This window comes from Telmatherina bonti (assembly GCF_933228915.1).
Source record: "Telmatherina bonti genome assembly, chromosome: 24".
In the NCBI taxonomy this organism is placed as follows: Eukaryota; Metazoa; Chordata; class Actinopteri; order Atheriniformes; family Telmatherinidae; genus Telmatherina; species Telmatherina bonti.
Window position 1 is genome coordinate 5194882 of NC_136633.1, and position 68398 is coordinate 5263279.

Below are 68398 nucleotides of genomic sequence, written 5' to 3' on the forward strand. Positions count from 1 at the left end.
ATTTGTGTTGTCAACACGTCTTTAAGTCGCTTTGGGGGAAAAAGCTTCTGTTTAAATGACAGTAGTAATAATCGCACTGACAAACCTCTGCGAGAATAACTGCAAACATGAAATACTGCGATAATATTGACCTTTACTTACTGGTGACCACAAAGACCAGTTGTTCCCCAATAAATCTGGTCTTTGTGGTCACCAGTAAGTACTGGTTAACTACCCGTTGGTTCCTGATTGAAGCGTTCCCTCGTAACAACTTGAATTTTGTGTCCAGTAAAGTGTTACCAGTTACAAATCGTTAGGGACCAAAATGATGATGAAGTATGTTGTATTTCAGAAGGAATGGTCCGTTCCATGTTTAACACAGATGGTAATCTTAACACCCGTCATAGCGCTGCGTTATACCACCAGCAAAGTCCTTCATGAAGATCTGTGCAATGCTACGTATTGTTGTAAAATTAAAAACTGTGTTTTTTTAATAAATCGTGTATGTGGGAAAAGTCAAGAACTTGTTATGGGATCTTATGATGAATCTGAAACCCTGACTTGTGTCACCAGAGGATTCACGGCGTTCATAAAGCCGTTGTCAGTGTGAGCTGCTGGGAGGGTCCTCGTTGGTTATGCCATCAACGACAGATGATGTGAGGGTTGCCAAATTATCTGCTTATGGAAGTAAACTTTAAAATATCACTTTAACAATAGTTTCTACTCACTTCGAGCATGTTTAATGCCTCAGTGGCAGAGTTTTCAGTGATAAGTGTCATTGTTTTAGGCAGGAATTTATCACGGCTAGCTTAAGAAGAATAAGTTAATATATTTGGATATCATTACTCTAGATTTAGTTAATAACTCTCAATGCTGGTAAAATGTTTTTATGTCTGATATCTGTTAGCATGTGCTTCTTTCAGTACATTTACTATCATATAATCACACTGAGTGGATGGAAACCAGTGACCAGACTGGAGAACGTATCCCCGCAAGTTTTATTTAAGACTTCTCTTTATTCCAATGTATTGACTGACTGAACCATGAAGCTCAACATTTTTACTTAAAAGGAAGCTAATGATGATATCTGAAGTAAGAGGAAACAGTGTTTTATATTTCATGAAATGCACCAGTAAAACATGATGCTAACTTACATCCAGTGTTTTTTTTCCCCTGTTACCATAGCAACACTTGGTTTCTGGCAGGTTTCCTATCAGGAGCCCTGATAGCACCTGTCAGACATCAATTAGGCTACTGCTCCCAAGGTTTTCTGTTTGGATCAGAGAAAGCCACATTCTAAGTGATGACTTGGTTGTTTATTTTGTCACAGCAAGCAGCAAATCTTCTTATATCACTGGATGCCACAAACAAACCGCCGTGAAGAAACTAAATACATGTTTTATCAGTCAAACAAATACATAAGAAACCAAGCTAAACAATCAAATTACCATGCGAACCATGTGACCAAACACTCAGGAGTAATTTGTTCATTCTCAGAAAATTCTCTTGACCTTTGCACAGTGGTGTAGTGGGAATACTCAGGGTTATGAAATGACTAAACCTGTACTAATGAGAGACAGGCTCATGGACATATAAACTTCTATCTTTATTATGTCTATGTTCAGGTTAAAGTTACTGCAGCTGATGGTTAACTGCACCAGTGCAGCACCAGTAACCTTAGCTGGTTGACGTAGTGTGAGGATGTGGTAATTGTAAAAGCAGCATCACAGGGGGCTTAGCAGTGGGCATAAAAGTTGGTATACTCCATATACCCGCATATACCCTGGACAACACCACTGCCTTTGCAGAAGATATTTCTCCATGCGGTCTCATTCCTCTTCTCTGGCCCCATTTCTGCCATCACTGATTAGTTTTTACAAAACGACTCATGTCCAGTCCTTACTAAGAGATAAAATACACTGTGTGAAAAGGAGAAAGTGTGGAAAAATCAGTCTTTCAGTGAGATTCGCGTTTAGGAGCAACATAAGCAAATTACATAAGATAAGATAAGACCCGTGTCTCGGACGGTCTCTTTAGGGGACTTTCTGTTTGTATTTACTACTTCTGACATTTTGTTATGTTGTATCTGTTGAAATGTTTGAACGACTCCACCTCCGTGATTTCAGCCTTCGCGTCTGTTTCCTGGTTCGTTTAGTTTCGATTTCCGCGTGTTCGTGACGCAGATTTTCTCCGTGAAAACGTCCATCTGAATGTAAGGTAAGCACTTTTACTACTGGGCTCTTTAACTCGGGGCATTACTTTCATTATTTCCAGCTGAAACGGAGGAAATCAGCCCTGCTGGACGCAGAAAACCTTTCCAATTCCAGCAGGTGGAGAGAGCCGCAAAGGAAACATGGAGGCGTTCAACTTTGGGTTGTTGGGTTAGTAAATGATATTTAAGCAGCACTACCTGAGTTCCAGGTGCTGACTGGTCTGGATGCTCTCTGATGGCCATCATGGAGACGTTGGTCTGCGTTCCCACGTGGAGAAAGGCTTAAAGTACATTTTGCCCCATTCTGATACAAAGTAAATCCAGGATGACACTAAACTGACTTTGTAGAAAACCCTAACGTATTATTAAATAATATAAATAATGGTGGTAGTTTACGCTTAAATGTCTTATTTTTGAGCTGTAAACAGCATAGTTTCACTTTATAGCGATAAACACTAATACTACTGCTAAACTTTTTCTTTTTTTGTGGGTCAAAAATAACAAAACGCCTCCTCCAGTATAGGGCCAGTTGCTGTTTACATGATGTAGAAGTAAACTCGGTGCTCCTTTATTTGCAATATAATTGAGAAAAACTCACAACTCCTTCAAGACGTGTTTTTTTTTTAAAAAAAAGCAGAAAATCAGGCGCAAACATCCGGGAACTTTGTTGACTCTTGTTCAACATAACTTATATAGGAGTTTTATTTTGTATAAAAATCCATTGACAGGAGGAATCACCTCTCCTCCATCTCCAGACCGTTTGGAGGTGGAAAGCTTCTCAGCTGTTTGGGAGTTTTCAGTGATGCTGGAGGCATCAGACCAGAACAGCAGGTCACTAAACCCTCACAGCAATGTTGTTTCTGACGGAAAGACGAGGATAATATCGGGTTTAGTTGTTTCTGAACGCTGCTGTAGACGCGGTGTTCAGTTCACCTGGTTGGGCAGCCACTTCATAAACGCAGCCGGACCAGGTTCTGTCCACACATCCCTGATCCACTGACCCAAGCTTTCCTTTTCCTCACACCGTCTGCCGGCATTCAGCTGACTTGGATATGAAACACAAAACACAAGCCAACCAGAGGAGGAGCAGCTGAAATGTTGAACAGGCAGGAAGATTTGACTTTACTGATCTGTTTCTTCTGCAGATGAAGGGAGAAAGTTTATGAGCTGAGGTGAATTCAGCATCATGGAGCAGTGTAAGGACAGAGAGGAGGACGTTCCTCCCTCTAAAACCAGTCTGAGTGGGGAACATGAGGGTCAGAGCAAAGCCCAAAGGTGGGATAAATGTCAAAATTTTCTCCATCAACACGCAAATCACCAAACCACGTTTAATAAACTCGTATCTGTGTTGTGTTGAAGCCCAGAGCAGCAACCAGATTCTCCTGGACCTGAACCCAGCTGCCTGTCCTTCAAGACCAACAGGTCAAAGGATAACCCACTTGTCAACTTTAAAGATCACTCCACATCTCCACCACAGTAAGTACATCGCTTAGTTTAACTCTCACCACTCTGCTGGTATGCGGGCGATCTAACGCGGCAACGCTTTGTGAAATTTCTCAGGAACCACACAACAAAACGTAATGCGGAAAATTGCGATCACAAACACACTCTTTGGGTGATCTAACGTGAGCTAGGGACAATTCTGGCCTTTTGAGAAGGTTTTCAGTTCAGCTGTTAAGTGCGGGGTTTTTTCCGGGAACTTTGTGCGTGAATTCCACTACGCTACGTTCAGGATTTACTACATTTTGGGATTAAAAACGTGTATATTATATAAATGGACCATCATATTGAAGCTTGATATAAACAGTGATGACTTCCTGTCGGTCTCTCGACCAATAAGAAGCTCAGATGTCTTCTTTTGTTTTTATGACGGTGACATCCAATTGGAGCAGCCAAAGATCAGTGTGTGTTAAAATAGTTATCTTCCAGTATCGAAAACATAAACGCAACTAAAATTGTTTGCATTTGATCATTTTTTCCTCCCTCCCCCCCTCACTTCTTCAGTCACCTGTGCCACTCTTGGAAACAGTTTCTGTCTGGAAATGCTAGAATGTCGATCTTTTTTCCCTGACAGCCAAGGCCTGAGAGAAACTTATGGAAGTAAATCGGTTGCACCAGATTTAGAATTTTTTTAAAAAAAATTTGCATTTCAAGCAACAAACTTTTATGCAGCGAATTAACATAATCTGAATTTTATTAATCTGAATTAAATACAGTAATTTTCTAATCGTTTATTTTTTGCGAGTTTTAAAATTCAAGACTCCCAAATTCAACAGTCAGAATTCGGTGGTTAAAATTGGCCGTCAGAAAATCTGTTCCACCGGGATAACTTGTCAGTTCAGGATACCATTGAACTGGTATTCAGCCAATCACGTCACGCTTCGTCAGCCCCCTGACTCGGACGCTTTAAGTCAGCGGCGGAGCGCTCCAAGGCGACAGATGCAGAAGTCACGTGGTTCATGGAGCTGCCGGCAGTTCTAAACACCGTCGTTCATTTTAGGTGATTTGGAAGCATTTTCTATGGAAAGTTTCTGAAATGAGGACAGTTCTTGGCCTTGTGAGTAATATGCTGAATATTCTGCAACAAACAAAGTCAACTGTATTATTTAATTTGGCCAGTTTAAGTTAACTAGTTGTGCAACAAGCTAGTGGTAGTGGTTAGCTAACGTGAGCTAGCTTTCAGTCCTGGATGCTGCCAGTAAGTCAGTATTTATCACAGATTTATTGCAGTTATTAGCCGTTGTCATGTAAAGATTTTGTTGGATTTTACCATTATCCTTTGGCGATGGCTGTATTAGTTCATCTGAATTTAATTCCTGGTGGTAAACTAAACATTAAAATATTAACTACATATTTAACTTTTCTTCTGAGACTAATGAGGTTCATTTAGAGTTTTACATCCTTAAAGAGACAAAGCCTCAGTAACAGCAGCAATAATGCAGAGCTGGTCCTGCTGGAGAAATATGCATGTTATTAGTTTTAAAAATAAATAAGAAATATTTGATAGTATAAATGTGTATTTTTTATATTTACTGGTGAACCTCCAGGATTTCTCTGCCTGATGCAGCTGCTGCAGTTTCCCACAGCTTTTCCATCTTGTGGATCAACATGAAACACAAATGTGTTGCTGCTCCAGTACGTCCAGTCACTTCCTCAGAAAGCTTCCCAGTTCCTCGCTGCAGCTCCACGTTGCTGTAATTACCTTCTCATCCAGTTTACACAATTCTCCATCTCTGTGAGACTGTACAATAAAATACAATACTGTACAATATATATTATACAATACTGTATAAAAATGTTTGATTTTTTTGTTTGGTTGAAAGTTGTGTTTTTAAGACGTGATGAACTCATTTAATGGTATTAACCAAGAAATATTTAAGATGAAAATGTTTATACTTTACAGTGGTTTTCTGGCTAGAACAACAGTAAACAGGGTTACGCATGTATTCAGTTTGCATAATGACAAGGGAAATATCAATTATATAGTGATATAACAATGGTATCTTCTACAGTTTAATCCCAAGTCATTATTTAGATTAATTAAATTGATACCAAATCCTCATTCAAAGCATCTGCAGCTACTTGTCATTCAAATAATTTTAAATATCTTCAATATTATTTATTTAGATCATCTCTGCCATTCATCTCATTTCCATTTGACACCAGTTAAAATAGACAGACTGACTGGTTCCCACTGTTGTGTTTGGAGACAGTAAATCCTGGAACTGACAATAATATCATGGGTTTTGTTGTATAATGTAGGTGAAAGTAAGCTCAAACAGGTGCTAACTGGCACACTGTAGAAGGACGAGGTTTAGCATTCCCATGCTAGCATGCAGAGAAAATTCATTTTAATGTGGAGGTTATACCTCCGTGTTTTACCTTGACAAATAAGACACATTACGGGTATTATGTTAACTACAATTTTTATTTTGATCACTAAATATAACCTGTAAATGTATTTACTGGTATGTTTATCATCTTGTTTCTATTGACAGTGTAAAGCTATGATCAATTTCATCTCTGCTACTTCCGAATATAAAAACAACATCCAAGTCAGGTGATGGATAAGCGTGACGTGATTGGGAGAATACCAGTTTGATGTTATCCTGAATTGACTACCGTATTTTCACGACCATAAGGCGCACCGTACTAAAAGGCGCAGTCTCAGTTATGTGCGTCCTTTCTGTATTTAACACATACATAAGGCGCACCTGACCATAGGGCGCGGCATGGTAAAACACACGGATAAAACAAGCACACAAGTGTACGTGTACGAGTTTGGTACTCACATTTTTTTTACCGGTAATCGTCATCAGTCAAACCCATCAAAGTCCTCATCCTCTGTTTCTGAATTGAACAGCTGAGCTAAATCTCCAGCAAACATGCGAGGTTCACTTTCTTCACTGTCAGAGTCACTTTCCGTGCCGTGCGGCTCCTCGGAAATGATGCCGGCTTTAGCGAAAGCGCGGACAACAGTGCCAGCAGACACGTTGTTTCCCAAGCGTCTTTCCTCCAACTCGGGCCACCTTGCCTTATGTCCACGGAAACTCAGCTGCGTCTTCTTTACCTGTCGGAGCTCGTTTTCCATCTTCCTCCACTTGCGAACCATCGATTCATTAATCTTAAATTCTCTCTCGGCTGCTCGATTTCCACGTTGCTTGGCGTAGTTGATGGCCTTCAGTTTAAACTGTGCTTCATAAGCGTGTCTTTTTGCCATTTTCAGAGTTGTTAGAAAAAGGTGTTCTGCATAACGCACATACCTGTTCTTTTATATGCGATCAACGCCCTCGCTTCACCCTTTAACATTCTCATGGTGTTCTCTATACGTCCGATTACAACGACAACAACAACAACACGCACACACAGGGCGCACTGCACTATAGGGGGCGCCGCACATTTTGAAGAAAATCTAAGACTTTTATGTGCGCCTTATGGTCGTGAAAATCCGGTAGTTATCCCAGTGGAACAGATTTTCTGATAGCGAGTTTTAACCACTGAATTCTGACTGTTGACTTTGAGAGTCTGAATTTTTTTCCCTTGAATTTTTTATCTTTGAATTTTGAGTCTTGAATTTAAAACTGAAAACATAGTAGCAAGAACAAATGATTAGAAAATTGAAGCATTCAATTCAGATTAATAAAATTCAGATATGTTCATTTGTTGCATAAAATTCCAATAACCCCCCGGCTGCAGCCTGGAGAACGGGGAGGACCTGGATATTGGGCGGAGTTGGTTGTCAAATGGGCGTGGTTAGGGTTAGTGTAAGGGTTAAGGTTGATCCAGTCAAAATGTTGAGGGGGCAGGGTTGGGCATCCAGCCCTGTCCAATATCCAGCCCTGCCTCATTCTCCAGTCTGCAAATTCTGGTGCTTGAAATTCAAAGGCTTATAAAATTCAAAATCTGGTGGAACAGATTTACTTCCACAGAAACATATTAATAAATGAAAAACCTTATACATTGTAGTTTTGTGTCCTTTTTTTTTTTTTTTTTTTTTAAATTAACTTATGTGACATTCAGTTTCTGTTTAGTTTTTCTTTTCTTTTTATATTAATATAATTATTGATTCATCCAGGTGGCATCATTTCAGAATACATATTATGATTGCCCAGGTTGTCCTGGAAAAAAAGATTTTCATTACTTGACTGTGCATGAAAGGACTGACATCATACATGAATTAATAGACAGAGGTCAGGCGGACAAAACATAGCAAGAAATGGCTTGGCGTTTTCAGAGTTAATTCAGGTTTTCATCCTGTAAGGATTTCTGACAATTTAACCTGTTTTCCATCAGGATCCATCAGATACCAGATTCTCCTGGACCTGAACCCAGCTGCCTGTCCTTCAAGACCAACAGGTCAAAGGATAACCCACTTGTCAACTTTAAAGATCACTCCACATCTCCACCACAGTAAGTACATCGCTTACAAAATTATTCAATTTTTCATCCAGAGAGAATTTATCTGACAATTTCCCCTGGTCCTGAACTCAGCCATTGTTATTATTAATATAGTTAGATGTGTATTGTAGCAGGTTATACAGACCTGACGTAATGCGTTAAACAGAAATTAGATTTTTTCTTGTTCAATGAAGTATCAGCTACTAGAATTTTAATCAACCATTTTTTGTCATCAGTTAAAAGATACGAATCAGTAAGATGCAGCCCTGCTGATGAGTACACTTTATTGGCACTATGATGAAGGTTGTACTAGTTTGGATGAGTGCACTGTGGTTATAATTGGTTGGGATTTAAGTGCACATCATCTGACTAGTGGTGTTAGCTTGGAAGTGACATTTTCTGTCTTTAAAAAACAATAGTCACCTATGATATCTTTTATGCTTGTGGTGTTTTTCTTTCCGTGAACACCTTGGATCATCTTAAAAGAACTGTGTTTTATTACAGTGTTATGAGATTATGATGTAGGAAATGTTGGACAGTTACCTGCAATATGCCGCAGACAAAATTATTTTCTGTCAATTGCTGTTGAATTTGTTTCTAGAGGTGGCAATGTACAGAACTACGATTCTCCACATCCTCAGATAAAACTGAAGAAGCTGAATGAGTACTATATGTGTTTTCTAGAGGCACTGACCACAACAGTTTAAGCAATTAGTGGTTAACGTATGCTATCAGAATTCATATAGTCAAAGTTATGCTAAGTCCTATGGAGGAAGACAGATTCAGGGTTTCACTGGAAAATGTGGATGTGTTTTCCATGCATGGGAAAACAGTGAAATAACCTGAAGCTGACATAATTTTTATAAAATTACATGATATATCATTTTGGTCATATTGCCAAGCACTATTAGTCACTCATTCCAATCTAATATTCCATTGTAAGGGAACAAATTAAGTTTTGTCCATTTGTTTTCTGCCTCTTATCTGCTGGAGCAGCAGCCTCAACCAGGAAGCTTACAGTGTGTTCAGACCAAACACGTTTTGAGCGTCAAGAGCAGCAGGTTTCAATGTAAAGTCTATGGGGAGGCGCGGCAAGGGGGCGTCGAGCTTTCTTGTGTCGCGTTTTGGGCGTCGCACGTCAAAAGCCAGAGATGGACAAAGCTGAACTTTGGCCGCTCGACGCGGGGCGTCAACCAATCAGAGCGATCAGCTCGCAGCTCCTGGAGGATTCCTGTGGTGAACCCAGTGCCCAGAGCTGAGTGCGGCTCTTGTTGCATTAACACTGACTATTACTGCTCTATGACAACATCCTCAAGCTCTATTTATTAAATAAAACCATGCCATATCTCTCCTGAATCCGCCATCATTCAGACTGACCGGAAGGAAAGCGCTGCCTCCCTCCTCTCTTTTCCACCACGTTTGCCGCTCGCTCCAGACACACAAGCGGCAGATGCAGCAGGAGCGTTGGGAGCATTTTGGGCGTTGGACACAAAAGTGGCAGTTTAGTGACCAGCGTCGAGCGTTCGGCGTTTTGAGCATTTTCGACGCTCAAAAGGCGTTTGGTCTGAACACACCGTTAGACTTTCCTCTCTCCCCAGCCACATTTGCCAGCTCACTCGGGGGGTATCCTGAGGTTACCCAGACCAGCTAAGAGTATAATCCCTCCAGCATGTCCTGGGTCTTCCCTGGGGTCTCCTACCCCAGGGGCGTGCCCGGAACCAGGGAGGAGTCCAGGAGGTATCCTAACCAGATGCCTGTTGCATCTCAACTCCTCTTCAAAATGGAGGAGCAGTGGCTCTACTCTGAGCCCCTGCCAAATGAACAAGCTTCTCACCCTATCTTTAAGGGAGAGCCCGGCCACTCTGTGGAAGAAACTCGTATCAGCCTCATGTATTTGTGATCTTGTTCTTTTGTACACTACTTACAGCTTAAGACCATAGACGAGGTTAGGAACTAGGGGTCAGAGATATAAAAAAGCGATTCACATAAAAGTCGAGATTTTTTTTATTTTAAAATTTTGAAATAATTTCTTTTTTTTTCTTTGAGCAATATTTTTTCTTCATTTTTTAAAAATGCTTATATGTTGATGCCATTTGGAGAAGCAGTTACCACTTGTTTTTCCATAGAGGGAAAAAATTTCTCTTCAGTAAAAACAGAGCTTACAGTCAAATGTACGGCAGCAGCAAGCCAACAGACACTCAGAACAGCACATTTATATGCAGTTCAAGCTTTTGAAACAAGAGTATAAGATCAAAAAGCAGGTTTAGATTCATATTGCTGCTGAATAAATTTGAAAAACTGGCACACAATGATTTTAAGTTTTTGGGAAATCCGGCTATTGATATCGTCTGTAAACTTTCTTATCATGCAACTTTTTCACATGGTCTCACATTTTTACAAAGCAAACTAAAAATTGGCAATATTGAGAAATTGCATTTTAAATAAAACTGGCACCCTAAAAATCGAATTGAGAGAAAAGCATATTGTCACAGCCCTAGTAGAAACATAGATCAACCAATTAATTGAGAATTTTGCCTTCTTTCTCAGCTCCTTCATCATCACAACAGACTCCACAGCAGATTCCACATCACTGCAAATGAACCACTGATTTTCTTTCTTTACCTCCATTCTTCCCTTACTCCTGAACAAGACATTGAGATACTACTGCCTCTTTGGGGAGGATCTCATCCCCAGTCTGTAGATGACACTCCTTGTCTCTGTGTAACTTTTAACCACCTCAGTTCCTGAGATAGGAGAGCCCATCCCTGAGTACCCCGCCTCTGATTTCTCATCAGTAAACATGTTGGTGGGATTGTGGATGACTTCAAAGTATTCCTTCCACTGAACCACGTCCCTAACTCCTTGAGTCAAGGTCGGCAGCCAGCCTATCCCCACTGTTCTTGGTGTCAATGGATCATTGGAACACTGCTTCATTCTGCTGAGCTTCTAGGTGGTCAACCAGAATCTCCTTGAAACTGTCCATAAGTCATTCTCCATGGCCTTTCCGAACTCCTCCCATGCCCTAGTTTTGCCTCAATGGTAGCCCAAGCTGCATTCTGCTTAGACTGCAAATATCCATTCACTGCCTCCAGAGTCCTGCAGGCCAAAAATGCCCAATAGGACTACTTCTTCCGCTTGGCGGCATCCCTCACTGTAGGTGTCCACTAATGAGTTCTGGGATTATCACCACAACAGGCAACAATGACCTTATGGCCACTTGTTGGGCTGTCTGCTCAGACAGTAGAGTCACAAAACACAGCCCACTCGGACTCAATGTCCCCCGCCTCACTCGGGACATGGTTGAAGCTCTGCTGAAGGTGGGAGTTGAAGCTCGCTCTGACGGGAGACTCTGCCAGACGTTCCCAGCAGACCCTCACAACACGTTTGGGCCTGCCAGATCTGACTGGCCTCCTCCCCCACCATCTGAGCCAACTCACCCCCAGGTGGTGATCAGTTCACAGCTCTGCCCCCCTCTTCACCTGACATGTGATAAGTCTGATGATAAGACTGCAAAGTTGATCACTGAACTGTGGCTTCTGAACTGGACAAGCTCTTTATATAGTTATTGTTTCTGTGTTAAAACAAGAAGCCTTTTTTCACTGTTGTAAAAGTTAATTAGTTGTTTCTTAGATCACAAATCTCAATGATATCAACATTTCTTATTTTCAGTCAAATTAACAGGCAAGTATGCTTCTATGGAGTTTCATGATGATGTGAACATATAACTAACTTGTGATGGAAAACTAGCCGAACTATCATCTGTTTAACTTTTCACAGTCACATGCCAATATTTTTTTTTTGTTATTCCTTAACAGAGTGGATGAACAGGGCCAACAGGTTCCCAGTGGTCAACAGCATCAATCACAACTGGACTCCATATTCATGGTGTGTCTACTTTGTAAACATTATCAGTGTCAAACATGGATTGCAGGGGTGTTCCACAAAACTGGATTAAGGAAAAAGCCTGTCTTATCTTTATAAGTCTATCTCGTTTAAGAGAAAGTTCAGTTCCATCAACATAGCTTATCCAAAGTGCCTGCTGAGTAACCATGGTAGGTTATGCGTCGGAACTAACCAGCTCGTGGGCAGGTGAATGTTCAACTTAAGCTTAGCTGTGTCTAGGAAAAAACAGAAACAGATTCCCAAAAGGAAGTTCCACCTGCTAGAATTCTGTGCTCCTGCCACTCATTCAACGCAACTGCACATATACTGAACATGAAATTAAATGGAAAAGAACACGGTATTTGTTAAAACTAATTAATACCTTATTAATCCCAAATGTCACAAACACCTGACCTCTACTGCCCCCGGGTGGCTGATAGGAAAACTGGGATCAGCTGTATCCCGCCCATACAGGCTGAGGGAATTTTAAAGAGGGCAACATACAAATAAGAGGGAGAGTACAGAGCTCCTCGGGGGTGCAAGGGATTCTTTTCTTTTTGAGATACCTCTCAAAACTCTTAGATGGCCACGTGATACTTTTGCATTATCATGCAATATTTCATTCATCAATACATTCCCTCACAATAAGTTTTACTTATTAGTACATGAATACATGTTTACTAGAGCGTGCACAACCACAGATTAATTACAATTTCAGACTAGAGGGTGACACAGGAGTAGATTTTCACTCTTGTCCCATTGCACTCCAACAGCAAATATCTTGTCCCATCCCAGTCCTGGACCAAAGCAAAATAATAAGACCTGTGCCGTCCCAATCTGGATGAAATTACTTCCATTCCCATCCCATTCCCACTCAGAATAATTACCGCTCCCATTTTAAAAAATGTATTTATTCTGTATGCAATATGTTGAATTTGATTAAATGATTAAATTCTGCCAACCGGATCATCATTACTTATAACGTTGCGTTGTAAATCCATATTGGTGTCTCCAAGGGTGTTTGCTAACTGAAAACTAACAGCTAACAGCGAAAACTACAAAGTGCCAGTCCTTTTTTTTTTTTCCTTTTGTTTGTTGGTTCCCGCTCCCATCTGCTCCCGTTAACTTTTATCCTACACTGCTCCAATCATGTGATTGATGGTAAAACTGACTCCCGCAGGACTCCCACAGGTATCCTGTGACCCATGGAATCCCTGAAAAAAATTTCAGACTCTTGTACTTTATTTCCACCTGCTCCAGGTACACTTTCAGCTGTTAAGATTGCTTCTGTTGAAATGTAACCGTGAAGAATTTATGTAGGTGCGATATATTCACAAAGCATGATGATGCGAGTTGATTGTTGGGTTGTTAATAAACTGAGCAGGGCCAGAATGGCTCATGTCCAATTTGGTGTTCACGGAACGACTTGAGCCTTAATTCAGAGATGATGTTAGTTCAAGCAAGGCTTTCCATATACAGCCTGACTTTCTTTAGCTACTCTGGTGGAACACCCTTCAGGTCTTAATCAGTTTTATTGTGTGATTCAAAACAATTCTCTCTTCCAGCTGCTGGAGGAAAATATTGTGACTTTTGTGAAGAATGAGTTAAAGAAGATCCAGAAAGTTCTGTGTCCAAACTTATTAGAAAATCAGAATCAGGGAGAGGATGTGGAGATGTTACAAGGTGAAGATCAAGAGCAGAGGAATATCAGCAGAGAAGCAGTTGTGAAGATTACAATAAACTTCCTAAAGAGAATGAAGCAGGAGGAGCTGGCTGAGCGTCTGCAGAGCAGTAAGGATTTGATATCAAAGATCTAAGAACAAATTATGAAAAAAATGCTTTTTATAATTTATGTATATAAATGGTAATTGAATGTTTAAGCAAGAGATAGAAAAAACATTATTATATATGAATAATTCAGTACAATTAATTCTATTAACACTATTAATAATAGTGTGCTTTTTTAAAATTTTTTTGCTGGGGGAAGGTGGTATTTAAATGAACTGACATTTTTTATTCTTTAAAAAGGAACACCCTGTGGAGTGGGTCAACAAAATCTCAAGTCCAGTCTTAAAAATAAGTTCCAGTGTGTGTTCGAGGGAATCGCTAAAGCAGGAAACCCAACTCTTCTGAATGAGATCTACACAGAGCTCTACATCACAGAGGGAGGGGCTGCAGGGGTCAATGATGAACATGAGGTCAGACAGATTGAAACAACCTTCAGGAATCCAGACAGACCAGAAACAACCATCAGACGAGAAGACATCTTTAAACTCCCACCTGGAAGAGATGAACCAATCAGAACAGTGATGACAAAGGGAGTGGCTGGCATCGGGAAAACTGTCTTAACACAGAAGTTCACTCTGGACTGGGCTGAAGACAAAGCCAACCAGGACATCCAGTTCACATTTCCACTGACTTTCAGAGAGCTGAATGTGCTGGAAGAGAGAAAGTTCAGCTTGGTGGGACTTGTTCATCACTTCTTTACTGAAACCAAAGAAATCTGCAGCTTTGAAGACTTCCAGGTCGTCTTCATCTTTGATGGTCTGGATGAGTGTCGACTTCCTCTGGACTTCCATAAAACAAAAATTTTAACAAATTCTAAAAAGTCCACCTCAGTGGATGTACTGCTGACTAACCTCATCAGGGGGAACCTGCTTCCATCTGCTCGCCTCTGGATAACCACACGACCTGCAGCAGCCAATCAGATCCCTCCAAGCTGTGTTGACATGGTGACAGAGATCAGAGGGTTCACTGACCCACAGAAGGAGGAGTACTTCAGGAAGAGGTTCAGGGATAAAAAACAGACCAGCAGGATCATCTCCCACATCAAGACCTCACGAAGCCTCCACATCATGTGCCACATCCCGGTCTTCTGCTGGATCACTGCTACAGTTCTGGAGGAAGTTCTGAAAACCAGAGAGGGAGGAGAGCTGCCCAAGACCCTGACTGAGATGTACATCCACTTCCTGGTGGTTCAGACCAAAGTCAAGATGGTCAAGTATGATGGAGGAGCTGAGACAGATCCAGTCTGGAGTCCAGAGAGCAGAAGGATGATTGAGTCTCTGGGAAAACTGGCTTTTGATCAGCTGCAGAAAGGAAACCTGATCTTCTATGAATCAGACCTGACAGAGTGTGGCATCGACATCACAGCAGCTTCAGTTTACTCAGGAGTGTTCACCCAGATCTTTAGAGAGGAGAGGGGACTGTACCAGGAGAAGGTGTTCAGCTTCATCCATCTGAGTGTTCAGGAGTTTCTGGCTGCTCTTTATGTTGACCTTATGTTTATCAACCATGGCACTGATCTGCTCGCAGACCAAAAGGTTTCCCATAATTCAGATTTCTTCAAGAGTGCTGTCAACAAGGCCTTACAGAGTCCAAATGGACACCTGGACTTGTTCCTCCGCTTCCTCCTGGGTCTTTCACTGCAGACCAATCAAAGACTCCTACGGGGCCTGATGTCACAAACAGGAAGTGACTCACAGACCAATCAGGAAACAGTTCAGTACATCAAGAAGAAGATCAGTGAAGATCTGTCTGCAGAGAGAAGCATCAATCTGTTCCACTGTCTGAATGAACTGAATGATCGTTCTCTGGTGGAGGAGATCCAGCAGTACCTCAGATCAGGACGTCTCTCTACAGATAAACTGTCTCCTGCCCAGTGGTCAGCTCTGGTCTTCATCCTACTGTCATCAGAAAAATATCTGGATGTGTTTGACCTGAAGAAATACTCTGCTTCAGATGTAGCTCTACTGAGGCTGCTGCCAGTGGTCAAATCATCTAAAAAAGCTGTGTGAGTACATCAGTAGTTTAATATTTAAAATAATCATGTTCAATGTAACCCTAATGAAGTTTTCCTTTTTTTAAAATCATTTATTCAGGTTGAATGGCTGCAATCTGTCTTGGAGAAGCTGTGAGGCTTTGTCCTCTGTTCTCAGCTCACCATGTCTTTGTCTGAAAGAGCTGGATCTAAGTAACAACAACCTACAACCTGTAGGAGTGAATCATCTGTGTTCTGGACTGAAAAGTCTAAACTGTACACTTGAGGTTCTCCGGTCAGAATCAAATAGTTAATTTTTATTAACATTTAAAGTTGATTGTTACATATAGTGTGCCTTTTATGTAGCACCAACTAACTTGGGTTAAATTTTTGTTTAAGCTATATCATATCAATTGCTAGATTTAACTGCTTCATTTATGTTTGTCTGTTTGTTTGGGTTCTCCACAATGCATCCTTTCATTAATCCTTCTAATATGGAACACATCATATCCTTTATAATACAGTATGTTGTTCTGTGTGTCTACAGTGTTTCTGGCTGCCTGATTACAGAAAGCGGTTGTGCTTCTTTGGTCTCTGCTCTGAGCTCCAATCCTACTCATCTGAGAGAGCTTGACCTGAGTTATAACCATCCAGGAGACTCAGAAGTGAAGGTGCTCAATGCTGCATTGAACGATCCACACTGGAGATTGGAAATTCTCAGGTATGGATGATACAGGTGATCACTTATGGTAATGGGATGTATTTTAATCTATGAGATGTCACTTATCAGTGAGTTGTTAAAAAAGAAACATCTAATCTAGAATAAGAATGGTGAAATGAAGAGAAAAAGGTGTATTCTCATTGTGTGGGATGGTTGGAGTGCCAAATGTCACAAAAACCAAAATCCCTTATATTTCATTTAACAGTTTCTTAGGATTGCCAGACTTCTTGTGGTACTATGCCTATCCATTTCTGGGTCAGCTGTCATGTTGAAATCCCCAAGGTGTGTTTTTTGTGTGACCTTGGAGTGATGTGAAGAGGGAGTGACAAAACAAGGGATCATTAACATTTGGTCCATGTACATTTGCAATACATACCATGATGTTACTATTTATTCTATTTTACTAAACTGCTAGTAATGGTTGATGTCAGTGTTCAGTATTTACAAACCTCCAGGTTTTTTTTTGCACAATATATTCTTCAAATGTCAGAATCTAAAGACTGCCGCTAAATGTAAGTAACACTTTAATTTAAATATTGAGTAATTCTCAACATGAAGCTCCAGACAGGTTTTCCTCCCCTGAAACCATCCACCTATCTGAAACATTTCTGACATTCTGCAAAACAAAAAGATGAAAAACTTCCCTCAATTGAAAAATATAGAAAACGGAACATAAAATAGAAAATCGAAATTTTCTGTCATTTGATGTACTTAATATGAAATCAGCAGCACCAAATTCTTAGAATACCACCAAATTAAATTTATTATAGGTTAGAAATATACCCTTGATCAATTAAACTTGACTATCATCCATCCATCCATTTTTTTCCCAATTATCTGTCATTCAGTCGCGGGGCCAGCCACCTAAACAGGGTAGCCCAGACTTTCCACCTCCCAACCACATTCCACAAGTTATCAGGGCACAACGACAGACTGGCATAGAGTGAATCACTGCAGAAGCTGCACCAATCTATCTGCCTATCTCACGCTTCATCCTTTTCTCATTCCTGAGCAATACCCTGAGATACTTGGAACTCCTCCATCTGGAGCAGGACCTCATTCCCAACCCAGAGAGGACACTCCACCTTTTTCTGGCTGAGGACCATGATCTCGGACTTCATACTCTACTGCGAATCATTCAAGCAAGAGCTGGAAATCATGGCCTGGTTAGCGCAAACGGAACTACATAATCTGCAAAGCAGAGACCCAATCCTGAAGCCACCAAATTGTATCTCCTTAACACCTTAGTTGAACTTCAAAATTCTGACCGTAAAGGTTCTGAACAAAATCTGTGATAAAGGGCATCCTTGGTCAAACTCTAACTAAAAACAAACCCCATTTACTGCTGTAAATGCAGACCAGGCTGACAATGATCATATAGGGATCTATTGGTTCACAAGGGGGATCTGTACTCCATATTCCCTGAACACCCCAACAGGAGTCCCTGATTGACATAGTCAAATGCTCTGTAGACCTTCCACATTTTCTCATCTCATTCTTTCCCGTGAATTTTTTTCTCTTGTTATCGTTCTCCTTCCTACTTCACCACACACTGATCTGCACGAAACACTTTATCTACCAATGTTAAGCATTTAATTCACAGGCAGATTTAGTATTTAACAAGCTAATCACAGTACTATTTATTTTTACATATTCTTGTTTTATTCTTGTATATTTACTGTATACATTTTTTTTTTTATCTTTGGTTTATTTTATTTTTTGTTGTTTTTATTTATCTATATGATTTAGGTTCCTATACCAAGAGCTGAGTCCTAATGTCATGCCACTAACATAATGTAAGCTGATATGACTGTAAAAGTTACTTGAATCCTTGAATTATATGCAGACTGAGCTGTATAGTTTAGAATTATATTTGTAGAACTATGAGTTTATCTCTTATGGTCCTTAGGTTTTATGCCTCTCACATATACAATTTTACTCTTGGCAGTGGGTGTGCTTTTGATGAATTTGATGAGCAAGGATTTGCCTGGATTTCATGTCATTCGCATATCTTCTGCTCTGTGTTTTATGAGTTGAATTTCATATGTGTTTTGTTTATTAGACATGGAATTCAGTTTGGAGAGGAGACCTTAGTTTCAATTAGTCCTTATTGGGGACAGATGAAAACACACTATCAAGGTTGAGAATTTTGTTGGTTAATTGATCAAGTCTTGCATTGTATGATTTCCTGAGCCTTGCATTTATATGGTATTATTTGACCTTTAAGGTATGACTTTGTTGAATTTCCATACTGTTAAATGTGGTATTCCAGGAGTTTGATTACTCTCCACCATGCATGCTCACAGTGGGGCATTGAATCGAAGTCAAGATTTAATGCAATCTGCTGGTTTTCCTTAACCTTCTGAGACCACCACATAACATTTGTGATCTGATTATTTTTCAAAAACCTTTTGATTGAGTGCACAGTCATGGGTGAAGAATTGGTCTAAAGTGGGGAACATTAGGTAATTCATATTGCCGCTTAGAATAAGATAGTGTTTTGAATTTAAGGTAGAAGGTTTGTAAAAAAAAAAAGTGACTTTCCCAATTTAGAGCTTATATGACCAGTGTTATAAGACCTACCCACAACTATTATTTAGCAGCTAGAGGTATTGGCTTTGACTTTGGACATCACAAATGTCACACAAATGCTGCACCTCTGGATTTAAAGTAAAGGTTTGAGTGACCAATCCAGCTACTCCTAATTTGAGAGTTGTCAGTGGTATGTAAATAAGTTTCAGAAAAAAAAGTTTTCAGAAATGTGAAAATATTTTCTTAAGCTTCACAGTGTGATTTAGACTTGATCTTCCAGGTGATGAAGTTCACATCACAACCAGACAGTCCCATCTGAGCAGCAGAGGCAGTCACGGTCTTGAAAGTTGAGCATGGTAAAATGGTAGTGCAATTCATAATGTAACAGAATAATAATAATAATAATAATAATGATAATAATAATGGTAATAATAATGGTAATAATAATGATAATAATAATAATAGAACAAACAGTAAAATGACAACATCTTGGGTGTTAATGATAAAACAAGTCTGTAGTGAGCCCCCACCTCATAGCTTATCAGAATGAGGCTGATCCCCAAACCAACACAAAGGTCCACACATATGGCATTGCCTCCTCTGGATTGTGGAACCATTGCTCTGTTCCTGAGTAATATGGAGCATTGCTTGGTATTAAAGGCGTTATTGGGTCTTGTTACTAGTAGCTTCTTAACCTCAGGGAATGCAAATCTGGCTTGGGCAATGGCTATTATACATTTTTCTCAACAGTTATATATATAATATATGTATATGTTTATATATATATGTGTGTGTGTGTGTGTGTGTGTGTGTGTGTGTGGGTGTGTGTGTGTATAAATCTTTTCATTAATCAAAACATACTTTTTCTTGGGAAAACTGATCATGTGTTGCAACATCTGTTTGCTTGTTGAAGGAGACGAGGCTGCTCTGACCCCTCTTTTTCTTTCAGGATTGAGCCTGCTGGAGAAGGATGGTTGAGACCAGGTCTGAGGAAGTGTAAGTGTGTTTTTCATTGGCTTCATCATATTCAACCATCTTCACACTATTAGATTACTCATTTGTCAATCAGAATTTAAGTGATAGTATGTCTTTTACAGCACTTTGATTGTGTTTGTTCTCTCCATCAGATTCCTGTACGCTCACCATTGATACAAACACCGTACACCAAAAACTCAGACTATCTGACAACAACAGGAAGGTGACGGTTGATCAGGACCAGCCCTACCCTGATCATCCAGAGAGATTCAACTGGTGGCCTCAACTACTGAGCACAACTGGTTACACTGGTCGTTGTTACTGGGAGGTTGAATGGGAAGGAAAGGTTTTCATAGCTGTAGCTTACAAAGACATCAGAAGGAAAGGAAACAATGTTGACAGCAGGTTCGGGTGGAACGATAAATCCTGGTGTCTCAGTTGCTCTGATGGTGGTTACTCATTCCGTCACAAAAACATACAAACATCCATTCCCATCTCCTCCTCCTCCGTCTCTAACAGAGTAGCAGTGTATGTGGACTGCCCTGCTGGCACTCTGTCCTTCTACAGAGTCTCCTCTGACTCACGGATCCACCTCCACACCATCAACACCACTTTCACTCAACCTCTCCATCTTGGTTTTGGAGTCTGGTCTTGCTTTGGATCACTGGAACCTGGTTCTTCGCTATCTCTTTGTTTAGAGGAAGACTATTTTCCTGTATAAGGACACCTCAAAATGACAACTTTTGGATTTGAGGTATTTAACATTGGCTTCATGATCAATAGGGGGACAGCAAGGTTCATGAAATCCTTTTAAGAAATGTTATATAATTTTTATATTTTTTCACTGATATTTTTGCCTTAAGCTTAAATACATATGAACATGAATCAAACATATTGTAACTGGATAAATGGAAAGATAAATGCACATTCAGCAGTAGAAGGACTCTCAAGCTGGTTACCTGTTTTTTCCACAGCAGGAGGTTAGACGCATCCCTACAAACCACTTGAATGCAAAGTGGAGGACTCTTGTTTCTGTGTTCATCACATGGCTACATGTTACATGCTAGTTTTGCCAGATTCCCTAAGATTAAGCAACACCAATTCTGTGGATGATTTTATGAGTAAAAATGGATTGTTTTGTAACAGAACCAAAAACCTCTATGTGCACAAGAACAATGTCCTCTACCTCAAGTTCTACATGAATAGTCGTAAGTTGCCATTTGCTGTTGACAGTACAACAAACAAGGCACAAACTGAATTTATACAAACAATTATGCCATGATTGGATTAACTTTAAAGGAATCATTGAATCACCAAAGTTTGCCAATCACTGTTGCCAACTTCTCAGTAAGAAAAGTAGCTATCGGCTGTCGTAAAAGTCGCTATATTGACATCATAGCCTAATTTGCATAACCAAACTGGTTTATATAGTTGTAACTGACTATGCCGTGGAGGGGAATAATGTTGGAGAGACCAAAATGGTAATATGACACCCTAAGTATGTTTACAACCGAACCTTAAGTCAATATTTGTTTATTTTAGTTTTTATTAAATCCTTTGGTTTTTAATTATGAGTCAACAACATGTTACAGTACTTCTAAGTTTTATGAAAATGTTTTTGTTCACACTTCATTAAGTGACATTAATGTCTGATGGTAAGCCCACACAGGATCAAAAGGTAGCCGCTTTGTGCATTTCATTTTCAGTCTTGTCGTGGAGCAGAGGTGATCATCTCTGGTTCTGACTACAGCTAGGAGGTGGGACTGCCGTTGTTCCAGAACCGAGCCTCTTTTGACTGCTTTTAAATGTGGGAGGGGCACACATTGCAGCAATGCTGTTTATTGAAAATAAATTAAAGACAGCTGCTTTGATGTCAGTCTCCAAAGGTCTACAATAACAGCAGAAAATGTCACTACATTTGCCACTAGTCACTTTTTGGAAAGAAAGCAGCGGGAGGGGTCTGAAAACTTGCTAAGTATAGTGACAACATTGCTAAGTTGGCAACACCAGTGCCAATTGTATTGCACTGTACACTGAGGGAGAATGGACTAATTGTACTTTAAAGTAGGCTCAGTGACCTAATAAAAAACCTTGCATATCTTTCTGACATTTTTTGCTGAGCTAAACTGAACAGTTCTTCACAAATTTATATTACACATGCCATTCATCTCTTTGATGGTCCGTGATCTGACTTTCCATCTGTTTGGGGGTCCTTTGCCTTAATGTTTAAAATTCTGACTTAATGCACTAAATGTTCCATGGAGCAACTTGAAACCTTCCGAATAAAATATTTGCTTCAATTAACAATTTATTCTGAATCAATTCTGTAATAATTTGGCATCAACAGTCTAAAACTTTAGCTACAGAAAGTAAGAAAAAGCAAAGATGCCTGATTTTACTCTGGAGACATGTTTGCAGATGTCACTTGGCTCAATAAAAAATAAAACCTCTTTATTCCTGCTTTTGTCTGTGACTCAGAGTTGTGGGATTGAAGCTGCTTTGAAGCTCTGTTTATCATACCATACAATACCAATCTGATTCACAAAATGCTTTAAAATGTTACAGACTGCCCATAATGAAAAACCTTGTTTGAGTATATAAGTGCCCATATGTGCACTAGGCACCAGGACACTTGTGCCACAGTTTGACGATTGACTAGTTATTTTATCAGACTTGAGGCTGTATGTTTTTTGTTTTTTGTTTTTTTTAATAAAAGTAGTAAAGAGAGGAATGAAGATGTCAGCTGATTACCACCTGGTGGCGAGTTCGCTCAGATTGTGAGGGAAGATGCTGGTGAGACCTGGCAGGCCCAAATGTGTTGTGAGGCTCAACTGTCTGGTGGGAGTACCCTGTCAGAGAGAGCTTCAACCATGTCGCGAATAAGGCAGGGGACATTGAGTCTGAGCGGACTATATTCCATACCTACCCCATACTCCCACACCTGCTCCCTTTTATGCAGTCCTCTGCCAATCCTCTGGCAGGGACGAGGAATGCCAGCTGTGGGTAATTGTTAATCAGTAACCTTGCCCACAAAGTCAAATCCACAGCAATTAAAATCATGCATAAAAAAACAATAAAACCAAAACATAAGGGCAAGGTTTTCTGATAAATAGTTCTGTCCACTTTGACATGTTCTCTCCAGGCAAGTATCTCATGAGTAAAGAAGGATAGAACGTGAGATTGACAAGGGGATTGATGCCGGTCTGTCGTGGTGAAGAAGGAGCTGAGCCAGAAGGCAAAGCTCTTACTTTACCAGTCGATCTACGTTCCTACCCTCATCTATGGTCATGAGCTGTGGATCATGACCAAAAGAATGAGATTATCAGTACAGGCAGGTAAAATGAGTTTCCTCTGCAGGATGTCCAGACTGTGATAAGGGGGAGAAGCGTAGTCATCTGGCAGGGGCACAGAGCAGCTGCTCCTGAGCATTGAGAAGATCCAGTTGAGATACAACAGGCATCTGGTTAGGCTGCCCCCTGGATGGCTCCCTCGTGAGGTGTTACGGGCATGACCCTGTGGGAGGAGAACTCAGAAAACATATATATATATATATATATATACACTATTCACAAAAAGTTAGGGATATTCAGCTTTTGGGTGAAATTTCCCAACAAGCCTAAAATGCATTCAAACCTGTACAGGTGAACTTAATGTGATCTTCTCTAAGCTTTTAAATGCACATGTCCAACTGTTAAATGTTCCAATAAATTTTGCACAAGTTGCTGTTCTCTAACGAGCTTAACGGCAAAAATCACGGCAGGTGTGTGATCCTTGAATTGACCAATAAATGTCCTGGTTCAATTAGAGCTGGTGTTTAAACAGTTGTCCTCATCATGCTGTTCACATTTTGACATCATGAGACCAAGACGACACCTAACAATGGAACAACAGTCCCTTGTCATTGCCATGCTTCAAACAGGACGTTCTCAGACAGAAGTGGCCACTGAGCTTGGAGTGTCACAGAGTGTCATCAGCAGGTTGCAACAGAGATATGGAGAGACTGGAAGAGTCACAGAAAGGCCTAGAAGTGGACGTCCTTTGGCCACATCCCGTGCTGATGACCGCTACATTGTGAACACTGCCCTGAGAAACCGGATGATGAATTCCACTCAACTCCAGGCACGTTTAAGAGAGGTGAGAGGCACCCAAGTGTCACGTCAGACCATTCGAAACCGTTTCCATCAGCGTGGTCTGCGTGCTAGACGACCTGCACGGGTACCTGACCACACCACCAGGCACAGGCATCATCGTCTTGCATGGGCCAGGGAGCATTTACGCTGGACGAGGAACCAGTGGGCCTCTGTGCTGTTCTCTGATGAAAGTCGATTCACACTGAGCAGAAATGATGGCCGGCAACGATGTTGGAGACGTTAGGGAGAGCGCTATGCATCAGCCACTGTTGTCACCAGGCCAGCTTTTGGTGGTGGCGGTGTTACAGTGTGGGCAGGGGTGTCCACTTGGTACAGAACTGCCCTACACTTTGTGAATGGTACAGTGACAAGCCCATACTACCTGAATAACATCATTAATCCAGTGATTGTGCCCCTACATGAACAGCACAGGCCTAATTTCATCTTCATGGACAACAATGCTCCTGCTCATCGAGGCCGCATCATCAGGGAACGGCTGTTGGAGACTGGTGGACCTCAAATGGAACGGCCTGCACTCTCTCCAGACCTGAATCCCATTGAAAACCTGTGGGATCAGCTGAGCCGTCGTGTAGAGGCTCGAGACCCTGCACCCCAGAACCTCAATGACCTGAGGGCTGCCCTTCAAGAAGAGTGGGATGCCATGCCTCAGCAGGCAATAAGTTGCCTTGTGAACAGCATGAGACGTTGTTGTCAAGCTGTAATTGATGCTCAAGGGCACATGACCAGATATTGAGACGTTCACATTTTTTGTTGTGGTGTAACTACCATTGTTGTTACCTTTTGTGTTGAATGAATTTTTTGAGATGAGGAAATCAGTAGTGCATCCTTCTACTTAAATGTCTTACTTTTATATTATATCACTGTAGCATGAACATATTGCATTTTCTATAAATTTCACCTGAAAGCCAAATATCCCTAACTTTTTGTGAGTAGTGTATGTATGTATGTATGTATGTATGTATGTATGTATGTATGTGTATGTATGTATGTATGTATGTGTATATATATATATATATATATATATATATATGTATATATATATATATATATATATATATATATATATATATATATATATATATATATATATGTATATATATATGTATATGTGTATATGTATATGTGTATATGTATATGTATATGTATATATGTATATGTATATATGTATATGTATATATGTATATGTATATGTATATATGTATATGTATATATGTATATGTATATGTATATATGTATATGTATATATGTATATGTATATGTATATATGTATATATATATATGTATATGTATATATATATATATATATATATATATATATATGTATATATATATATATATATATATATATATATATATATATATATATGTATATATATATATATATATGTATATATCATATACACACTGCGCAAAAGAATAATTCAATTCAACTTTATTTGTATAGTGCCACTTCACAACAATGTTATCACAGGGCACTTTATATACATGGATCAACAACCACATCATTTTAAGCCAATCCATACATGTTACTACTGTGATTGTATTGTGTGTATGCTTTCTTGTGGTAGTGTTTGTGTTTTTTTTCAGGTGACTGCCAACAAAGACCGAGGCGCCGCCCGACACCAGCATTGGACCGCCTGAGGAGACGGGTCGGGACGGGATTGGCTCCCTACTTTTTAAAAAGAAGGACAACAGTGTGTCTGGTTGGAGGGTTCAGAGGGACGAAGTGGGAGTACCATCCTTCGCGTTGCGTCAGGCTGGCAGAGCGAGAGATACTCTGTGAAGTTTGTTAAAAGCTGTGAGCAGCCTATTTGGTTTGAGTTTTCTCTTGTTTTTGTTCGACAAGGAGGTAAGAACCTGTTTTTTTGTTTTCACATTTATTTTGCATAGGTAAGTTCAAAACCAAAGCATGGGATCTGTTTTGTTTATGTTGGTGTTTGCTCACTTTGAGATTGTTTTTTCCCATTATTAACTCTACTTGTTTTTCAGATCAGACGTCTTCTGTTAGATCATTGGTTATTATTTTTTGTTGTAAAAATAAGCCTCTTTTCGTTGGAACCTTCCCGTGTGCCAGTCTGACTTAACTGAAGGATGGTATTTTCCTGTTGCGCTCAGAAACCCCTAGACTGGGCGTAACAATACATATCCTGTAATAGAAACCAACTGATTGCATCGAGTCATGAATTCGATCCAATCCCCCATCCTGAGCTGCACGAGGCGACAGTGGGAAGGAAAAAACTCCCCTTTAACAGGAAGAAAACCTCCGGCAGAACCCGGCTCAGGGAGGGCAGCCATCTGCCTCGACTGGTTGGGGTGGAGACGACAGGAAAGACAGATCAACATGTACAACTGCACTTAATCAGGAAGACCTGCGGAAAAAAGGAGAAATAAGTTAGAGACGGCCATATTGGCATATATTTATACACTAATATATTAGAGAAATAGAGCGAGGTACTTCTCAGTGCATCAGGTAACATCCCCATTGCTACATAAGTAATGGATGGCTAGACTACCCATAACTATAAGAGCAATGAGCAGAACCTGGACAGTTGGGTCCCGTACATGCAGACTCCAACTCAGGAGATGCTCATATCCTAACTATAAGAATCATGGAAAAGGAAGGTTTTCAGCTCCATCTTAAAGGTGTGGAGGGAGTCGGCCTCCTGAACCCACGGTGGGAGCTGGTTCTATAAGAGAGGAGCCTGATAGCTAAAGGCCCTTCCTCCCATAGTACTCTTTGAGACTCTGGGAACCAGCAGTAAACCTGCAGTCTGAGAGCCAAGTGCTCTATTTGGAATATATGGAACTATAAGATCTTTTATGTACAATGGAGCTTGGTCATGGAGAGCTTTATATGTGAGGAGAAGAAGTTTAAACTTTATCCTGGATTTAACAGGGAGCCAGTGTAGAGAGGCTAAAACTGGTGAAACATGATCTCTCCTGCTAGTCCTCATCAGAACCCTCGCTGCAGCATTTTGGATCAGATGGAGACTTTTCAGGGCATATTTGGGACAAGCCATAAATAAGGAATTGCAGTAATCCAGTCTGGAAGTAATAAAGGCATGGACTCATTTTTCAGCATCTTTCTGAGACAAGATGCTCCTAATCTTTTGCAATATTACGCAGGTGGAAGAAGGCGGTTCTAGAAACCTGTTTTAAATGTGAGCTAAAAGACAAGTCCTGGTTAAGATGACTCCAAGATTTCTCACAGTGGTACTGGAGGCCAGATTAATGCCATCCAGATTAATTACATAACTAGATAATTTTGTTCTGAATTTTGATTTTCAGGCCCGAAGATAACGACCTCTGTCTTGTCTGAGTTTAAAAGGAGAAAATTCAGTCATCCAGGTCTTGATGTTTGTAAGACATCTTTATAATCTATGAAACTGATTGGTTTCATCTGGCTTCATGAAAAGGTAGATCTGAGTGTCATCCGCATAGCAATGAAGATTTGTACCATGCTGCCTGATGATAAGGGAAGCGTGTATAATGTGAAAAATATCAAATAAATATGACTGGAACCAGTCTAATGCGGTCCCTTTAATCCCAATAACATGTTCCAGCCTTTGTAGCAGAATATTGTGATCAATAGTGTCGAATGCAGCACTGAGATCTAAAAGAATGAGTCCAGACAGAAGTCCTTTATTTGAGGCCATGAGAAGATCATTAGTGACTTTCACCAGTGCTGTTTCTGTGCTATGATGAGCTCTAAATCCTGACTGAAACTCTTCAGATTGTTTCTGCTCAGATAGGAACATAGTGGGGTTGAAACTGTTTTCTCAAGAATTTTAGAGAAGTGGAGATTAGATATTGGTCTATAATTAGCTAAAACTCCTGGATCCAGAGTTGTTTTTTAAGCAATGTTTTAATTACAGCTGTCTTAAAATACTGAGGTACATATCCTATTAATAGAGATGAATTGATCAGGTCCAGTACAGATGTACTGATTAAGAAATTTTTTTTCCTTGAATAATCTGGTTGGGATGGGGTCTAAAACACAGGTTGAAGGTTTAGATGAAGCTATTATGTTGGTTAACTCGGAGAGCTGTACAGGCAAGAAACGGTCCAAATGAAAACCTGCTTCAGATGAAACAGCATTAGTAGTGTTAAGGTTATTACTGATTTCCTTCCTGATAGAAACTATTTTGTTTACAAAGAAACTCATAAAGTCATCACAGCTGAGGTTCAAAGGAATTCAGTGCCTTGCAAAAGTATTCACCCCCTTGACATTTTTCGTGTTTCGTCACCCCACAGCCTGGAATCAAAATGGATTGTTCAAGGGTTTGCATTATTTAATTTACAGAACATGCCCACAACTTTGAAGACGCAATATGTTTTTTTTTTTTTTAATGTGAAGCAAACATCAAATGAGACAGAAGAACAGAAAACATCATTGTGCATAAGTATTCATCCCCCAATGTCAGTACTTTGTAGAGCCAGCTTTTGCGGCAATCACAGCTCCAAGTAATTTTTGATAAGTCTCTACGAGTTTACCACATCTTGCCAGTGGGATTTTTGCCCATTCTTCAAGGGAAAACTGCTTCAGCTCCTTCAGGTTTGATGGTTTGGGCTTATGAAAAGCAATCTTTAAGTCTTACCACAGATTCTCAAATGGATTGAGGTCTGGACTTTGACTAGGCCATTTCAACACTTTAGCAGTATGCTTGGGGTCATTGTCCTGCTGGAAGGTGAACCTCTGTCCTAGTCTCAGATCACTGACAGATTGATAGAGGTTGATTTCTGTATTTAGCACCATCCATCTTTCCCTCGACTCGGACCAGTTTCCCAGTGCCTGCTGCTGAAAAACATCCCCACAGCATGATGCTGCCACCACCATGTTTCACTGTGGGGATTGTGTTCTTGGGGTGATGGGATGTGTTAGGTGTGCCCCAGACATACCTTTTTCCTTGATGGCCAAAAAGCTCAATTTTAGTCTCATCTGACCAGAGCACCTTTCTCCATAAATTTTGACGATCTCCCACATGCCTTTGTGCAAAGTCAAAATGTGCCTTCTTAGTTTTAGCAGAAAGTAATGGCTTTCTTCTGGCCACCCTTCCATAAAGCCCAGCTCTTTGGAGTGTATGGCTGATTGTGGTCCAATGGACAGATACTCCAGCCTCTGCTGTGGAACTCTGCAGCTCCTCCAGGGTTACCTTCGGTCTCTGGGCTGCCTCTCTGATTAATGCCCTCCTTGCCCAGTCTGTCAGTTTTGGTGGGCAGGTTTGTTTTGGGACCATGTTCTTTCCATTTGATGATGATGGATTTTATGGTGCTCCTGGGGATCATCAAAGATTTAGATTTTTCTTTTATAACCTAACCCAGACATGTACTTCTCAACAACTTTGTCTCTAACTTGTTTGTAGAGTTCTTTGGTCTTCATACTGGTGTTTGGTTAGCAGCGCCTCTTCATTAGATGTTGCAGCCTCTGAGACCTTTCAAAAGAGGTGTATATGTACCGATAGATCATGTGACACTTAGACTGGACACAGGTGAACTTTGTTTCACTCATAGTGTGACTTCTGAAGGTAATTGGTTGAACCAGAGCATTTTAGGGCCTTCATAACAAAGGGGGTGAATATATATGCACATGGCAATTTTCAGTTTTTATCTTTAAATTTCTTTTTTTTTTTTTATTCATATTTCTCATTTTACTTCAAAACTTGGACTGTGTTGTGCAGATCCATCAAATATAATTCTGATGTAAAAAATAGTCAAATTAGAGGTTGCAATGTAACAAATTAGGTAAAAGGCCAAGGGGGGTGAATACTTTTGCAAGGCACTGTAGATGACTCAACAGCACTATGGCTCTTAGTCTGGTTCCAGTGCTAAAAAGAAATCTGGGATTGTTCTTGTTCTCCTGTATCAATGATGAATAATAAGCTGTTCTAGCCGCATGCAAGGCTTTTTTGTACACTATTAAACTTTCTTTACAGACTATGCAACACTCTTCTAAGCCAGATGAACACCATTTTCTTTCCAAATGCCTTGATGTGTGTTTTAAAGCTTGAAGCTGGGAATTAAACCACAGGGCCGCTTCTTCTGACTGGTTCTCTTCTTCTTTAGAGTAGCAACATTATCTAGTGTTATACGCATTAAAACTGTCATTCTAGCAACACATTCATTGACCTGTGTCAGAGTAAAGCTCAGATGATTTTTCCTGTCAAGTTAACACATGGTATTGATGGTATTGGAGGAAATACTGCTGAAATAGACTTCTTAAATTTGTTAACAACACTATCTGACAAACATTGACTATAATGAATTTTCTTATCAGCCATTGTGTAGTCAAGTAAAGTAAACTCAAAAGTTATTTAAAAAATGATCAGACAGAACAGGGTTATGAGGAAAAACTGTTAGTCGATCACTATTAATGCCACATGTCAGAACAAGATCCAGAGTATGATGATGAGAATGAGTCGGTCTGTGGACATTTTGGGAAAATCCAATTGAACTTAGAGTTAAAGGCAATTTTTAAACTGTCATGTTAATCATCAACATGAATGTTTAAATCCCCCAGAACACTAACTTTATCAGTATTCAGCACTAAGTCTGATAAGAGGTCTGGGAAGTCAGTTAAGAACTGTGAGTAAGATCCAGAGAAGTGGCTTCTCTGATTTCCATCTTGAGTGGGATAGACTAAGAGTCAGGTGTTCAAAGGTAATATAACTATGTTTATCTTTAGGACTAACCAATATTTATGATTTAAAGATAGCTGCCACACCTCCTCCTTGACCTGTAGTTCTGGGAAAATGAAAATTTAGAAATTCTGGTGGAGTCGATTCATTAATACTAACATGATCCTCCTGCTGCAGCCAGGTTTCTGTAAGACAAAATAGATCAGTATGAAGATGGCGACAGGGGTGAGATTACAGAAAGGCAAGTGAGACTACAACTCTGCTTCCTAGTCTCAGTCCTGAACAGTCATGGGTTTAATTGACGAATAAGATGATCCAAGTTCCTAGAAATGAGAGTTGCTCCATCCATTGTGGGATGAATCCTGTCTCTCCTAATAAGACCAGGTGTTAAGTTTAAACCCTTAACATCTTAACATAATTATCATTAAATAATCAGGAGTCCAGACAAGGCATTCTCATGTTTTTGCTTGTAAGCGGGGGTTACAGGTCAGTCACTACAACCCAGCAAAAACCCAACCTTCAACAAACCACTTGCAGTTTTATTGAAAGATACCACGTGACATTCATACAAGTTGATACAATACAATGTGTATTTAGATACACAAACTCACGTGCATGTATGTGTGCGCAACTTCAGTGTGTGTGTGTGTGTGTGTGCTTGTTTGGTGGGTTCAGAAGTTCGATGTGTGTGCGTAATCCTTTTCCCGTAACCGTTCTTATGGGAACCAAATGATTTTCCACTCTCGGCCGGTCCAGTCCTTGGATAATCGCCCAGACTTCGTGTTCTTCAAAACAGTTCTCAAGCCCTCTTACACACACAGGAAAACTTTCAACTTGTACATGAAGATTAATGAAGGATATACCAATATAAGATTAATAAGAAATTATCATAGTATAAACTGAAAATAATATAACAAACTAAAATTTTGACAGAGAAATACACAAACTCTCTGTACTTTGGCCATCTTGCAAAGGAACACGTGGCTATGCAGTACACAAAGTTATCCTCTAGATGGGGTGAATAGACCACCAATAAATGAACACACAACCTCCAAAACACATTAGCACTTCAATTTGGATCTACTAAGGGAAAACCCTTAGCTCAACTTTTTTTTACAGATACCAACGACTCCAAACCACCAAGAGGAAATGTCCAGATATGGTTCTTCACGGCTCTTCTCCATGGCACAAGTCCCCCCGAGTCCACCGCCCTGCAAAACACAGTTAGATCGCACTTCCAGTCCTCAATCCTCCACAGAGGAGAGTTTTCTCAGGTGTGCCACACAGTCGTTCCTGCCATGTTAGGTATGACACTAGTCAGCGTCCTCCGTTTCGGCTGGGAACTGAAACACATGCTTCACATGTGATGCATGAGTACAGGAAGATTTTCCTTCAAGTTTTACAGCGCTAGGGGTTGCAAGTAAGACACGAAATGGACCTGCCCATCTCGGAGAAGTCCAACATTTTCGCTTAAGAACCCGCACCAGGACTAAATCCCCAGGGGCCAGAACCGGTGGTTCCTGCAAAGAAGAACAGACTGGCAGATCATTGCTTTTAACTACAGATTTATTCTTAAACATTTGTATCATCCAACCTGCTAATGTATTTTCAGGGTCGGCCCTAGCCCAAACACTGGCAGTTTAAAAGCTCTTAAATGCACAATTTCAAAATGGGTTAATCCATTTCTATCTGTAGGCGTGATACGCATATACAGTTTAACTAAGTCTAAACAGTCAACCCAATTACATCCTGTGTGTTCCATTGTTTTACGTAACCTAAGCTTTATAGTATAGTTTGTTCGTTCAACCAACTCTGCAGATTGTGGATGATAAGGACAGTGGTTCTTTAAGGTGATTCCTAAATTAACAGCAATTTCAGAAATGACTCTATTTGTAAAATGAGATGAGAAACAAAACCAAAAGCATAAAAATATCTTGACACAATATAATTCATAATAGCTGTAGCAACATGTGCTGGACCATGGCTTAATATAGCTGCAGTTTTAAAAAGACTTTTTGGTAACACAAGTTTGTTCTGAATAACATAAACATCATCCTTCATCTCGGCTCCAGCAGTTAACCACAGCTGCTTCTCAGATGTGGGTGCATTTTACTGCATGTCTTTAAAGTGGAACTATTATGTGCATTTCAGGCCACTTTATTTTTATTTCTGAGACCAGAAGGGCTGGGATTGATCGAGTTATTGTCAGAAATTGCTTTATTTACTTCAGATCGACCCTCTCTGTAGGCTGTCAGATCAGCCTGCGGGCAAAACGAGTGGATTGAGACTCTTCCGCATTAAGCCCCGCCTCCCGCCACTGCACTACATCGGGAGCGCGCACCGCACCTGCTTTCACCGTCATTGCAACATCTCATAAACAGAAGGATTAGGCTAATATGAACTCAATAAAAAAAAACAAAATACAATGTCAACACATAGCATACAGCCCTACATGTTGGAACCTGAATCAGAGCCTGAAAACGAAGTGGAAAACAGCAACCCACAGCAACGGATGCAGCAGGATGTCTCTCTTTGGTAAACTCACCAGCCATCGTTGGAAATAACTTTATCCCACGTTTTCCACCCGCCTGATGTATTTGTACATGCCCTTGTTAACCAGTAGAAGGTAACCAATCACCGAACCTTATCCCCCGGGACGTCACAAGGATTTCCAAGTAGAAAAAAATCTCTAAAACAATGCGTTTTTTGTCGCCATGGAAACCGAACGGAGAGAGTGCTGGAACTCACACTCAAACTCAAACATGTGTTTAGGTGATAAAAATACAGTGTCGTTCACATGTCTGATGAGGATTCAACACTGTAACACTGTAGAAAGCTCAGAAAACTTGAAATACCATAATAGGACCCCTTTAATGATCGAAACATCAATGTGTGTATGCTGACTCTCTGTATACAATGTTTTTAGACCGTGCACTCCAGTTGCCATCTGTTTGGCAACTTCTTCTGCAACAGCATTTCCTAAAGCTACGTCTGATTTCTATGACGTATGAGCTGAACACTTGCACACAGCAATCTTCTCTGGACACATTACTGCTTTTAAAAAGTCTGTTATCAAAGAGGCGTGCTGAACAGGCTTCCCAGACGAAGTTACCATCCCTCTACGCTCCCACTGAGCTGCAAAAAAGTGTAAGGTTGCAAAGGCAAATTGACTATCTGTATAGATCGCAACTGATTTTCCTTCAGCTTGTTTACATGCTTGTGTTAAGGCTATTATTTCTGCCACTTGTGCTGACAGACTCGATGAAATTTGTCCAGCTTCCACGATTTCTTTTTGTGTAACAACATCAAAACCCGTTCGCTGTCTGTCCCGAAGATCTTTAGAACTAGACCCATCAACATAGAAGACCAGACCATAACCAAGAGGTGTATCTTGCAGATCAGGTCTGGGCTTGCACAATCTCTCTGTTAAAGCTTGGCAGTCATGTTTTTCCCCATCTTCTTCAGGCGGAATCAATGTTGCTGAATTCACTGTTTTACAGCATTTTATTGTCAAATGTGGGTGAGACAATAATGTGGCAACTAAAGATAAATGTCTAGCTGGTGACAGAAAAGTCATTTTTGTTTGCATGAGAAGAATTTCCACCTCATGAGGGACTAATAATGTTAATGGAAACAAGACAATTTCAGCTGTTGCTGGTACCCGCAATGCTGCGGCACAAACAACTCTCACACACGGAGGTAACACACTCAACACGGGATCAAGTCTTTTCGAATAAAACCCTATGGGTTTTAGTTTCCCTCCGTGTTCTTGAGCTAACATTTAAGTCCACAGTTTGAATAAATGGCTTTGAGTAATCTGGCAAACTCAGAACTGTAGAACTTGTCATGGCTTGTTTCAGATCCTGTAAAGCCTGTAAGGACTCTGGTGTCCAGGTCAGCACATCTTACATGGACTTTGGCTGCTCGTATGTTATATCCAATAAGGGTTGAGTAATTTCTGTATAGTTAGGAATCCCTGCTCAACAAAAATTACACAGACCAGGAAACTGCATCATTTGTTTCGTGGTCACTGCTCATGGTGCGTTTAATATTGCTTCCTTTCTGTCTTCACACAGTCTTCTCCCTTCACCACTTATTAAATGGCCTAAGAACTTCACTTCCTCTTTTACCCACTGAAGTTTTTTGAGTGAGACTTTATTTACTGGTATGTGCCAAGAATCTGAGAAGTTTGAGTGATGTTTCTCTACAGTTTTCTTCGCAGTTTGCCGCTATGACGATATCATCCATGTAGGAAATTACCTGTGATGGGCGGGGACTTTAAATCCAGCCAAACAGTTTTGGATAGCTGCTGAAAAAATTGTTGGAAAATCACAAAAACCCTGTGGTAATCTAGTAAATGTGTACTGTTTTCCTTCAAATGTAAACCTGAACCAACCTCTGGACTCTTTTTGAACTGGAATTGATAAAAATGCGTTACTTAAATCTATCACTGTGAAAAATTTCTGTGAAGGTTTCAAATTGTTAAGAACCGTGTGCGGTCAGGGACGTTCGGAGCACGACTCTCTACTGCTGCATTCACTGCTCTAAGATCCTGTACAGGTCTCCAACTTCCATCTGCCTTCCTGACTGGAAAGATTGGGGAGCTGCAACACACATCCGCATTTTCTTCGATAATTCCTGTCCTGTTTTTCATATCCTCTATGACCGGTCTGATTCCTTCAATTGCATCTGGTTTTAAGGGTTACTGTCTGATTTTTGGTCTATAATCTGTTTTGGATTTTATGACAACTGGCTGAGCTGTGGTCATTAACCCTACATCATTTTTCCCTTTTGCCCACAAAGTTTCTGGAATTCCTTTTATCTCAGGGTATAAGTTTAAATCCTCCAAATATCACTCTGCTGTTGAACAGCTGGGTTCTTCCAAGTGTGTCTGTGGAGTTGCATTGAAAACCCACCCCAAGCGTTTCCGATACATCTGTCTGTCTCTGTTCAGCTCCCACCCCCATTTCCTGGCTGCCAGTGCTCCTGCTTGTCTCCCTGTGCAATCACGTGACCTACTTCCTGCCAAGTGGAACCTGGCTGCTTGGTGAGTGAGAGATGTGGAAAGCTTTATTGAAAGATACCACGTGACATTCGTACAAGTTGATACAATACAATGTGTATTTAGACAAACTTGCATGTATGCATGTGCATGTATGTGTGCGCAACTTCAGTCTGCTTGTATGTGCATGTGTATGTGTGTGTGTGCTTGTTTGGTGGGTTCAGAAGTTCGATGTGTGTGCGTAATCCTTTTCCCGTAACCGTTCTTATGGGAACCAAATGATTTTCCACTCTCGGCCGGTCCAGTCCTTGGATAATCGCCCAGACTTCCTGTTATTCAAAACAGTTCTCAAGCCCTCTCACACACACAGGAAAACTTTTAACTTGTACATGAAGATTAATGAACGATATACAAATATAAGATTATTTAGAAATTATCATAATATAAACTGAAAATAATATAACAAACTGAAATTCACACCACCAGGTTTTCCCCAGAAGCTTTTCCAATTATCTATAAAGCCCACATTTTGTTCTGGGCACCACCTAGACAGCCAGCAGTTAAAGGATGAAAAACGGCCTAACATGTCATTGCTGGTCAGATTTGGCAGGGGTCTGGAGAAAACTATAGAGTCTGAAAATGGTTTTAGCTAAGTCACACACTGAAGCAACATTTACTTTGGTGATCCCTGATTGGCGTAACAGAGTGTCATTTACCCCAACATGAATAATAATCTTGTTGTATTTCCATTTAGCCTTAGCCAGCAGTTTTAAGTAAGATTCAATGTTGCCTGCTCTAGCACCTGGAATGCATTTAAGTTTTCTAAATATGGAGTGCATACGTTTCTCACAAGTGAGTCTCCAATTATCTCCAGTTAGTGAGCCGTTGGAGAGGAGTGTGACAGAGACTTTACCTAAGGTGGTGACAGTGATGTAGCGGGGCGGACAGCACGGCAGGTGAAGGTCTGTTTTGGAGCCCGGGTAAAGGATAGTATGGACCTGCGAGCCTTACTGCAGCACTCGGGCACAGGGGGAAGCACCGTGGTGCCAGTGAGCTGCTGGTCTGGGACTCGTCGCCTTAAGGGAGGGAAATCCCCAAGACTGAGCACGTTGAACCTGTTGTAGCAGGGGATGTCGATTGGTGGAGGTGCATTGGAGTGACGTCTTCCTCTTTACCGCCATGGAGCAACATGGAACCGGGGCTCCTGTTGGCTTGGTGTGGAGCTGACCAGGATCTTTAGTTTAGCTCTAAGATGCAACCAGGTCTCTGGATCAGTGAACTGTGGAAGGTTCCCAGTGGCAGGATGGCCATCAATATGAGCCTTGTCGGGGAATGCTGCACCAGCATCCACAGCTGCATGGCAGGAACCGGTGACATCAGGAACCTGGGAATCTGTTTTTGGATCGTGTGTCCATCATGATCTCAGCTTCTCGGATCCGATGCAGATTTGATTTCCGTGACTCCAGTTCAGCTATTTTTTTCGGCCAGGCGCAAATCACCGAAAGAATCAGTGGGGGACGGAGAGGTGAGCGGAGCCATTTTGAGTGTCCTCTAAATGTTAGCAGCTAGCTAACAGCCGCCGGGTCTGGTTGACAGGACCTCTGCTGATCGAGAGATGCCTGTGCTCTGGTTAGTCTATTGTTGATTTAAGTTATATCTTGTCTGGAGGCTGCAATAAAACTCTGAATACTGAAATGAGTTTCAGGTCAATCTGGGCCGGGATATGCAGAGATTGTCCTCAAGGATATTACAGTCAGAGGGCTGGGGTAGGTGTCTTTGAGCGGAAGCGGAAGTAATGGTAACTGGACCTTGTTCAGAGAAGGAGCTGTGGTCTGCTCTGAGGTCTTACCCACTGTACTTCACTGTTATGTGATGCCTCCTTCTCCCATATGCCTTTCCAGTATTGTTCCGTCTCCAGCCTTGGTGGGTCAGCTTGTGTACCCTGCCACTGGGAGTACACTTTAGCTGGGTTAGTTGAGAATAGCCAGTTTGTTCTTCTGGCCTCAACTTCTCTTTTGTATCTCTTCAGTCGCACAGCCAATGCTTGAAGTCTTTGTTTGGCAGTTTCCAGGGCCTCAGGTACGGACATCTGGCTGTACTTTACTGGCACCCTCTTCATGGTTGTGCACTTCTGGAGTTCTGACAGTTGCCTTGATCTTGGTTTCTAACCTCCTCTTCCATGGTGCCTCCTTCTTGCCCTTGATGTGATGTCAGCCAAGCTTCTCCAGGATCACTGTTGCTGTACTGTATATCAGCTCAACGGCTTCAGTGATTGTTGCGGTGGGGATTGTACTTATTGCTGCATTCACCTAAGTTAGAACGCTTTCTGGTGGTACATCACCAGTTCTTGCCAGTGGGAGCTGGGGGTGGCACAGCTCCCACTATATCTCTTTCTTTCTCATTCATATATATATATATATATGTATATATATATATATATATATATATATATATATATATATATATATATATATATATATATATATATATATATATATATATATATATATATGTATATTTATATATATATATATATATATATATATATATATATATATATATATATATATATATACATATATATATATATATATATATATACAGATGATATTAGCATCTGAAAACACTTAGCATCTGAAAAGCATTTGATATTAGCATCTGAAAACACTGCTATTTTCTTACACCCTTCTCCTGCTTTGTGAGCATCAACTACTTTCAGTTTCAGTGTTCTTGACAGCTGTTTAGAGGAACACATGGTGCTGATTGTGGAGGCAAGGTCAGATGAGTCTGAGCATTTAAAACCTTTGAGACTGACATCACCTGGTCTTTCCAGACACTAACTGTAAACAATCCAGGACACTGTCAGATCTCTGTTGTCAAATTGGGGGCGTACAAGGTACTAACTCTGCAGGATGCCCAAACTTTAACAGACGCCATATTTTGTTTTCTGTTATGTTGAAGGTTTAAATGATGGAAATAGGTGGAAATAGGATGTAACTTTTGTTTGACATGTTATAAGAATGTCTAAACTGTACTTTGATGCCTTTTCGAGATTTTCCATCTTTTTAAAGCTCCTTATTTGCACATTAAATATATATTTGCACATATACATATATATATATACACACACAGTATACATGTGTGTGTATGTGTCCATTGGTGTTAATTTGGTCACATGATATAATAGGACAAGGGTGGGCAACGCCGGTCCTCACCACCTTATTCTGTGTGGTGTGAAAGAATATTCTCCAAAGCAGAAGAAATTGTCTCCAGGAAATTGACTTTTACTCTAGACAAACTCTTGTTCTTGAATAAAAATGGTTAGGTGAAATGGGAACTCCCAGTAACCACAAGCACAATCAAAAAACATTACATGCATGATATAATCACATCGCCATTGAACCCTGAAAATATTTGAAATGACCTTATTTAATCTGGGATCAATGATTCTCGGAGTACAAAGATTACTGTCGGCAGTCAATATTTGATATGACATACTTTTCAAAGCAAGAAAGAACAGGAGTATATTAGGTTTAGTTTTATTTAAGTCAATGAAACAAAACTGAGAATGGCATACACAAGATGCTTCAGCATGAACTGCAATATAATCACATAGCCAGGGGAAGTCACCCTTGTGCTTAATGTCAAGTAAATTGTATTAATAACAAGGTTAAAAAAAAAAAAAACAGATGTTGATCAAATTTCTGTACAACTAAAAGTGATAAAAAATACAAATAAAAAAACAGAAATAAAGGGGGCATAAACAACAATAAAACACAGATCAAAGCAATAAAAGACTAAAATGATACAAATAATCTGCCAAAAATGCCAATACACAGTCTGGTTCAAAAGCAAATGAGTCTAAGCAAGATTTTAAAATGTCTACTGTTGGCGAGATACTAACATGAACAGGGATGCTGTTCCACAGTTTAGTATTGACAACAGAAAAAGTTATCTTCTCCTTAGCTCAGCTTCTACCTCGGGATAGCAAGGAGTGACTGGTCCGCACACCTCAGCAAGCTTCTAAAAGGAGCATGTGGGGTTAAAAGATCAGCAAGATATAGGGCCAGCCAATTTAAAGATCTTAAAATCAACACTACAACTATCAAACCCCATGTAAAGAAGACAAAACAGGTGTGTCTGTCTGCCACGTGCCAGTCAACACGTGTAACCGATTTTTGGATCCACTGCAGATGATACATGAGGGACTGACTCACATCTAAAAAGAGGCTGTTTCAGTAGTCAACTTTTAACAAAATAAAAGTTGAGCATAAAGATGCTGGTGTAGAATAAATTAATTCTACACCAGAGACAGAAAGAAAATGCTTGACTTTTGACAAAATTCTAAGTTGGTAAAAACTAGCTCTGACCATGGCACTTGCATGCTTATTAAAAATAAGAGTACTATAAAAAATAATAAAGATTACAGTGAATGAATGATGCTTAGAGTAGTGAACCAATTTCCAATACAATGGTCCAAAAGGGTTCAATCTTCACAACGCTTTGTTTGTCTAGGGGTCAGATATCAGAACTCATGGCATTCAGAGGGGGCAGAAGAAAAAACTAGGATCAGGTTCAAATCAGATCAGATCAAAATCCAAATACAGCTTAAACGTAGGTAGCTCAAGGGCAGGTTTACAAACAATCTCCCAAATAACCAGAGAAGACACTTCTGCTTATGAAGGAAAGAGGGACACGTAAAGCAGTTTGGGTTAATTAGGGGCTGATTGCTGTGGGCAAAGGGTAGACAATAACAATAACCAAAAAAGGTATTGGCACGGAAAATGTGACATCCTCATTTATATGATGATTGCCATCATCACATTCAGCAATAGCCCCACTATCATCATCATCATCATCATCTTCACCACTATCATACTCATCATATTCAATATATATTCATCACCATCATTATCCTCATCATCACTTTCACTACCCTCATGATTTTCAGTTTACTTCTTACCATTTTATTTAATCTTAAAAGCTGATTCATTTTCACATGGTACCCAATGCTCAGCAACCCACATCCAATGTGAGGAGAAGACTGTGTGGCCCAGCAATGTGACATTTACAAAGTAGACACAAAATACAATAGTGAAAGACAAAAACAAATACATATTAGCGTATTCATAACTGATAATCATCAGTATATTCAAAATCATCATAAGCATAATCATCATTCATATCAATCAATATCATAAGGATCATCAATCATCATAAGGATCATAACCATCACCGACATCTACATCATAATCATCATAGGGATCATGATCATCACCGACATCTACATCATAATCATCATAGGGATCATGATCATCACCGACATCTACATCATAATCATCATGGGGATCATGATCATCACCGACATCTACATCATAATCATCATAGGGATCATGATCATCACCAACATCTACATCATAATCATCATAAGTATCAAAAGCATCATTAGCATAATCATCTTCACCATCATAATAATCATACTTATCATTATGATATACGTTTCTGCTCATTTCAGGGAAAGCTTGATATGTGCAGACTGATGACAACAACTCCCGTGTCTTCTCTCCTGTCTGCTGTTCTTTCTCTGCTGCTTCGCAGACCAGATTCGTAAAGATGCTGGTTTCTTCTTGAAGTTTTGACCTCTGAGGATCAAACCTGGAACAATAAAATGAAGACATTCAGTGATGATGTGATCCCAGGTGCATGATGCAACCAGACACTGCTGAAGGACTCCATCTATCCATTTCTGTCCTGATGTGATGAACTTTCATGTTCATAACATCTTTGTTCAGAGCAACATTGATGTTAGATGTTACTGACTCACACACACACACACACACTTATCTGGGGACTGAAACGGTCACTGGGATTTGATTTAATGACTTTAAAGAGAAAAATATGAAAATGAAAATACTGGAAATAAAACAATTACATTTCTAGTCTCAGGGATGGCTAAATCAAATCAAACTTCATTCACAAAATATTTTTATACAAAAGCAGGGCAAATTGCTTTACATAATATACAGAATAAAAACCATTTATGAAAAAACATATCTGGGAAAAAAATTAGATACTACGGCTCAACTGCTTAAAATTGCTGTCGCGTAACTTTCTGGACATCCTGAGAATAAAAAGCAACAAAAAAAAAATCAAACTGCTAAGATTTTCTGATGGTTTATCATCAGCATCTGTCATTTTTCTGATGTCATTCTAGAGGTTTTTAACTGGTTTCATATCTGAAGGCTGACTGTTAGGGGCCATGACAGGCTCTTAATGTTGGGATTCGTCATCCAGAAATTGTGTCGTGGAAGATTGTCCTGCTGAGAATGGTACAGCTGGATCTTGTGTGTGATTTTATTAATACATTCTGAAAAAAGACAAATCTTTTTGATTCTGCTGAAGTATCCCCTGATCATCGATGATCCTCTGTATTTGGTCTTCTACCTCTCTCCAAGTCGACATAAAACCACAAAATGACCAGGTATTTGGCAAAGCTGAAAACTGGATTCAGAGAAGATAACCTTAGTCTTCTGCTGTCCAGTTCCTGTGGTCTTTTTCAAACCTCAGTCTGAGGTCTTTCTTCTCTCAGACTGAGTTGACTTTAGCAGGAATCTAGTCTTGCCTGCAGGACCTGGTTTCCCGCTGTTTTTGCTGTGCATTTCATCCCACTCTCAGTTTGCCACTGTTTGGCAGTGACTTGATGTCAGTCTATGGTTCTGGATTGTTGAGTGTACAGTCATCCTTTTCAGTTCAAAGTTGTTTTTGCCCTCTGCCAAACTCGAGTAGATGTTCACAAAGTTGAATGAGATATGCATGAGTACGAATTTAATTTTTGGTAGTAATACCCAGAAATGCTGATTTAAGAATGAATAGTGGTGTTTTATTTTATTATGCTATGGGTGACCCTGCCAAGGGCATAAAGCCCCCAACAACATAGCTGCTAGATGTAACCCCTGTTGGCACACCTTTTCGAGTTCTCGCGATAACTCGCGCAGCACGTGATGCACGTGGTCATGTGACTGCACTTTTTTAACATGGTGGTTCAGGGAGGCACGGGGGAAACACCTAAAAGCGCTGCATCGGGTCTGTAAACCAATGAAACTCTCCTCGATCGCAACTTCTGCATTACTGTCGCCTTACTTTATGTTGATACTGTTTGTAGAAAGTTTTTGAACTGACGCCGCCATCTGGAGTGGGCGTGATGAGCTTCAATCACCTAAAATTGGTGACTGTCACTGCTGCTAACCGCTAGCTGCGATCCATTCATTTTGTCGTTGATGTCAACTAGCGTTAGCTGTCATCCTATGCATTTCTAATGCCCAGCTGTTTAGCTGTATGCCTCCATAAGTTGGTATGTGGTCTTTCCCTATTCTTTATGCTCTTTACCAGAAAGGTATTGTATATACATGAATGTATAGATGGTAAAAGTTGATGTTGATCATGTACTGTTCTTATAATTGTGTACAGTTCGATGCTAATTTACTGGTCCTGTGCTCACACAGGCCGCGTTTTTTGAGATCCCCTAAAACATCTGATGGTGAGCTAAACCCAGGAAACAAACCGTGACCTACATGTGGCAGGAGCCACACTATCCTGCACATCAACAAGCCGTTGGAACTGGAGTTAAAAAACTGGAACCAGGACTTTTTTTTACCAGAACTATTTTTGCCTCTTGAGAAAAGGAGGGATTTTGTCTGCTCATATTTCTACTTAATTGACTTTTGAGTGCTGATTCCAGCATGACTACTTGTTTAAACTTCTGTAAATTGTCTCTGGTCATGACCAATGCAATGTAAATACTTTTCCACATCTGCATAATAATAAGTATTTGCATTAAACCATCATTGTCTGTTTGTTATACTGGTCTGCAACCTCCTGAGTGAATTCAAGTCTGCTGCTAATATCACTCCTAGCCCATTTCAATCAGTCTTGCATGCCTATTTAACCATCTGACTTATGACTTATGGCCACTTTGTTTTTAAAGTAAGCGCTACATAGACCTTCAGGACACACCACCCGTCACCACTATAAAGTGGTGGCTTAAGGACTTTTAGACGCAAATATAAAATATTGAAATTCAAGAACACAAACCTGATCATACTCTCCTTTTCACACACATATTTTCACATTCACACTGACGGAGTGCACATATACACCACAGCCAACTAACCGACCAAGGCAATCTCCAAAGGCACAACCCTGCAGACCGAGTATGCACAACTCCCCAATGTGGAGGTTCCCCATGACTAAAACATGAGTTGAAACTAAAGCCACTCAATACAACTGTAATCAAGTGTCTGCTAAAAAAGGACAATCTAGACAGGACACAAATGAACAACTATAGGCTGATTTCAAATCTTCCATATTTAAGTTAGATCACCGAAAAAGCTGTTTTTTGTTCATGTAACTCACCTGAAAATGGGTTAAATACAAATCTGTATACGTGTATTATTTCTTTCCGTTTTATGATTATATGTACTGATGGTTTATTTTGAAAAATAGGAACTTTATTTTGGTGAAACCGGAAGTAGTATAGTAAAGTAACTTCTGTGGGCTTAACCTTGAAGAGTTCGATTTGAAAACCAGTGTTTCTCCATGTTTTAGAAGCAAAAAAGGTATGCAAAGCTTTATTTTTGCTCTGTAATTAGGAAATGTTGCAGTCAGTACCATATATTGATTGAAATTCCATTTTAGAGGTCGACAAGCTGTTGAGGAAATATGTAATTGTCCCGCCGTGTCCTGTTAAAACTTTTTCTTGGTGAGCTATCTTCTCATGTTAATTGATTATATGTGTGGATGCCACGAGGTGACCATGCTAGCAGCGCTAAAATGTGCCTCGTGCATTTGATGTTCTTTATCAAAAATGTAGTCTAATGGAAATTATGCTTTTGAGAAGACTACTTGTTTTACTTTATTACTGAAATAAGCAATTTAAATCTACTTTTATACTGTGAAATACGTAGTCATTTTCTTATGTTAATGAGGATGAAAGCCAGACCTTGTACAAAGGCTAAAAAGAAATTATGTTAAGTTAATTAAGATTGGAAAAAGCGGTACAGCTACCATTTATTTTAGTTTTATTCATCAAAATGGTTTTGCTGTTATTAAACCTAAAATCCAATGTTAAAAAGGGGTTTTCAAAAGAAAAAAAATGTATCCATAAAAAAGTGGAATTTACCTTAAAGGATAAATTGTCTGGAATAAATAAGTGGATTATTTGGTAAAATATATTTATTTCACTTAATTACATTTGGTTAAAATGGTATATCCAGGAGTTTTATTGTGTAAATAATTATGATGACAGAACTGTGAACCATGTTTTGTTATTTTCCATATTAAGAGAATAGATAAATGTAGCACAACACTTTGATTTAATCTGTTTAGATAATTTTGCATTGGGTCCTGGATTGTGAACCTGTTTTGTAAATACAGGTCGGGTTTTCTTTATGGACCGTGAAACGTGTGGCTTCAGCCTTTGTAGCCAACATGACCAGAGATCTAGTGATGGCGAGCCTTCCAGCTGAATCTTGAGCTTTACCACATCGTACAGCTAACCTTGTGGTAGGATTGTGTCAGTCCCATGGGTCAACACCAACGAGAGCCAACTTCCCTTGACTTTTGACTTGAACTTTGAATGGATTCACACTGAACATCCCTCAAGGACAATTTTATTTTTATTTTCATTTCGGTTAAAGGGCCCAGTTTTGTAATATTGTGTATTGTGTGTATTGTGAAGATCGTCAACTAAAAAAAAAAAAGTTTTCTTGAACACCTGACTCCCTTGGTCATTACTTAGCTCTTAGCTCCTGTGAACCTAGGTAAGCGTGTACATACTCAGAAGTGGGTTACATTCAGGTAAATGATTTTAACACAAAACTGCAATGATGTGCTTCAGTCTGGGTTTAGATAACACCATAGCTCTGATGCTGCACTAACCAAAGTGATTAATGACATATGTTTGCATATAGACAATAGAGAAATTACAGCCTTAGTTTTACAGGACCTCAGTGTTGCATTTGATCACAACATTTTACTCAAATGACTGGGGAGCTGGGTGTGCCTCTTTGGTACTGTATTAATCTGGTTCAAAGCGTACTTAGACAACAGGAAGTACTTTGTGCCAATAGGTAACTTTACATCAACTTCCACTTCTGGAACAAACTCCCACTAACAGAAAGACGGCTCACTCCTTTGCCCATTCAGAAAACTCCTGAACACATGTTTGTCAGAAGAGAGACGGGAAATAAGCATAGAGACGTGGAGTATGCACATCAAGCTAGTCAAGAGTGTTGAGAAATGGAAGATGGAAACAATACATCCACTTGAAGCCACAATAGACTTCATAAATGCAATGAGGTGGAGATTGTGATTATTCAACTGCAAAGCCTTTTATTTTCGACAACAAAGAACGAGAACTCCTCCTCCGACTGTCCCTCACAAGATAGCGAGTGTTTTCACTCTAGGACTGTTAAAAATCCAGATATGTTTGTTTCCCTATATCTCAGGGAGAGCCCGGTCACACTGTGGAATAAACTCATTTCAGTCACCTGTATTTGTGTGGCTTTCTATGCTTATGATTATAGATGAGGATCGGAACACATATATTGACTGGTAAATTGAGTTTCATCCGCGCTGTACACAGTGTTGACGGAGTGCTGCTTCCCACTCCTGAGTTGTAGGGATGGTACACCAGAATCTCCTTGAAGCCATCTGGAATTTGTTTTCCATGGCCAAACCAAACCCTTCCTATGCCTGAATTTTTGCCTCAGTGACCGCTGAAACTGAATTCTGCTCAGCCCATCGACATCCACCAGCTGCCTCCAGAGTCCCACAGGCCAAGAAGGCCTGATAGGACTCTTTATTGAGCTTGGCAGCATCTCTCACTGCAGGTGTCCATTAAAGAGTTCTGGGATTACCACCACAACAGGCACTCATCTTACGGCCACAGCTCTGGCTGGTCGTCTTAATATTAGAGGCAGGGAAAATAGTCCACTCAGGCTCAATGTCTCCTGCCTCACTCGGGACATCAAATCAAATCAAATCAAAGATACTTTATTTATCCCCAAGGGGAAATTCAAGGTTCAAGTTAGCTCGTCCAGGGTTAGACATACAGACATTTGGCAAGTTTACAGAACGAACTGATACTTAGGCCCTGCAGCCACTTTTTTAACCGGCGCTGCCTTAAAATGCGGAAATGATGACATGAGGAAGAATGGGTGGGTGTTGAAAAAAAAAAAAAAGAAGTATCTCCACACTTCACCTAAAGGGGGACGGATAAAGATGCAACAACAACAAAAAAAAAAAACACATCTAAGCACAAGCAAAAATTCAAACAATAGACAGCACACAAAATGGGAGGGGGGGTGGGTGGGGTCTCCCAGACAGCCAGTGAGGTCGCAGCCAGCCAAGCAGCGACCCCATCCAACTCGCCGTCCGAGAGTGGAGGGAGGGGCGAGGTCCGGAGAAGGCGGTGAAAGATAGGAGAGTGTGTCTATAACAGTGTGTGTGAGTGTGCGTTCAGTAAGTGAGTCTGTGAACTTTCTCCAGTTCATCTGTGCCACCTGATGTAAACGCGGCCTTGAGAGCTGAGTTCAGTTTAAGTTCCACAGGCCTGAGAGCGGGAGGGGGGTTAGGTGGGGGGCTGAACGTCAGGCAGCATTACATTCCAGGAGACGTGATAACCAGCCTGCCCAAGGCCAGTCAGGGAGCCAGATTCAGATAGCAGCTTTGTTTTGGGTCAAGCTAAGCTTCGTTTGGCTCAGCTTTGAGTCCTTAGTGGTCTCTGTCGGACTCCGAAACAACCGAATCGGGGTTCACGTTCCACCAAAACCGAGCAACCGTTTCTCCAAGATGTTTCCCACTTACGGAAAAGCTCCAGACCCACGACCAGCTCCAGTCGTGGTCCAGTGCTGTCACCCATGAGTTCGAGTGTTAGTTGCTCGGCGTAGTCCATCACAGATCTTCCAAAATTTGCGAGACACCAGGAAACCGCACACACCAAACAGCAGAAACCCATGGTTAAAGCTCTGCTGTAGGTGGGAGTTGAAACAAGCTTTGACAAGGGATTCTGCCAGACGTTCCCAGCAGACCCTCACAACATGTTTGGGCCTGCCAGACCTGACCGACATCCTCCCCAACCATCTGAGCCAACTCACCACCAGGTGATGATCAGTTGACAGCTCTGCCCCCTCTTCACTTGAATGTTCCAAGACATGTGGCCGCAAGTAATGATATAACTACAAAGGTGATTGTCAAACTACAACCTAAAGTGTCCTGGTGCAGAGTGCACAAACGGTGTTTATTATGGACAATCTATGATGAGCATAGAAGTCCAACAACAAAACACCACTCTGGTTCAGATCAGGGGACCATTCCTCCAAATTACTCCCCACCAGGTCTCGCTATCATTGTCCACATGAGCACTGAAGTCCACCAGCAGAATGAGGGAGTCCCCAGGGGAGCACCTTACAATACTCCTTCCAAGGACTCGAGAAAGGGTGGGTACCCTGAGCTACTGTTCCATTGTGCATAAGCACAAACAACAGTCAGGACATTTTTGTTCAAAATATTAATGTCTGTCTATTATTTGATTTATCCATCCACTGAAATTCCATTAAATTAAAAAAGTGTTCCTTTTTGATCAAATATTGCAGTGAAACAAAATGTGATAAATCCATACCGTGTCCACTATAGTATGTGAATATGTATGTATGTGCTGTGTGTCTATATGCAACTGTATAAAGAAGATGTGATTTACCTGAGCTGGGAGATATAAGGCAGACACTGCAGGAACATCTTCAGTTCACTCTCTTCATGTAAGCAACCGATCAGCTTCACTGGTTTCTTCTCTGACTGGAGTTTCAGCATCTCCAGGAGGGTGGACGTCTTCCTCTCTGACAGCTTTATGCACCAGACTGGAGCTGACTGGAAAACTGGCTGTAATGATGGAAGGAGACTCAGACCAGTTTCAGTCTCCCAGTCCTTCATCTGGGAGAACAGGTCCAGCAGGAAGTCACACTGGTATTTCTCATTTTTGTCATTTAACTGGAATGTGTGATATGTGCAGAGTGATGATAACATCTCTAGCATTTTATCTCCTGTCTGCTGATCTCTCTCTGCTGCTGCACAGAACAGATCCCCAAAGAACCTGATTTCTTCTTCAAGATTCGACAGCTGACGATCCAATCTGGAACAATAAGAAGGCATTATTTAGTCATGATGCCATCTAGGCTGGATAAATGTAACCAGACACTGCTGATGGATTCCATCTTGTCCAGAGCTGGTACTCATCATACAGACATGGAAAAAAAATGTTACACCACCATTATTTACCAAAATTCCATGTTCATTAATAGGATTTGGTAGAATTTAAGGTATTTGTTTAGAAAACAAGGGTAGTCCATAACTCTAGACTGTGCAAGGGAATCTGTAGGGTACCCTCATCCACCGGGAATATGTAGACTTGCAGTCAAAATAATTCACCTCCACTGCAAATTAGGTTAATTGACAAAATATACAAACTAGCAGCAGCTTGTTATAAACAAATAAAAAATAACCATATAAACAGCTCAATACAACTACTATAATTGGTTTCTCCCATTTCAACAGAAAATGCCACTTTCAATAACCACAGCATTCTCAAAATGATTCAACCCTCTGAATACAAGTCCCCATAAGAAGATCAGGTATGGTCTCAAGTACGCCTGATACAAAAAACAAAACAAACAAAAAACAAACAAACAGTTGCTGTGCTTGAGATGGAAAACCTCAGATTAATGACTGCGACGTTAGCATGCGTGCTTTTATCAAGAGAATTGTCAATTACTTTCCGAGGAGAGATCATTGCTTTGCGTCAACAAGGAAAATAACACAAAAAGATAACCAAGGCATTAAAAGTTCATTGTTTACAATTTTCCAGTTGAAGAATAGTGGTTACACTACCTAGATGTGGCAGAAAAATGAAGCTATTAATGGCTTCTACCAGATTGCTGAGGAGGTAGGTGGTCAGAAAACCTTGACTGACTGCAAAAGACCTGTCACAAGACTTGTTGGCAGCAGGCACTGAGGTTTCAGTTTCCAAAGTAAGGTACACACTACACGTAGAAGGGCAATGAGGCCTGAACTCCAAGACGTACACTATACCAGTGTTGGGGTCGTTACTCAAAAAAAGGTATTAATTTCATTGTTACTTCTGTAAATTGTAACAAAATTACTTTACTGGTTACTGCATTTGAAAAGTAACATCACTACTTATTACTTTACTTTCCCATTTCTTAATTTTCTGTGTGAAATCAGGAGTCTGCAACTAGATCTGACCTGTGGCCAAAATATTTCTGACCAACTGAATGGTGGGCCAAAATTACTTTTTTCACAGCTAAAACCCATTTCTTCTTAATAAATTGATATATTATATCAAAATGTATACTGTGGGCTAAAACACGTTATTTGTACACTATGTGTGTTCCATACTTGAGCGTTTTTTTTACACTTGTATTTTTAACATTGGATGGGCTCTAATTCACTTTGTTTAGCAGTAGATGAGAAAATGGGTCAGGAGATGTCAGAACTTAACTTTACGCCTGTCTTCGTGTAAAGGGCAGCTGCTTTACCAGGTGAACTAAACACTTATTTGAGTTGTTAGTTCCAACAAAACTAGTTATTTGTGTCCTCTTTATGTCTGGTATTTTTGGTCCTGAAGTACAACATTTCTTTGACAGTTTAGTAACCATGCTGCTGGTTTGTTGCCTCCTCGATCTGAAAACCAAGCTCAGGAGGCTGAGTGGAGGAATAGCTAGATTCAAGGCAAACTCCTTTTACTTTACCCAGCAGCGGTGGAACAGACACGGCTTTGTGCTGTTTATTGCTAAAGCTCATAGCAGAATATTCACCGGTAACCAGGAAGTTCCTCACAGCTAAATTCCTTTGCTCCCGACGCAGCTGACATGGCATCTCTCTTTCCTCTTCTCCAGCTCAGATTTCTGTTGTATGTTTTCACTGAGAGCACTACTAATATTTGTTATGAAATATTTTGTAGCCATCAGTATTTTCAGAGATCTACGATAGCGGAATGATTTTGCACAGCAGCTAATTGATCAGAATGATCAGCTGACATGACAGAGGAGTTTCTTTTCAGTGATCTGTAAATTTAAAAGATCTTCAGTAGAACAAAACCCCTGTGAGTTTTAAATCTCTTCTTTTATTCTATGAAGTCTATAGGTGGAAACACAAACAGTTACATCATTCACATTCATCTCTATGGCAACGTGTCCAGGCAGGACACACACAGGCAGCACATGCACGCAGCACTTAAACCGAACAGCGCATACAGGGCAAATACAGTGGGTAAGACAGGAATGTGCGTTACTACAGTATGGTAGTACTGTTCTGACATTTTAAAGGTAATGCGTTACTTTACTTCATTACCCCAAAAACTAATATTGTTGCTGTAATGCGTTACAAAGTAACACGTTACCCCCTGACCACTACTGACCCAAAAGGACAAGAAAAGTCCTCTCCAGTCTGCTCAACACTTCAGAAATAAGCCAGAGAAGTTTTTGGAAGCTGCTCTGTGGAGCGATGAAACAAAACTGGAACTTTTGGGGCCGGTGGATCAGCACTATGCATGGAGGAGATTTGAAGCATATGCTAAGAAAAACACTTTGTCTACAGTGAAGCATGGCAGTGGATCAGTGATGCTCTGGGCTGCTTTACTTCCTCTGTCAGCATGTGGAGGTCAAGATGGATTCAATCATGTATCAGGAAATCCTGAGAGACATGTAAATCCGTCTGTGAGGAAGTTGAAGTTTGGGCGTCATTCGACCTTCCAACAGGACAATGATCCCAAGCAGACCTTTGAGGTCTTGAGGCAGACCTTTACCCATGAGGACCAGGCAAAGGTCTACCAGAAGTGGCAATCTGGCTATTCATCATGTTTGCAGCAGGTCATAAAGGGAAAAGGTGCTCTACTATTGTTATTTTTGATGTCTTCTTTTTTTTTTTTTTTTTTACATCTCTAATGCTTTTGATGTTTTCATGGAAAACACTTAAATTGTTTTGTACATGAAACGTACTCTACAAATGAACTTCCCCTGCAATGTCTTACTAAGTACTCAATAGAATAGAATAGAATAGAATAAAGATGCTTACACAGAGAGAACATAGAAACTCCACACAGAAAGGACACTTTTCTGATTATTACAAACAGCTGCTAGTTTGTAAATTTAGCCAATAAACTTAATTTGCAGTGGGAGTTGAGTCACTTTGCCTTCAACTGTACATATAAACTGGGACAAAAACAATCTGGATTTAGTACCAAATTAAACAAGTTGACAACATTCATAGATGGTTTTTTTTAATGACAGTCAAAACATGTCAAAGGTAAAAACCAACTAAAACACTCATCCGATAAAAAAGAAATCTAACATCTAAAGTCAGAATAGACATAATTACCCTAATTTCATGAAAGAAGCGCAACTAGGCATGGAATGAAACCAGTGGCATTGAGGCCTAACAGAAGTGATGTACCTCTTGGTTTACTAATAAAAATTAGGTTACAAAAATAAAGCTGCTGTGTGAGAACTCAGCTCTTCTTCTCTACATTTAACTGTGTGAAGAAGAAGAGATTTACCTGAGCTGGGAGATATAAGGCAGACACTGCAGGAACATCCTCACTTCCCCCTCTTCATGGGACCAGTCTGTCAGCTCCACTGGTTTCTTCTCTGACTGGAGTTTCAGCATCTCCAGGAGGATGGAGGTCTTCCTCTCTGACAGCTTTATGCACCAGACTGCAGGAGCTGACTGGAAAACTGGCTGTAATGATGGAAGGAGACTCAGACCAGTTTTAGTCTCCCAGTCCTTCATCTGGGAGAACAGGTCCAGCAGGAAGTCACACTGGTATTTCTTATTTTTGTCATTAAAAGGGAATGTTTCATATGAGCAGACTGATGCTAACATGTCCAGCATCTTCTCTCCCGTCTGCTGGTCTCTCTCTGCTGCTGCACAGAACAGATCCACAAACAACCTGCTTTGCTCCTGAAGATCCAACCTCTGACGATCCAAGCTGCTGCTGTAAAAAAGAAAAACTGAATGATTATAATACGTCATTTTACAGAAATACAACCTGACCCTACTGATGGACCCCATCTTATCCCTGCCTGTCCTGTAAATGACAAACTTCCATGTTCAACACATCTTTGATCAGAACAGCTGAACAGTGATTTTAGATTTGTTACACAAACACTGATATCTCTTCATTAAATGTAGTTGAAACTTATTTGGTGTTTTTTTTCTAAATATAAACTATGACTGTGTACTCTTCATTTTGTGAACAAAAGTTGCCAAAATCCCATCCTGCAGACATGTCACTGATTTCACAGCAGCACACAGCTGGCTGGAACTATAGATACCAATGCCAGCTACCAGGCTACGACACCAGTTGACAGCCTCCATTAGTCACAAGGAGAGCTCATGCTCCAATACGGCAATACAATACTCCAATAGTCATAGCCACATTAGTCATTATTTCTCTTTGAAAGAAGCCCCAACCCACCTGCAGTGCCATTCCATTAGAAGGCCTGGGGAACTGCACCATTTGACTGAAGTCAAATCACATATTGTCTTCTTTTCTTAATAAACAAACGATGCTGCCGCTTTGAGGGGTGAATATATGGTGGTATGAATGGTCAAGGTGGGTGAGGTGGGGGCACACATGGGGGTCTCTTGTGGCTGCCTGGGGCTTACTGCCCTCTGACTTGCTTGGGCTGCTCACTCAGGGGTTGGTGAGGATTGAGATCGGGCAATTCTCAGAGCAAGCTTCTTTCAGCTTTGCCTGTTGGCCATAGTCAAATTATTTCTCAGCCGTAATGACCTGGAAAAAACAATTCATGCCTTTATCAATTCAGACTTGGACTAATGTAATTCTCTCTACGGTAGAGTAAACTCACTGCATTGTCTACAACTAGTACAGAATGCAGCTGCCCCGGTTCTCGCAAACACCTGGAAACATGCCCACATCACTTCTATGCTGTGTTATACACTGACTCCCAGTCCATTTCAGAATTCAGTTAAAAATCATGCTGTTTGTTTTTTTCTCCATTCATGGACTCTAACCGATTTATTTGTGCAATATATAGACCACCACCTTATCAGCCTCTATTGTTGAGGCAACATCGGGATCAGAGCTGCACTGTAGCCACAAGGGTAAGGATTCAAGCTGCACCAGACCAAGCAATAGGAGCCATCAGGAGTCTCAACAGCAGATATCTGGACACCGGAGCATATCATGCTGGCCAACGCACCATTGGGGTATGTGGTTCAGCACTGATGGTCATAAATGGGCATTTTAATTATTGTGTGCACACAAAACCGCGTTCTATGGAAAAAACCACTGCATTTTCAAAAACACTGCAAAGTTGCAACTGCTTTGGATAACCTTTTTGTCACATCCATAAGCGATGCCCATCTTGATACAAAGTATATGTTTCCTATGTCTGTATAAACATACTAAACTTTTGACCAACATGGCTGAGGAAAGAACTGATGGTAAAATGGAGAATGGCTCTTATTTTGTTGTTCGCAATGAGGTAAAAGTGCACATTAAGATAGGAGAAAAATGAGAGGTAAAATTAACAGCCAAGGTTTTCTTGGCCCTCCTTGAGCCGTCACCTTATCGTGGTGGAGGGGTTTGTGTGTCCTGAAGATCCTAGCAGCTATGTTGTCTGGGGCTTTATGCCCCTGGTAGGGTCACCCATGGTAAACACGTGTCTAGAGGAGGGGGGTTATACAGGCGGCTGAAATGAGTTTCCTCCGCAGAGTGGCCGGGCTCTCCCTTAGAGATAGGGTGAGGAGCTCGGTCATCTGGGAAGGGATCAGAGTAGAGCCGCTGCTCCTCCACATTGAGAATCAGTTGAGGTGGCTCGGGCATCTGGTCAGGATGCCTCCTGGACCTCCCTGGTGAGGTGTTCCGGGCACGTCCCTCTGGGAGGAGACCCCGGGGAAGACCCAGGACACGCTGGAGGGATTATATCTCTCGGCTGGCCTGGGAACGCCTCGGGATCCCCCCCGCAGAGTTGGCAAATGTGGCTGGGGAGAGGGAAGTCTGGGCTTCCCTGCTTAGGCTGCTGCCCCCGCTACCCGACCCCGGATAAGCGGGAAAAGATGGATGAATCGATGGATGGATGGTTTTCTTATAGAAAATGAATAATTTAGAAAGCCAAAGAAAGACTAAATAAAAAAGCTGCCAAGCTTTTTTTGTTAGTGTTGGTGGTGACAAATGGTATGGTATGGTACATACCACGCGCCATGGTGTATATCATCCATGGAAACAAACATAAAACCGTGTAAAACAGAATATAAAGGGGTGTCAACAGTCAACTTCTGCAAGGCCAAAACTCAACAAGATCACTGGTAGGGGTTCTGAGTAGGTTTCAGCAAAAACATGTGGCCTCAGTGGCAGACATAAAGGCCATGTTCCATCAAGTAAAAGTAACTGCATGTGAAGTGTTTGCATTTTCTGTGGTGGCTCTGAAGGTAGTTCGGAACCAGACTGAAGAATATCGAACGACTTTCCATTTATTCAGAACAGTTTTCTCTCAAAGATGTGCTTGCTTTGCCTGAGAAAGATGGGTGAGAATAATCAGAACAATTTTTCACCAGATGTGTCTGAAACGGTCAACAAAAATTTCTACATAGATGACCTTCTGAAGAGAAAGCCTTCTGAAGAGGATACAATTGCTATGGCTAAGGATCTTATCGCTATTTGCAGCTGAGGAGGGCTCTTCCAACACAACGGACAAGCAACAGCCATGTCATGCTTTAAAGTATCCCAGGGGAACTAAGATCTCAAACCTTGTGGCCTTAGCATGAGATGAGCTGCCTGTGGATAGGGCTTTAAGTTTGCAGTGGTGTATTGACACACACACAGCTTCAAGTTCAAACTTAGAGTCAAGATGAAACCTGAAGAGCTGAATTGAAGCTTGTTGAGCAGTTCCTACCATTGCCATCTTGGCAGTGTCACGTGTGTTGTCTCTCCCGGAAAATACCAATATGGGCAAAGAGGTAAAGCTGAGAGGAGGGGCTGTGAGCGTGGTGGATGATCGACATCTCCGAGCTACCTATAGCTAAGAGCTGACCTGGTGCTAACCAGCTAAAAGAAGTAAGCTTGCTGTTAACCGGCTAAAAACCACAGTTGTTTGACATTCTTTCTTCTTGAAGCGGGAGATTGGAAACCTGTCAATCAAACTGGGGAGTTAAAAAAAAAAATTCACTCCCCCCACAGTTGTCATGAAGGTAAACTGACCTATTAAACCTAAAATGGTTTTTGTACCAGGCTGTAAACATTTATTTAATTCCTGCTGTAAACGTGTTTATTTGTGCTGTAAACAAGTTTATTCCTGCTGTAAACACGTTTATTCCTGCTGTAAACAAGTTTATTCCTGCTGTAAACACGTTTATTCCTGCTGTAAACACGTTTATTCCTGCTGTAAACATGTTTATTCCTGCTGTAAACACGTTTATTCCTGCTGTAAACACGTTTATTCCTGCTGTAAACACGTTTATTCCTGCTGTAAACACGTTTATTCCTGCTGTAAACACGTTTATTCCTGCTGTAAACATGTTTATTCCTGCTGTAAACACGTTTATTCCTGCTGTAAACATGTTTATTCCTGCTGTAAACACGTTTATTCCTGCTGTAAACACGTTTATTCCTGCTGTAAACACGTTTATTCCTGCTGTAAACACGTTTATTCCTGCTGTAAACATGTTTATTCCTGCTGTAAACATGTTTATTCCTGCTGTAAACACGTTTATTCCTGCTGTAAACACGTTTATTCCTGCTGTAAACATGTTTATTCCTGCTGTAAACACGTTTATTCCTGCTGTAAACACGTTTATTCCTGCTGTAAACACGTTTATTTGTGCTGTAAACATGTTTATTCCTGCTGTAAACATGTTTATTCCTGCTGTAAACACGTTTATTCCTGCTGTAAACACATTTATTCCTGCTGTAAACATGTTTATTTGTGCTGTAAACATGTTTATTCCTGCTGTAAACATGTTTATTCCTGCTGTAAACATGTTTATTCATGCTGTAAACACGTTTATTCCTGCTGTAAACATGTTTATTCCTGCTGTAAACATGTTTATTCCTGCTGTAAACACGTTTATTCTGCTGTAAACACGTTTATTTGTGCTGTAAACATGTTTATTCCTGCTGTAAACACGTTTATTCCTGCTGTAAACACGTTTATTCCTGCTGTAAACACGTTTATTCCTGCTGTAAACACGTTTATTTCTGCTGGGAAGTTGGTCTTTTAAATATGGGACTTGATGTGGATTTGCTTTGTGCTGGAACCCCTAGTGCAGGGGTGCCCAAGTCCGGTCCTGCAGATCTACCATCCTGCTGTTTTTAGGTGCAATCCTTCTCCAACACACCTGAATCAAATACGTGTCTCGTTAGCAGGCCTCTGCAGAGCTGGATGACGTGCAGAAGAGGAATTCAGCTGTTTGACACAGCTGTGCTGGACAGGGGTAGCAGGATGGTAGATCTCGAGGACTGAACTTGGGCACCTCTGCCCTAGTGAATGAGGGGGAAACTGCAATTTTTGGCACTTCTGCACAAGTTGCACTCATTATAGCCAGAGGCTTCGTCTATGATTTTGTAGCACCTTCAATACTTCTGGTCAAAACTGCTGGTATTGGACTACAATACTATGCAATACAAAAATGTGCCTGTAATGATCCAATTTCTCCAGCTTTCCAAGAAAAGTAGGAAAAGTGGCTGGCAGGCCTGAAGTAATTGGGCAGATTTCCATGTCAAACGGTTCATCAAGTCCAAAGGATTTGGAAAAGTTTTTGTAAGGGTTTCACTCACCTCATAAGCCCAATGAGAATCAATTATTGATTCTTTTTCCAAATCTATGAAGAAGAAGAGATTTACCTGAGCTGGGAGATATAAGGCAGACACTGCAGGAACATCCTCACTTCCCCCTCTTCATGGGACCAGTCTGTCAGCTTCACTGGTTTCTTCTCTGACTGGAGTTTCAGCATCTCCAGGAGGATGGAGGTCTTCCTCTCTGACAGCTTTATGCACCAGACTGCAGGAGCTGACTGGAAAACTGGCTGTAATGATGGAAGGAGACTCAGACCAGTTTTAGTCTCCCAGTCCTTCATCTGGGAGAACAGGTCCAGCAGGAAGTCACACTGGTATTTCTTATTTTTGTCATTAAAAGGGAATGTTTCATATGAGCAGACTGATGCTAACATGTCCAGCATCTTCTCTCCCGTCTGCTGGTCTCTCTCTGCTGCTGCACAGAACAGATCCACAAACAACCTGCTTTGCTCCTGAAGATCCGACCTCTGACGACCCAGTCTGGAACAATAAGAGGGAAGCATTTAGTGATGACTGATAACCTTACAACACCCCCCCCCCCCCCCCCCCCCCTCCTCCCTCAAACACCACCACCACCCTATGGGAACTGGTTTTCATACATTTTGAAAATCAGCCAAGTTTTGCAAATGTTTTATTTCTAATAGTTAAGCAGCCTACTAGTGACGCGCAGGATGTTTTGTCCCTTCGGCGTTTGACAGTAAATATTTGAGATCAGACTGCATGTGGACGTTAACACCATGTTTCATGTTTTCTTTTGGGACCATTTAACATCTACCATTAAGTATTCAATCAGTTTATAATTAACTATCATGTTTAGTTAGTTCCAAAAGGGATATGCTTGAAAACCAACAGGGAAATGTAGCACACACCTGGTGTTTGCCAGCATTACTTCCAGCCAGCGCTCAGTCACGGGGCGACTGGTGTGTGTGCGTGTATCGGCAGTGACAGCAGGTGCGTGTGGCTGTAACCCTGCCCCGATATCAGGTATAATTAGGAACAGGTGAAGTCGATTCGCGTGGCGTGTGACAGATCTGGAGATGCTGCGGATGCGTGAGGACGGGAGAAAGTGGAATCGGACTGAAGCGTGCACGGGAAGAGGATCCCGTGGTGGAGCTGTAGATGACGAAGAAGGAGCCGGTGACAGGAGGCGTTGTTGGATCAACGGAGGGGGAGCCTTTAAGCTAGGTGTTGTTTTGCTGGAGTGGCGACACAGCAGGGCTCCGTTTTCCATGGTTTTAGAGGGGATGCGTTCTTTCTTTTAGACCTGCTGAGGTCATATTTCACCAGTTTTAGCCTCTCTACACTGGCTTCCTGTTAAATCCAGGATAAAGATTAAAATTCTCCTCACATATAAAGCTCTCCATGACCAAGCTCCATTGTACATAAAAGATCTTATAGTTCCATATATTCCAAATAGAGCACTTGGCTCTCAGACTGCAGGTTTACTGGTGGTTCCCAGAGTCTCAAAGAGTACAATGGGAGGAAGGGCCTTTAGCTATCAGGCTCCTCTCTTATGGAACCAGCTCCCACCGTGGGTTCGGGAGGCAGACTCCCTCCACACCTTTAAGATGGAGCTGAAAACCTTCCTTTTTCATGATTCTTATAGTTAGGATATGAGCATCTCCTGAGTTGGAGTCTGCATGTACGGGACCCAACTGTCCAGGTTCTGCTCATTGCTCTTATAGTTATGGGTAGTCTAGCCATCCATTACTTATGTAGCAATGGGGATGTTACCTGATGCACTGAGAAGTACCTCGCTCTATTTCTCTAATATATTAATGTATAAATATATGCCAATATTGCCGTCTCTAACTTATTTCTCCTTTTCTCCGCAGGTCTTCCTGAATAAGTGCAGTTGTACATGTTGTTCTGTCTTTCCTGTCCTCTCCACCCCAACCAGTCGAGGCAGATGGCTGCCCTCCCTGAGCCGGGTTCTGCCGGAGGTTTTCTTCCTGTTAAAGGGGAGTTTTTTCCTTCCCACTGTCGCCTCGTGCAGCTCAGGATGGGGGATTGGATCCAAGTCATGACTCGATGCAATCAGTTGGTTTCTGTTATAGGACATGTATGAACTGGATTGAAATGATGTGTCTGTAAAGTGTCCTGAGACAACGTTGTTGTGAAGTGGCGATGTACAAGTAAAGCTGAACTGAATTGAATTGGTGATTTTAGGAGCCCTGCTTTGACCAGCCAAGTGGTACCTAAGTCTCCACCTGTCACTGGCCTGTTGAGATCGCGGTTTATTCTCCCTTCAGCATCTCCTGTTGGCGCAGCGTAAGGCGGGCGAGCGACTGAGGAGTGACGAGGAGAGGGAGAGAGTGACGCGTCGGTGGAACAGCGGAGGGGGAGAGTTTGACAACCCCCCTCCTCTCAGCTAAGTTCTCCCTCTTTCCCTGCGGGTGGTGATGAATGCCCCGCCCCTTCAGCAGGCTAGCAGGACACCTGTCCCTCCCACAGATCCCTCCCTGGAACGGAGTCGGAGACGCGTCAAGGGACAGGAATTTGGAGCGACATCGCCAAGAGACGCCTCTAAAGGACTATAGTTGACGGCCCTTTTTAGCTCACACCTTGGGGACGTTTTTAGTCTTTTTTTTATACAAAGGTTGTAATAAATACTTGCGAACAAACGAACTTAAATCTCTTCTTGCATGTTTATTCATATAAAGTGTTCCCCTTAGAAACCAAAGTTGGAGGTTATTACCCCGTGACAATATGACCTCAAATCAAAATCACCATTAATATAACAGATTATCTGGATTACAGTTAATTATTATAATGAAAGATTGTGCTGCTTTGATTTATTGTTCTCTGTGCAGAAATGTGGGATAGTTAGGTCACCTGCCTGCATGCAGTGGGATGATGCATGTGTTAACCAGTAGGGTATATAAGCTATATGCAGCTTGGGACTGGGGGAATGAAGCTGTCGACATGAAGACGTGGTTTCTGTGTCGACACTGTGTCCTCCAGCTTCACATTCTGCCCAATAACCCACAGCTTAATACTGTTTAGACAGTTCTCTGATCTGCTGCACAGTTCTCCATTCAGAGACTAACATAGTTTATATTCCATGTTTTTACCACCATTGTAAGTGATTTATTTTATGTTTTTACAGTAAACTATCACCGTATTTTGTTAGACGGTGCCGTTTATTTGCCAGGTGTCAGCAAGTTTACTTTGTCCAAAGTTCAATAATTCTTCTTTCAACAACAGAATACGATGCTGAGACTCTGTTAAAGCAGCAGGTTTTGTGCCTTCTTGTGGTTAAATTGACACATTTTCCAACAAAAGCTGAAAAATCTCAGACTTTGCGAGGTAATGTTCGGACACACGACTGATGAACGAAGCGCTTGCTGTGTGAGAACTCAGCTCTTCTTCTCTACATTTAACTGTGTGAAGAAGAAGAGATTTACCTGAGCTGGGAGATATAAGGCAGACACTGCAGGAACATCCTCACTTCCCCCTCTTCATGGGACCAGTCTGTCAGCTTCACTGGTTTCTTCTCTGACTGGAGTTTCAGCATCTCCAGGAGGATGGAGGTCTTCCTCTCTGACAGCTTTATGCACCAGACTGCAGGAGCTGACTGGAAAACTGGCTGTAATGATGGAAGGAGACTCAGACCAGTTTTAGTCTCCCAGTCCTTCATCTGGGAGAACAGGTCCAGCAGGAAGTCACACTGGTATTTCTTATTTTTGTCATTAAAAGGGAATGTTTCATATGAGCAGACTGATGCTAACATGTCCAGCATCTTCTCTCCCGTCTGCTGGTCTCTCTCTGCTGCTGCACAGAACAGATCCACAAACAACCTGCTTTGCTCCTGAAGATCCGACCTCTGACGACCCAGTCTGGAAGGACAAGAAGGAAACTGGTGATCTGATCTCAGCTGCAGAAACTCAACGTGATCCTGCTGATGGAATCCATCCAGTTCATGGTGAGCTTCATGTTCAACACATCACAGCAGCTGGACGGGGACTTTAAATGTCTCACAGTGTGACTGAAACTGCTGAATGATCCCTTCTTTTAGTAAATCATGTCTCTGATCCTGTCCACCATGTCCGTTTCCATGTTCCCTCGGAATCACCTAACCAGTCCTGGTCCTGGAGGACCGGTGTCCTGCAGGTTTTCCACGTGTCCCTGCTGCAACACACCTGATTCAAGTCAATGTGTGTTTAGCAGACATGAGCAGAGCTGGTCTGAGTGACGGGAGTTTTCCAGCAGGGACACCAGGAAAACCTGCAGGACACCGGTCCTCCAGGACCGGGACGAGGACCAGGACCAGGACCGGGACCGGGACCAGGACCTGGACCTCTGAATCATCACTTTTCACTCTTTAAATAAAGTCGTGTGTTTACATCTGTTTCTTCCTTCAATGTTTCTTCGTCTATTTTATTCAGAAAACAAAAAGTCAGTGAAGATTTCATGAGCATTTGAGGAGCTTTTAGGTGGTACGTGTGTTTACACCAGTAGGGGTGGGAAAGTCGAAAGGAAGAATTGAATATTGGGTTTTTGTTTTGCTTCGCAATTTTAAAATTGTTTTTGTGAAAAAAATAAATCGATTCTTTTTAAATAAATAAAAATAATCCACTATAAAATTTTACTTGTCTTGTCGGGCGTTATAGCAGCAGAATGATGGTCTGGTTGCTGTTTGGTTTTTTTCCTCATTGAAATGAGGAAAAATGACGAGCAAAAAGTTTTAGACATTTTTTTGTTTTGTTTTTAATCAACAAAAATCAGCAATATGTGAGAATCGCAATTTAAATCGAATCGGCACCCAAAAGATCTGAATCGAATCGGGACAAAAGCACACCGTCTACACAGGTAGATTTTAATTTAGCATAATTTGATATAAATATATGAGACATAATGTTGAACTTTCAGCGTCTACGATCGCGATCATGTTCACTTCCGTCGTAAAAACGCTGAGTCTGTACACATTTAAAGTACTTTCATCTAAACTGCAGCAGGTTGATAAATCTGCTCAGAAAAACTGGTTTCATTCTGCAGATCTCAGTATGAACAGTTCTGATCTGGTTTAGATCATGCAGATGAATCCTGATGAGTAAACATCTTAATGAGAACATGGACAGCACAGATCTTCCCAAGTTCTGGATCTGTCACTGATGTGCATCTAAATGTGAACTGACACCATGTCCAGCAGCTTGATGATCATCTCAGATCAACATAAATCCTGTTCAGGCTGGTGATCACAACAACATGGCTGTGCTGATAAATGCAGTTTAAAGCTGCTGTGTGAGAACTCAGCTCTTCTTCTCTACATTTAACTGTGTGAAGAAGAAGAGATTTACCTGAGCTGGGAGATATAAGGCAGACACTGCAGGAACATCCTCACTTCCCCCTCTTCATGGGACCAGTCTGTCAGCTCCACTGGTTTCTTCTCTGACTGGAGTTTCAGCATCTCCAGGAGGATGGAGGTCTTCCTCTCTGACAGCTTTATGCACCAGACTGGAGCTGACTGGAAAACTGGCTGTAATGATGGAAGGAGACTCAGACCAGTTTTAGTCTCCCAGTCCTTCATCTGGGAGAACAGGTCCAGCAGGAAGTCACACTGGTATTTGGAACTTGCTATGGGATCAAAGGGAAATTTTCCTTCGGGCAACACTGACGCCACCATGTCCAGCATCTTGCCTTGTGTCAGCTGATCCCTCTCTGCTGCTGCACAGAACAGATCCACAAAGAACCTGCTTTGTTCCGATGGATCTGGAGAACAACGACTCAGACTGGAAGAAGAAACACTAAATGAGAGTTGAGCTCAGCAGCAAAAACAACACATTCGTTCCAGTCCAAAACTTTGAGATGGGGGTTTTTAGTTTTACAGATTTTTATTACATTTAAAAACAACAACTATCGTCTAGCATGTTTAGATTAAAAGTTCTTGCAGCTGAGTAGTTGGAGCGCAGGACATGAACTCTGAAGATTCACTTCGCTGTAGTAACAGGAGCAAATGATTGCGCCTGTGTGCAAAGCATCTCGGGTCAGTGCACAATGCTTTTATTTTGAAAAACAATCTTCTGTTTTCCAAGCTGCAAGCTGGTGAGGATTCAGACAGCTGGCTTGTAGGCGGGTCAGTTTATAAAACACTTAATAAGGGCTCATTTATTTTTACTGTCATTTCCTGTTCACATTGTTTTACTGACCGCTTTAACCTTTTCATAAATTCACTCCCATACAGCGTTTATGTGTGTCAGTCAGATTTCTGTGCTATAGGTCATGTTTTCTCTAACTCGCCCTGCTGCAAACCAAGCCACCTGCAAAACACCCATTTAAACATGGAGTCCGCAACATGTTTGCACCTGCTGCCCATTTACGCATCACTCTTAGTGAATCACCTGCAAATGTGGTTCAGCCCCACATGCAGAAGTCTAGACTGGACTGCAGATTACTGCAGGATAATAACTGGGTGTACCATCTCAGTTATTCTTTTTGCATTAGCGATGAACATGATGGTTAAAGCTGCCGAGGTGGAATGTAGAGATCCCCTGTGGAAATCAGGTGTTCGACAACCTTCCAGAAGAGCCTATATGGATTATTTGACCATCACAATATCATCGGTACCAGGAAGCAGGTGGATCTTGCAGGAACTGGAGAGACTCATTAAATGGGACAGGATGAGTTTCAAGCCCTCCAAGTTGAGACCCTTAGTACTGAAGAAGGGGAAGGTCATGGACGAGTTCCGGTTCTCTATCGCAGGGGATACAATTCCATCCATTTCGGAGCAACCAGTCAAGAGCCTGAGAAAGCTCTTTGACTCCAGCCTGAAAGACTCTACCTCTATTCAGAAGGCAACAGAAGAGCTTGGCGATTGGCTCACCAAAGTGGATAGATCCGGCCTGCCTGGTAGATTTAAAGCATGGATCTACCAGCATTCCATTCTATCTAGAGTCTTTTGGCCTCTTCTGGTGTAAAAAAATCTCCTTGACAACTGTAGAATCCTTTGAAAGAAAGGTCAGCAGCTTCCTTAGGAAGTGACTGGGTTTTCCCCGCAGTCTTAACAACACGGCTCTGTATGGGACAAGCAACAGCCTGCGTCTACCCTTAAGCGGACTCACCTAAGAGTTTAAGGTAGCCCGCACAAGAGAAGCCCTCCAGTACAGAGATTCCAGGGACCACAAGGTGGCTTCAGCTGGGATTGAAGTGAGGACAGGAAGGTAATGGAAGGCAGAGAAGGAAGTGGAGGTGGCAAAGTCACGCCTAAGGCAAAAGGCGCTTGTGGGGGGGCGTGGAAGTAGGACTTCGGCAGCAGAGAGCATGGACTAAGTGGGAGGGTGCATTACAGCTCAAGATAATGTGCTCTAACATCATGCAGGTGGACTTCCAACGTGTCCGGTTCCTTGTGCAGGTAGTCTATGATGTCCTGCCAAGCCCAGCAATCCTTCATGTGTGGGGAAAGAGTGAGACACCTTCATGCCACCTTTGCTCAGGAAGAGGCTCGCTAAAACATCTCCTCAGCGGATGTTCAAAGGCCCTGGCAGATTGTCTCTATCTTTGACACCATGACCAGGTACTTCAAGTTGTCACTGAGAGCATAGCATCAGCCATTAATATGAGCAAATACCAACATGGCAACAGGCAATCTCTTTTGTGGAGAAAGACCCAGGACAGGTCTACATAAGACAACAGGCCTCCTCCACAAAGCTTCAGACTGGCAACATCAGGTGGACTTGGGCAAGCGGCTAACCTTCCCACAACACATTGTGGAAACATCCCTTCGGCCGGACATGATCATCTTCTTAGATGAGTCAAAACATCTGATCATGTTAGAACTGGCAGTACCCTGGGGGAGAGAGGATGGAGGAAGCCAGTGAAAGGAAACGCTCGAAGTACCAGGAACTCGTGGAGGAGTGTAGGGGCAGGGGCTGGAGGACATTCTGTGAGCCCATAGAAGTAGACTGTAGAGGCTTTACAGGTCGTTCTTCCTGTAAAGTTCTCAGTCAACTGGCAGTGACAGGGACAGTAAAATCATACCGCTTAACAACATGGATTCTGGTCAAAAGGTCAAAAAGTGTTCAGTGGAAATGGAAAAATCTCTAGAGGAACCCTGCTTCCAAGCCAGCATAAAAAAAATCCTGAAAACTAGCTAGACTAGTAGACGAGACTAGTTTAAGTGGATTATCTCAGAAACAACAACAGTATGATCTGACCTGCAGTTTGCCTCCATGTGCCGGTTCATTACAAATAAAAAAGAAACTTCAGAATGTGGAGGGACAAACTTCTCCACTTGCTTTACTGGTTTGAGGAAAATGTGATCGCTTGGAAATTGAACATTAATATTTTGTCTCATTAGGATGAAATGATTACATAACAAACTAGAGAGCACAAACCTCAGTCAAGAATCCTTTAAAAAGTTCCAGGATCCAAATGGTGATCCGGATCAACACCAAAATTAAATCAGTTCTTCTTTTTCACATTTCGAACTCCTGAAAATATTGTGAAAATCCATCCATAACTTTTGAGTTATGTTGAACAAAAACAGGCAAACAGGCAAAAAAGGAAAAAAAGAACAGTCATGGTGGAAAAGATGTTGGTGTGTTTCAGAGTCACATCACCGGCATTAAGCGGAGAAAAGATGGAAACAGAATTTAAAACCGGGTTCAGCACATTAAAAACTGGTGGAGAACGTTGCCTTCCAGGAAGCAAACCAGTCTGACAGACATTTGGATGTTTTGTGGAACCAATGGAAGAAAACCAGTAGACCACGTTTAGATGTTTGGTGGAACCAGCGGAAAAAAAACCAGTCTGACTGACGTTTAAATGTTTGCTGGAACCAGTGGAAGAAAACCAGTCTGACTGACGTTTAGATGTTTGCTGGAACCAATGCAAAAAAAACCAGTCTGACTGACGTTTAGATGTTTGCTGGAACCAGTGGAAGAAAACCAGTCTGACTGACGTTTAAATGTTTGGTGGAACCAATGCAAAAAAAACCAGTCTGACTGATGTTTAGATGTTTGGTGGAACCAGTGGAACAAAAACCAGTCTGACTGACGTTTAGATGTTTGGTGGAACCAGTGGAAGAAAACCAGTCTGATTGACGTTTAGATGTTTGGTGGAACCAATGGAAGAAAACCAGTCTGACTGACATTTAGATGTTTGGTGGAACCAGTGGAAGAAAACCAGTCTGACTGACGTTTAAATGTTTGCTGGAACCAGTGGAAGAAAACCAGTCTGACTGACGTTTAAATGTTTGGTGGAACCAATGCAAAAAAAACCAGTCTGACTGACGTTTAGATGTTTGGTGGAACCAGTGGAACAAAAACCAGTCTGACTGACGTTTAGATGTTTGGTGGAACCAGTGGAAGAAAACCAGTCTGACTGACGTTTAGATGTTTGGTGGAACCAGTGGAAGAAAACCAGTCTGACTGACGTTTAGCTGTTTGGTAGAACCAATGGAAGAAAACCAGTCTGACTGAGGCTTAGGTGTTTGGTGGAACCAGTGGAAGAAAACCAGTCTGACTGACGTTTAGATGTCTGGTGGAACCAGTGGAACAAAAACCAGTCTGACTGACGTTTAGATGTTGGGTGGAACCAATGGAAGAAAACCAGTCTGACTGACGTTTAGATGTTTGGTGGAACCAATGGAAGAAAACCAGTCTGACTGATGTTTAGATGTTTGGTGGAACCAATGGAAGAAAACCAGTCTGACTGACGTTTAGATGTTTGGTGGAACCAGTGGAAGAAAACCAGTCTGACTGATGTTTAGATGTTTGGTGGAACCAGTGGAAGAAAACCAGTCTGACTGATGTTTAGATGTTTGGTGGAACCAATGGAAGAAAACCAGTCTGACTGACGTTTAGATGTTTGGTGGAACCAGTGGAAGAAAACCAGTCTGACTGATGTTTAGATGTTTGGTGGAACCAATGGAAGAAAACCAGTCTGACTGACGTTTAGATGTTTGGTGGAACCAGTGGAAGAAAACCAGTCTGATTGACGTTTAGATGTTTGGTGGAACCAATGGAAGAAAACCAGTCTGACTGACGTTTAGATGTTTGGTGGAACCAGTGGAAGAAAACCAGTCTGACTGATGTTTAGATGTTTGCTGGAACCAGTGGAAGAAAACCAGTCTGACTGACATTTAGATGTTTGCTGGAACCAATGGAAGAAAACCAGTCTGACTGACGTTTAGATGTTTGGTGGAACCAGTGGAAGAAAACCAGTCTGACTGACGTTTAAATGTTTGGTGGAACCAGTGGAAGAAAACCAGTCTGACTGACGTTTAGATGTTGGGTGGAACCAGTGGAAGAAAACCAGTCTGACTGACGTTTAGATGTTGGGTGGAACCAGTGGAATAGAACCAGTCTGACTGACATTTAGATGTTTGCTGGAACCAGTGGAAGAAAACCAGTCCGACTGACGTTTAGATGTTTGGTGGAACCAATGGAAGAAAACCAGTCTGATGTTGGGTGGAACCAATGGAAGAAAACCAGTCTGACTGACGTTTAGATGTTTGCTGGAACCAGTGGAAGAAAACCAGTCTGACTGACGTTTAGATGTTTGCTGGAACCAGTGGAAGAAAACCAGTCTGACTGACATTTAGATGTTGGGTGGAACCAGTGGAAGAAAACCAGTCTGACTGACGTTTAGATGTTTGCTGGAACCAGGGGAAGAAAACCAGTCTGACTGACGTTTAGATGTTTGCTGGAACCAGTGGAAGAAAACCAGTCTGACTGACGTTTAGATGTTTGCTGGAACCAATGGAAGAAAACCAGTCTGACTGACGTTTAGATGTTTGCTGGAACCAGTGGAAGAAAACCAG

The 68398-nt window shown here is 41.2% G+C and overlaps 2 protein-coding genes across 2 annotated transcripts; both read left to right on the forward strand.

The window, feature by feature from the left end:
• The first annotated feature begins 2162 nt into the window (after positions 1-2162).
• LOC306773805 (NLR family CARD domain-containing protein 3-like) lies at positions 2163-16491 on the forward strand. Its single transcript, XM_079263720.1, has 9 exons — positions 2163-2196; positions 3337-3466; positions 3551-3667; positions 7985-8101; positions 11905-11974; positions 13537-13762; positions 14000-15764; positions 15853-16026; positions 16279-16491. Exons 2-9 carry the CDS (start codon positions 3378-3380, stop codon positions 16460-16462), a joined length of 2742 nt encoding a protein of 913 aa, XP_079119846.1. The 5' UTR covers positions 2163-2196; positions 3337-3377; the 3' UTR covers positions 16463-16491.
• Positions 16492-16494: 3 nt separating this feature from the next.
• LOC306773810 (stonustoxin subunit beta-like) lies at positions 16495-22400 on the forward strand. Its single transcript, XM_079263729.1, has 3 exons — positions 16495-17618; positions 19934-19980; positions 20112-22400. The coding sequence occupies exons 1-3, from the start codon at positions 17557-17559 to the stop codon at positions 20678-20680; spliced, it is 678 nt and encodes a 225-aa protein (XP_079119855.1). The 5' UTR covers positions 16495-17556; the 3' UTR covers positions 20681-22400.
• The last annotated feature ends 45998 nt before the right edge of the window (positions 22401-68398 follow it).

Coding starts and splice junctions, on each gene's coding strand:
- LOC306773805 (XM_079263720.1), top strand. CDS start 3,378: ATGGAGCAGTGTAAGGACAGAGAGGAGGACGTTCCTCCCTCTAAAACC. Junction 3,668..7,984: donor CACTCCACATCTCCACCACA/GTAAGTACATCG, acceptor GTTTTCCATCAG/GATCCATCAGATACCAGATT. Junction 13,763..13,999: donor GGCTGAGCGTCTGCAGAGCA/GTAAGGATTTGA, acceptor TTCTTTAAAAAG/GAACACCCTGTGGAGTGGGT.
- LOC306773810 (XM_079263729.1), top strand. CDS start 17,557: ATGATCTCGGACTTCATACTCTACTGCGAATCATTCAAGCAAGAGCTG. Junction 17,619..19,933: donor GAGCTGGAAATCATGGCCTG/GTTAGCGCAAAC, acceptor TTTTTCTTTCAG/GATTGAGCCTGCTGGAGAAG. Junction 19,981..20,111: donor GAGACCAGGTCTGAGGAAGT/GTAAGTGTGTTT, acceptor TCTCTCCATCAG/ATTCCTGTACGCTCACCATT.